Below are 72089 nucleotides of genomic sequence, written 5' to 3'. Positions count from 1 at the left end.
GACTCTGATGGATCTGCTTTTGTCACATTGAATTTTATTAGATTTACTCTAGGCATTATTTGTCCTTTGCATTTGTGCTTGGGGATATATCTTGTTTGTTAATGGACATACATGTCTAAACGTCCAGTAAATAATGTTTAGAGTTTCTGTTTTGGTTTGCACATTTCACCTAACAAATCATATAAACCTTAAAGGACCACTATAGGCACCCAGACCACTTCCGCTCAATGAAGTGGTCTGGGTGCCAGGTCCCTATAGGTTTAACCCTGCCTGCTGTAAACATAGCAGTTTCAGAGAAAATACATATGGGTTAATCCAGCCTCTAGTGGCTGTCTCGTTGACAGCCGCTAGAGGCGCTTCCGCGCTTCTCACTGTGATTTTCATTGAGAATGCTTTCCTATGGACTGGCTGACTGCGCGCACGGCTCTTGCCGCGCATGCGCATTCAACCAATGATGACCGAAGGAGGAGGAGAGTCCCCAGTGCTGAGGGAGCCCGGCGCTGGAAAAAGGTGAGTGTTTAACCCCCTTCAGCTCGGCGGGAGGGGGGCCATGAGGGTGGGGGCACCCTCAGGGCACTATAGTGCCAGGAAAACAAGTTTGTTTTCCTGGCACTATATTGTTCCTTTAAAAGAACAGTATAGTCACCTAAACAACTTTACCTTAATGAAGCAGTTTTTGTGTGTAGAGCATGCCCCTGCAGCCTCACTGCTCAATCTTCTGCCATTTAGGAGTTGAATCACTTTGTTTCAGTATATGCAGCACTTGTCACACCTCCCCTGGCTCTGATTGACACAGCCTGAAAAAAAAAAACTGGTTTCATTTTCAATCAGATGTAATTTACCTTAAACACTTGTATCTCTTTCTCTGTAAATTGAACTTTAATCACATACAGGAGGCTCTTGCAGGGTCTAGCAAGCTATTAACATGGCAGGGGATAAGAAAATCTAAATTAAACAGAACTTCCAATAAAGGAAGGATAAACTGTAGATCATTCTTTACAGGAAGTGTTTAGGGAGGCCCTGCAAGTCACATGCAGGGAGGTGTGACTAGGGTTCATAAACAAAGTGATTGAATTTCTAAATGGCAGAGAATTGAGCAGTGAGACTGCAGGGGCATGGTCTATACACCAAAAATGCTTTATTAAGCTAAAGTTGTTTTGGTGACTATAGTGTCCCTTTAATCCCCCACACCACGACTCCCACCTGTGTCCAATATGATACTGTTACATCCTGTACTGGGGAAATAGATCGGTTGGAATATTTTACAAAGAAGTATCCACACAATATTAAACATTACCACACACAAAAATATATAAAAATATTTTCCAAATAAATGGGATGGTTTCTCTACGGATCTACCCTTAGTCCTATATACCATGTAGATCAAAGACCAAAGAAAATGGAGATGCAGCCAATCCCCCAAAAATACAAAACACATGATGCAGCACAGTAGACAACTACTTCGTATGAGAGGTTTAATGTTGCATTCAAAAATGATAAATGAATGAGAACATTGTATAAAATGAACTCAGCAAACTTATGTTTTATTTCTTGGCTATTTTATGGCTACAAAATAATGGAAATGGGCTGGCTACTCCCCTCAATCTCGTGCTCCATTCTCAGCCTTCCAAATCATACTTTATGAAATAAAGTAGTGGTCCAGGCACTCAAGTTAATAGCAAAACAGCAGCATTATTGGAGCAATCTTGACACAGACCCAGTCGGGTCGAAACGCTGCTGTGTATTTGCTTCAATAAAGCTGCTGTTTTGCGATCAACTTGAGTGCTTGGACCACTACTTTATTTCATACACTTGTTGTGAGGTCTGGCCTTCCCTCGGGTCCGATGCACCCTGGTAGCCTGGTGAGTGCGGTCTCATTCAGTTCACTTCCAAACGTATTGACCCTTACTTGCTCTTGTATTCTGTCCTTCTGCATTCCTGACTTTTGTGGCCTAAAATGTTCAAATACTTTCTCAGTTCTCCTCAATTGCTGGTTTAGTGAATAAACCCCACATTGACAAAATAATTTGGAAATCAAAATACTCAGCATGTTTCTGTAAAATTAGAAATTATAATTGAAAAGGAAAGTTTTCTATCCTTAGTCTGGAATGTAAACTTAGACCACAATGTCAACGGTTTGGGTTTAGTCTGCCAATGAAAGAGAACCATCACACACTCTGGTCTAAGAATATCTGCAGATCGGTTTTCACTCAAGAGCAAGCTACTGCAGGGTTAGTAAAGGCCAGGATGCTGCTTCATATTAAATTGTAACTTTCTATTCTCTCACTTGACTAGGTCTGCCCTGGTCTCTGGCCAAATTCTTCTCAAATGAAACACATATCCACTCACAGCACCAGATTGAATAGTGTAAAAAGGTGGACTGCTTGTATATCTAGCACACAGTGATTTACAGATATGATTCCCATAATAGAAAGTGAGCTCATCCTCTACTAATTCATTGGGGAGAGAGTAATGTAAGTGATATGATGATTACATCATTCTGCTGGCTTCATTGTTGTCACTGCAGCTGACAGCAGAAAAAGCTTTTGTGTCAGATTACTGACAGCTTTATGGAAAACCATTTAAATACGCATGCATGTGTTTTCTGTTTCACTATATGTAAGTTCAATATCCATATTAAAATATCAGCTGTTCTAGTTTATCTTAAGGGATGCTTTGCCAAATGAATATTTTATTACAATTAAAATGTTACAACATATTATAAGAAATAAACAAGTAACACCATTCAAGGGTGTTGTCAGAAGAAATGACACAGAAAAAGGAACATTTGCTCGAGAAAAATCTGTGTCCGAAAAACAGGGCACAAGATAATGTAGACTATTATGGTTTCCATCTAGGCAAGCAATGTTCTGGAACCCTTCCAACTGCAAGACCTGCTATGCGCTGATAGGAAACATTTAAAGGACCACTATAGTGTCTATATAATCCTTAGGTCCCCCTCACCCTCAGGCCCCTGGTCCCGCTGGGACTTACCTTTCCCACTTACCTTTATCCGGCGACAGGCTCCCTCGGCGGTGGTGAACTCTCCTCCCCCTCCGACATCAGCTCCCAATTGGAGCCGAATGTGCGGCCAGAGCCGTGCGTGCATTAAAACGCCCATAGGAAAGTATTTCCTATGGGTGTTGTTTTTTCGCATTGAGCATCAGGGACGCACCTCTAGCGGCTGTCAGGAAGACAGCCACTAGAGGCTGGATTAACCCTGCGATGTAAACATAGCAGTTTCTATGAAACATAGCAGTTTCTCACAAGTTCTATGAAACTGCTATGTTTACAGCTACAGGGTTAAAACCTGGGGGACCTGGCGCCCAGACCACTTCATTGAGCTGAAGTGGTCTGGGTGACTATAGTGGTCCTTTAACATGGACGACAGGTTTGAGGAAGCTAGAAAGTAGTCCTGTCAAGGTGTCCACATTTTAAGAAATGTGTGCATAGTCATATTACATTACAAATAAGCATTTCCAATGGTAAAATAAGGGAAATTTCGGCATCCAAAGTGAGAAAGAAGAGAAGGGAGAAGAAGACTTATCTTTGTGTTTTTAGCTTTATATAGTCATGTGGCAGAAAAAAAATAAAGAAATCATGAGCTTATTGGGACACATAATTAGTATTAGCTATGTAACCTGGTTTAATGCACGGGTAAGGTCTCAAACTTTTGCTGTAAGACTGTTTGATCTATCTTCCGTATAAGGTGTGTTGTATATTATTTTATTAAAGATATCAGTAGAAGTGAAATATTTAAGTCATTATAATGGAACCAGCTTCTGCTTTGGAAACCGGATTCTAGGCCTTAAATAGCTTCATGTAGCTTCAGGCCTACAGGTTGCTGCCCCCACTTGTTAACCTGCATATCACTGGTGTCAGGATCTCGGTTCCCCTAATAGTAAACAAATAACAAGAAACTTGCGTTACAGAAAAAGTGGCCACAATGAGAAATTAACTTGTCACATTGTAACACACTATAAAAAAAATCAAGCAACATTTGTCCACTGAGAAAGTGCTACTAATGACCCTGATGTCGGTTTATTCATAGTCAAATAAAGATACATTAGACAGGGACTTTGCTTACTGTGATACTTCTAATAGAGGTTCACATTATCCCACATATAACTTTAGGATCAAAGTTGTAAAGGAAAACCTTGCCCTATACTTATGGCATATATGTTCCTGTCCAACATCCTTAGTGCTACTCCTTTTCTGAGACCATACTGAATGAGATACCGTAATTTATTCTTGGAAACAAAATTCAAGATGACATTCAAACACCTGCTCTGAGTACTATTTTCACAATACAGCCTATTCAATCTCCACTGCCCTCAATGATTATATTCTTAAGTGAACTCATCGAGTATCAGAGTGTTAATGCCATAGCATGTGCTGAAGCTAAGTGACTACTGATAAGATGAGGATGGAATCAGATGCATAATGGTAGCCTCAATAAATGACACAGATTTTCAGTGTCTGGCATCATTTCAGCAGGAAAATAAATGTAAATAGCTGAAGACATTGTAGAAACTGCAAATTGTGGCAGGGGGTAAAAAATGGAATAAAACATGGTGTGGAAAGAGCTAACCCTTCCCAAATGTTCTTATATAGTTATTCAATAAAGTGAGAATTCAAAATGAATGTCAAATTTCAGGTCAAAACATCCAAACTGGCAACATTGTCAAAGTAAGCTATGTTTGCGTTCGGCCACTTTGGCCTTAAATTTGAAGTTCACTTTGGATTCTGACTTTAGTGAATAGCCCCGATAGTCTTCTATTGACTGCTCCAAGATTGGACAGATTTGTACAGATTATGTTGAAGTGGAATTGTCTGTGGGATTTGGTGGAAATTGAAAGGTGCAGTAGCCAGAGATTTATAGCAACATAACACCTACAATTAGGTGCACCGGTTATGGTGCTTAGAAAGCCCCTTTAAAAATGTATTTATTTTTCCCGCATATACTGCAAGCAAAACTCTCTTCTTACCTTAATTAGGGCAGACAGCTGTCATCTAAAGCATTTAGTCATTAATATTGATTTTGGCTCATTTCTCAGGTTATGTAGAAACTGTTCCAATATACATGACTTCCTTTCACCGTTCAATAATTGAATCTCAAAAATATTACAGAAAGGACTTTCATTTAAATGTGCCTCTAAAGAGTTATTTTCCATAATATTGGAGATATTGCATAGAAAGAAATCACTGTTTTTCTTTTTGGAGAAAATAAATAATTCAAATGACATAGGAATAGTATAATTGCGCTTAACTGTAATGTAAATGTTATTTCTGAACCCATCTTACAATTAACAGCAGAATATGAAAAAATGGAAATTGAATACAAACAGAAAAGTATTGATCTGTTCTGTAATGTTGTATATGAATGAATAATATGTCACTTTATATGGTATAAAATTAAATTTGTACAATGTGTCTGCCATGCTAATAGCAAATGTACATACTCTATGTTATACTGAACTCAAAGCTGACATTTTACAGGTAAAGATGACAGGTATGGTGTCCATAGGTAGCATGCCATTTAGTAATAAGGCAACATATCACAAGTCCTAACAAGCATCCCCACATCTTACGAATTGGGCAATGCTGCTACCTAATCTGTATGCGGGGCAGAGGTTCTTAACTCCCTACATTGAGTCCCTTATGCTATTATCAGTGGATCCATTTTGGTTGACACCTCATATTCATCTGACCCAAGGCAACCACCCCGCTTGCAGTAAATAGTTTCCATTCACAGTGCATTGGAAGCCACCATAAACAGTGGGAATGATTTAATTAGTGTTCTAACTTATTTTATTATGTTTCCAAGAGACTTGTGTCTATCAAGTTCAGCCTTCCTCACATATGTTTTTGCTTTTAATCCAAAAGAAGGCAAAAATCCCAGTCTGAAGCGCTTCCAATTTTGCAACAAACTAGGAAAGAATTCCTTCTTGATCCCAAAATAGCAGTCAGATTTCTCCTTGGGTCAAGTAGATATTACATCACTAATTAGAAATGATATCCCTGTGGGGGGGCGGGGCCTGACTGTCATGGAGGGTAGACATGCCTTGCTAGAGCACCTCGTTAATCCTGGCTATTAAGGCATTTACTGACCACAAACAGCTCCAAAATAAGACAACAAAGAGATTTACTGACCCTCAGTCCTCACGGGAAACCGGTGAAGCGGCCCATGAGCGGACAACAGAAAGACAGTCAAGCCCGTGAGAGCATGCGGCCTAGCACACGCCGGGCGGGAGAGGCGGCCGATCTCCCAGCCTGGAGATGCCTGGTACCCGTCTGCTGCAAGCGGGCACCCCGCAACCCCCCCCCCTTGGACCAGCGGGGGTGATCCCGGTCCACCTATGGGGAACCTCCCTGGCGTGGCGGCAACAACTGGGAAGTTAGCCGGAGAACCGGGAGGCCCACCTAAAATGGCGGAGACCACGCAGACCTCAAACAGCCATGAGGTGAAACACGACTACGTGTCCAACCTGGACCGAATATTCAGTAACTTCTGGCTACAACTCGAGCAAAAACTGCTACAGAGTGCCCCAACACTCGTAGACAGCCACTCACCTCGACAGCTGCCACCCGATCCACAGCACCAGCTTGCAGCCCCTGCGGGGAACAGAGCCGTGAAATGGCGGCGGAGGAACAAGCACCTCTCACCCCCACACATGGCGGCAAAGCGGAGGAAACCACTGCAACCAAACACGGCACACAGACGGCTCCAAGCACGCAAGCGATGGGAGGCAAAGCACAGCGTGAAAAAAAACATCTCACCAACTCATCCCAGCTTCCCTGGGCGACGTTCTGGAGGAAGGCGAGTCAATGCTCATAAGCCGCTCTCTGGGATGGTACACTCCTGGCAACCACAGCCACAAGCACGAAGAACACCCAGAGGCAGTGGACGGATTAAGGGACTCAGCTACTTGTCTAACGGCGGGAGGCAGAAGCATGCAGGCATCCGTGGCAGGCGACGACCTCACACACTGAAAAGAGGACTCAAGTTCCCTACTGATAGCAGCCTGCCAATAACGGGCATCGGCTAAGCAGACCTAGGCACAGGTCCATCCATGGCAAAGTCTATCTTAGCTGTGAAAGGCAAGAATTATAATCGCTCACTCCTACTCCTACTTTGTACGAACTAAGGTGGTAGCCATCTTCTGGACATCACTTAATTATTCTTAGCAGCCCACATTATTTTTATAATTTTGGTTTCCACCCATTTAATTGCTGTAATTGTTTATCCTAGGGCTTAGCTTGCATGTCTTTCCATATTAACTAAAGTACATAACCATCTAACATCATGTCAAGTATGCCTCTTATGTCAAAGCCATGATCAGTGCGCTCAATCTAATATTGCTCTCCAAAACTGCGATGCCATGCTCTAACAGATCACTAAGTGCGATGTTAGGTAGTCTGTTACCTTATGACAACTGTTTAACATACAACTGTATATGATATATGCCTGCTGTGGCAATGTAACCAGATTGGATCTTGCAGGCCCCTTCCTCGGGTGGAACACCACTGAGGTCATACTAGCCTCTCTTACTGGCACCCTCCCCATTGCTGTAGAGCTATCCTGGCGGTGATAGTCGAGATAGTGCAACCATTAATTAATACTCTGCTAGCCTCCCGAGCGCTTACACCGACCATAGCGCCCAGCGGCTCCCATGCCAGGGAATTACCTACTGTTTAGCCTGTTACCTTATTTTGAAGTATTATATTTGTATACACCAGTGTCAATCCAAACAAGATGTTTCACACAATCTAACTGTTCTCTTGTTAAGTGACATTACATGTCTCAGCCTGTTTCTTGTTTTTAAAAAAAAAAATTGTGCAGTACTATCATATGCCTCAAAAGTCTTACGCTTCTTGAAATGCCTGTGTTTATTGTCGTGGCATAGCAAGCCTGTCCGTTAAACTTTTGCACAATAAAAATAAAGAATTGAAAAAAAAAAAGAAATGATATCCCTGTATGTTAGGTTTTTTCAAGCACTTATCCAGTTGCAGTTTAAACATCTGTAATGACTCTGACAAAACCACCTCTTCAGGCAGAGAATTCCATATCCTTATTGCTCTTACGGTAAAAAAACTTTTCTACCTTTTTCCAACCTAAATGTGTGACCTCGTGTCCTATGTATAGCCCTGTTTATGAATAGATTTCCAGATAATGGTTTGCACTGGCCCCAAATATATTTGTATAATGTTATCATATCCCCTCTGAGGCACCGTTTTTCCAAACTAAAGAGATTTAAATTTTTTTACCTTTCTTCATAACTAAAATGCTCCATTCCTTTTATCAATTTTGTAGCTTGTCTCTGCACTTTTTCTAGTGCCATGATATCCTTCTTTAGAACAGGTGCCCAGATTGCACAGCATATTCAAGGTGTGGTTGTACCAGCGATTTATAAAGAGGCAAAATTATATTTTTCATCCCGAGAATTTATGCCCCTATTTATACATGACAAAACCTTACTGGCCTTAGCAACTGCAGATTAATATTGCCTATTGCTTCCTAATTTGTTGTCTATAACAATTCCCAAATGCTTTTCGTGTGTGGTTATCCCTAATTCACTACCATTTAGGGTGTAAGTTGCTTGTGCATTCTTGACCCCAAAGTGCATAACTTTGCATTTCTCTACATTAAATTTAATCTGCCATTTTAGTGCCCAGTGCCCTAATCTATCCAAATCCCTCTGCAGCAAAGCAATATTCTGCTCACATTTTATTACTTTACAAAGTTTTGTGTCATCTGCAAACACTGAAACATGGCTTTCAATGCCTATTTCAAGATCATTTATAAATATGTTAAATAGAAGTGGTCCCAAAACAGAACCCTGAGGGACACCACTTACCACTTTTGTCAAGCCTAAATTTTTTTTACCATTAATGACAACTCGTGTACTCTATCCTTAAGCCAATATTCTACCCAAGAACAAGAATATTCATCTAGACCAATTTCTTTTAGTTTGAAGACTAACCTATTGTGAGGAACCGTATCAAATGCCATGGCAAAATCCAAGTAGATCACATCCACTGCAACACCCTGATCTATACGTGTACTTACTTCTTCGTAGAATGCAATTAGGTTAGTTTGACATGACCTATGTTTCATAAAACCATGCTGATTATTGCTAATAACAAAGTTCTTCACAATGAATTCCTGAATACTATCCCTTAATAGCCCTTTAAATATTTTCCCAGTGACAGAAGTTAAGCTCACAGATCTATAATTTCCAGGCAAGGATTTTGAACCCTTTTTAAATATAGGAACGACATCTGCCTCCACCCTTTTTGAACCCTTTTAAAATATAGGAACACCTGAAAAAAAAGAATCTTGAAAAATTAAATACCATCTAATGTCCAACCAGCAGTTACTAAAAAAAAAAAAAAAAAAAAAAAAAAAGCATTGAGTCCAAGAGTTTGTTCATTGTTTATCACACTCAGTGTTCTAATTATACAAAAAAAAATATGTGTATGGAATCATATATTATTATTCACAGTTACATTGGGGTTTATTGAGTATACAATTTGTGCAGTATAATGAACATACCTCATTATTTGTATTATTAACATGGACCTGTTATCTACAAATGTGTAAATAAAGTGTCCCACTTAAGGTAGTTATAAAATGCAATCTCTACCTTGTCATAGCAAAACTCAATAAAACTATATACCTTAGATGATATATGTATCTAGGATTGGGACCTAGATCTTTTCCAAACTAGAAAGAGTGGGCACAAGAGGAGTGCACACATTTACTCTAACCACCATACTTGTAGCTAATATCTCAATAACAATTTGGTAGAAATTGGCCATAAACTCTTAGATCAAATAAATAAAATTGTGGCTATACATTTTGCTAGCAATTACAAAACTAGTGGAAGTGAAAATGGTTTACAAATGTGATGTTTGGTCTTGGTTTAGTAAAGAAACCAAGCTACCAAGTTCATACCGTCTGTGAGGAAGATGAAGCTTGGGGGTCATTGGACCTTTCAACAAGACAATGATCATATGCATACTTCAAATTCCACCAAGGCTTGGTTGCAGAACAAGTCCTGAAAGATTCTACAGTGGCCATCACAGTCTCCTGCCTTGTACCCCATAGAAAATATCTGGTGAGATTTGAAGAAGGCTGTTGCAGCACGCAAACCCAAGAATATTACTGAACTGGAGACCTTTGCTTATGAGCAATGGGCCATGATTCTTCAGGAATGCTGCTAGAAGCTGGTGTCTGGCTAAGCATATTGTTTGCAGTAGGTCATAACAGCAAAAAGATGTTGTAGTAAAGATGTTTGTCATGAAGGGGTTGAATAATTTTGAGACTGGAGAAGTCATTAGAAGTTGCATTCTCAGTTGAATTTGGGGAAACCACTCTAAACATCCGTTTTGTTGAGCTATTTTGATTGCTTTTATTTGATTTGTTCATTGCAAACAGCTGAAAGTCTGTAAATTGGGACAATAAACCTGATTCTCAATGCGGTTGAATAATTTTGATTACAACTGTAGTAATTGAGTAGGCATACATCATTTATTCTTCAACAAAAGTGTTGATCACACCAGAATTAATGCAAACATCTTTATATCAGGAATGACTGTATCTATCCATTTGTCGGAAAGGTTTGCTGATAATAATTAGGTAAACTTACTGTAAATCACATTCATATGAAGCTATTGCTCATAGTCAACAAATGATTTCACTATGACCTCACCTGAAACTAAATCAGGGTGATCATGTGATCTACTATTTATCATATGAATGACAAACGAAGATCGTTAAAACATATGGTTATATGAATAAAATATAGAAACCCCTAAATATAGGACTATTTGTCATAATATACATATGTTACGCACACCAGTTTTTGTGTTATAAGAACATTGAGTTTTAAGTATGTGCAAATAGTACATTTTCAAGGAATTTTTCTGGTTATAGGTGAAATAAATTAGGAAAAATACTGTGGTTTAGTATTAACTAATGTGAAGCTGACGAAATGTATGCTTTGAATGTTAGTGCTAAAAAATAACTATTTTTTGAGCTGACTAAGAACTCTCAATTGAAATGTGTCATATTATGGAGGCATTCTTCCCACAGGGGATTAATAAGAATTTGCTGACTTTGATGGTGTAGTGGTATGCTTCCAGAGATGGGCTGGAAGATCAATACGCATACAACATATTCAAACCATATTTTTTTCCATATCTTGTTTTCATAATCTACCCTCTCACAATTTTTAAATACATTTGGCTATCCATTTCTCCACTACTTACTCTTCTGAACTTTTTCCTATCATCTCAAGCTTACCTGTCAAATTAAGGACTGCTTGTATTTTCCCTACGCTTGGCAGGGCATGACAGGGGTACAGGAGTCCCCTGGTACCATCCCACAATAAATTGTAAATCCATTCTCTTACCTTCCGGTCTTCTGAACATAGCTAAAATGGAACTTCGCATTTAATTTGAGCAATATCAGTTTTGTCTTTATTTAGGGATTAATTGGTGACTCTACAGGGATCGTTTTAATACATATAGATTGCATCCATCTTGGGTTTTTATTAAGAGTTTCTTACAATGTTAGTTTATTCACTAACTCCAGATTTGCACAAATTAAATCCAAATGGCAGAATTCAGGAAAAAATTGATTGTGATCATAGCCTTTTTAGAGCATTGTTCCAGATCAGATATTTGTATCTAATTTTTACCATTCCAATTCATTCAGTAAAAATTTAGTTTAGTGAATGTCCCTGTGTGGTTTCTGTAGCCATTGCTAATATTGTGAGTGTGTTGTTCTATAACAAAATAGAAAGGTTGAGATGTGCCTACACTGATATAAATTGAGGTATACCGTATTGTTGTTTGGTAATTGTTTGACCCTTGTGTTCCTAGATTAATTTACTAATGAAGATCCTGGTGCTATTGATCCACGGTATATATCCCAGGTATATCCAAGGTATATTCGAAAAAAAAGGCACTTTAGGTCACTGAGTTGTAGGTCAGAGGTTGTACACAAATCATTGCAAACAAAACATACACAATAAGAAATAGGCTTGCAATCTTTAAATGAATTCTATAGTCACCCAGATCACTTAACCTCAAAGAATAAGTCTGGGTGAAGTAGTCCATTTAATTTTAACCCTGCAATGTAAAATATTGCCCATTTTGTTTACATTGCAGGATTAAATACACCTCTAGTGACTGTATTCCTGAGAGCCACTAGAGGCGCTTCCTCCACCAGACTGTGAAACTTGATCTGGGAGTCAAATGAAAAGCAATAGATTGAAGAAGATTATCGATGATGTCCGATTGGATTCGGGCATCACAGAAAGAGGAGAAGGAGATTGCATGGGAGGACTCCCAGTTCTGGAAAGGAGGTGAGTAATAATTTTTTAACCTTAATTTTTTAAATCCAAATGGTGTGGACAGGTGGAAACCTATAATCCCAAAATAATGCTTATATTCAGGACTCTAGGTTCCCTTTAATGCAAACATATTCAAAGAATATATTTTAGCTATGGAAACCTTTTTACATAACTGCATAAAGACATATGCTATTTACTAAATTGAGAATTTAAAGTGAATTTCAAATTTAAGGTCAGAGCAGCCAAACAGAGAATTTTTCCAGTTCAGCTATTTTGATCTTAGAGGGACACTATAGTCACCAGATCAACTACAGCTTAATGTAGTTGTTCTGGTGAGTATAATAGCTCCCTTCAGGCATTTTCATGTAAAAACTTTTGTTTACATTGTCCCAACGGGCAATGTAAACAAAAGTTTTTACATGAAAATGCCTGAAGGTTCTGACTCAGTTTGCAAAGGATTTTGGGGGGGATCTGCTTGGCATGGAATTGGTGGTCAAGGCGGAGTAACTTACGGGCCTGCACAACGACCAGGCAGACTGGAGTTCACGCTATCTCTCCGATTGGAGATTGAACGTCTAGGTGTTCTCAACTGTATCATCTCTTTGGGGACCTTTTGCTATCCACCTATTTGCATCACGACTCAACACCCAGCTGCCACGCTTCTTCAGCTGGCATCCGGACTTCTTCAGCTGGCTGCGGGGCTGTGTATGCTTTCCTAGAGGACTAGCCAGGGGGGCTCCTTTCCTCAGTTCTCCATGCTCCATGGACTACCCTTCAGATCTGCCACCATCAGGCTGAACTGGTACTTCTGGCTCCGTTTTGGGGAACTCTTGATTCCTGCAACTTCTGGAGATGGCGGTGGATTATCCCAGGCTGATGCCGTCTTACCCAGGTCTCCTTCGCGACCTGTCCAGTTGTTGTCACCCTCTCTTCGTGGACAGATCTGATGGCGTGGTTGATTTCAGGGGACCCTGGGAGGTCCAGAGAGTTACGGATGCTACTCGATGTCTTGGTGGACACATGGGCTCCTGGCACCTGACGGCCATGTGGGTCAGCTTGGCGAGCTTGGGCTAGCTGGTGCCTGGCTAGGGATGTAGAATCCATTTCGGCCCCTGTGACCATGATTCTGCAGTTCCTCAGATCCCTTTTTGAGGCTGGTCAGGTGTATCAAATGATCAACCTGTACAGGTCTGCCATATCTTCGGCCCTTTCGATGGTTGTCCGGCGAGCCAACACCCCTTGGTGTGTCGCCTTCTATGTGGCTCCCTTCTCTCTCGTCCACCCAGGCCTTGTTACTCCTATACTTGGGATGTCTCTTGTTTTGTCTCTTTTCAGTTTCTGGCTTCCTAATTCAAGTCTCTTGTTGCGTCAGTTGTTGGCTAAATTAGTTAGTTTCTTTTGCCTCATCTCTTGCAAGAGGGTGTCGGATGTGCATGCCTTGGATATCGACTCTCGGACCTACACTGCAGGCCTACACGGAGACCTGCTTACGCAAGTATGTGGATCATACCAGAACCCAGAACCAGAACGTTCCTTGTCTACCTCTCAGCTTTTTCTCTCCATTCGTCCTCCTTTTTCCCTGGTGGCAAGCACTATGTTGTCTCATCGGTTGAAATGGGTGTTAGGACAGGCAGATGTGGATACCCAATTGGAGGCTTTGATGAGGATGCCCAACTGCTTGTGGGAGTCTACTTTTCCCAACTTTTATTTTCGGTCAGTTGCACATGTGTTTTCTGCGGTGGCCAGTCAGCTTTGAACTTGCATGAGCCTCCTATGAGCCTCCGTGTCTAGCTATACAATTACATGATTTTGCTATTACATGATAAAAAGTCATGATTTTATTAAAGACATAGAGGCGAGTATTGTCCCACCCGGTAAGTATTTTATTTTCATCTTGTGTTCTTATGTGTGTTTGCCCCCCCTGTTGTTCTTTTGTCTCTGATTGGGGAATGATGGTACATTAAGTGGGGTATTATACCTACATGATTTGGACTATTAACTGTATAGGCTCTGTTGGGTGTACAGAGCTTTATAGGCTCTGTTGGAGGTTTTGGGTTAATTGTGGTGTTCATGGTTATCTGGCTTTGATGTTGGTTTACATTACTGATTTAACCTTAGGGCTCCTGTTCCTTTATGTTTCCACAGCCTGATCTGGACCTGTTCAATGTCTCTTCGTATTGTCATTGGAAGGTGTCTTCTTGGTCTGAGCTGTTCCGTTGCTGTTCCGGATTTGTTTCCTGTTTGCTCCATTTCCTGAATTGACCCTATGGACTTGGGTGTTTGCTTTTTCTCTGTTGGATATACTTCTGATGATTCCTGTTCTACGGACTCTTATGATGGTGTGTCGCACCATTAAGAAAGAGAAAAGGGAGGTGCTTGCTATTATAGTGGGACTTGGACTGGGAGGTGCCTATGCCACTGTATATACATTATTTTTTCTTTCTGTTTGTATTCTTTGGTGCTATGGGTGGACTGTAAAGAAAGGGATATGCAATACTTGCCTCCGTGTCTTTAATAAAATCATGACTTTTCATCTTTCACTTTTTATTCTCACTTTAGTGAATAACTCTGAAAATGCATGCATTCACCTTTGTTTTGTAGTTGCCTTAGGGCATATTCACTAAACAGTGATATGACACCCAACATTTTTTCATGATTTGTCTATTTTGTGCAAAGCAGTATAAAAAGTTTTCACATAATCAGGCTCAAGTAGCGGAACATCCATTGATTGGAAAATACATTTCAGATTTGTCTGGCCCCATGCAACTACACATAGGATAAATTGTTTCCTGCAGTGGCAATGCCTTCCCAGTACAATGGAGACCCATTTGACACTTGGAAGAGTCCAATGAAGGTGTTTTCCAGAGCTTGCTTTAATAATTATTATTAATTACAATTGAAGAATAGGTCACTGAGCTAATTTTACAATAGAAGAATAGGTCATTAACCTAATGCCCTGAACATAGTTTGGGTGCCTGCCAAAACAAAGGTTGAGAACCGGTATTTTTTGTATTTAAAAATCTGTATCATAGCACTTGACTAGTTCACTGAACAGCTATGCCACCTAGTGGCTTCTGCAAAGCAATACATCCGTTCATCTCTTAACGGAATGGATGCTCAGTGCATAAAAACAGGCTCATCAGATTTTTTTATTGAAAAATACTACTATTTTAAAAAATAAAATGCACTGTGCATGTTTTAAACATTTAGTATTGCTGTATTTCAGAGGGTATAGACAAAAACACAGCTAAGTTTTATTATATTATTGATATTCAACAACTTCATATCAGGATCCCTATTGTTCTGTCCCACACCCCACTAATGTGATATATCGTTGAGATCATTTCCAGCATTAAACACTGTCCAAAACAAATTATTTAGAGGCATACCCCTTAAACCATCTCAAATGAATGACATATCATTTTTATTAAACCTCAGATTGACACCGTAGGGATGCTCTGACGATAACCCCTAAGCCCAGAAGACAAATGTGTGGCCAAAGAGCCAAAAAATATTTTCTGTAAAAGAAAAATTACATTGACAAAGATAACTATAACATGTTAACACAAGACTCCCACCTGCTTATCCTCGTAATCACTGTGAGATCCAAAAATAACTGGTGTTAGAAGAAAACTTACCATCTCCCATGCCTAGCTTTGCTAAGAACTGCTGAAATAACAATGTTAACAAATGCTTTGATTTAACAATTTCTCCTGGCAGAAGTCTGGACTCCATCTTAATTGTGTCTATTTCAAGACCTCAAAATTGTAAACAATTTTAAGGATACCTAATTTTATCATGCGCCATAGAAATACCAAAGGAATCAACAAAAGATAATAGAACACCTAGCGATGGGGTGCAATCCGGATGGATGGGAAGTAGATGTAATACTGCGTGAATAACAGCTAGCTAGCTGCCCTATTGCATTGTCTGCATGTAGAGGTATTGGAGAACTGTGGGATGATCGGGTTGCATTAGCACTCTTGATATTGCCATTTCTGTAACTAACGAGGCTCCAGACATGGATAGATTGACTGCTCAGTGTCAGGATTAACTGTGACCCAGCACACAGAACTTAAGTAAAATATGTGAAGAGTCAATAGACATAGGAAAATATAGCGTATTACCAGGGAATAAAAAGTACAAGACAAGGTCAGGGAGACAGAATGTAACAAATATAAAATAAGCCAAAGTTCAGGGACAATGGAATGGAGAATAGTCAAAAACCAAGCCAAGGTCAGAAAAGCCAAAGAATATAACAAGAAAAATGTGCTCTCAGTTAACTACTAAATAGAAACCATGACAGGGAAAGTAGACCAGCTAAAATGGGTTTAAATAGCTCTAGGAGGGCAATAAATGGCTGGTTCTCCTCATGTGATGCCAAAACGTGCATGCCCATCATTAATGCAATGACGCAGTACTTTTGGCCGGAAGAGACTGATTGATAAAAGGGCTCTGACATGCAGCAGTCAGTATCGGAAAGGACCCCAGAAGGAGGTGTGACTGCATAGGAGGTGGTTGCAGGCGACACCTGCGGTCAGGTAAGAGACTGCATGTTGACACACCTCAATTAAACGTGCCAGCTGGGCCGGTCAGGCACAGTGACACTCAGTTACATGAAACACAAATATTTTTCAAAAAATTAATTTATAGAACATCTGCATATAACTAATTCTCCTACCCTAGCTTTTGAGCATTTGGACAATCGTTCCCCTCTTTCTCCTTCCCTATTTCTTCAAACCCTTTCTTCACATTGACTTGGATACACCTTTTTTTCCTTTCCATTTGTTCATTTCCTTTCTTTCTTTCTACTCTCCTTCCCCTCCTTCTCTGCTCCCACTCAGCTTCTTTCTTTCGTTTCTCATTTCCTTCTGTCAAGTTTGCATATAGTCCTTCCACAAAGTGAGGGCAGTCAGGGCTGGAAGGTCTACCTAATGGGTTAACCGGCTCTGTATTCACACTCATTATGCAGGGTCAATGCTATCATTAGGAGAATTAGGCATTATACCTTTGATGATGCTGGCTTATATTTGGTGCCCCAGAACTACATGGGCTGGTAGAGAAATAAAAAAAATCTCCTTTACTGGCCTTGCACCACCTACTGAATGCTACATGGTGATTCCTCACTTTGTTTTAAATTGTTTTGTTTTTTTCTTCTTAGAGGTTTTCATGATTGACAGAACATATTACAGGGTGAAGGTACAGTAAACATAGCAAGGAAAGGTCACACTGTAAGTATATACAGTCATGGGAATAAGAAAATACACCCTCTTTATATTCTATGGTTTTGCATTTCAGGATAAAATAACAATCTTCAGTTCCTTAGTAGGTCTTAAAATTAGGTGAATACAACCTCAGATGAATTTTAACACATTACATATTACACTGTGTCATGAATATTTTATCAAATATTAAGCCAAAATTGAGAAGCCATATGTGAAAAACTAAGTACACCCTTACTGATCCCATAGGAATTAAGAGGCTAAGTGGTAGTAGTTATCAAATGCCTGTGATTAATTGAGCATCAGTAAGTGTGACCACCTCTGTAAAATCCAAAGTTTTAGCAGTTTGCGTATCTGGAGCATTCAGGTGTGTTAACACAATGCCAAGGAGTAAAGACATAAGCAGTGATGTTAGAGAAGCAATTGTTGCTGCCCATCAAACTGTGAAGCGTTATAAGGTCATTTCTGAACAATTTAAAGTCCATAATTCTACAGTGAGAAAGATTATTCAAAAGTGGAAAATATTCAAGACCGTTGCCAATCTTCCCAGGAGTGGACGTTCCAGCAAATTCACCCTAAGGTCAGACCATGCAATGCTCAGAAAAATTGCAAAAAAAACAATAGTTACACCTCAGACTCTACAGACCTCAGTTAGCATGTTGAATGTTAAGGTTTATAACAGTACAATTAGAATACAATACAGAACAAGTATGGTTTGTTTGGGAGGGTTGCCAGGAGAAACCATTTTCTCTCTAAAAAAAAATATGTCAGCATGGTTTCGGTTTGCAAAGTTGCATCCGATCAAACCAGACAGACAAGACCATAGTGGACATGTTTGGTCATAATGCACAGCGCCACGTTTCTTGAAAACTAAACACAGCATATCATCTCAATCACCTCATACCAACTGTCAAGTTCAGTGGTGTAGGGGTGATGATTTGGACTAGTTTTGCTGATACAGGACCTGGGAACCTTGCAGTCGTTGAGTTGACAATTAACTCTTCCATATATCAAAGTATTTTAGAGTCTGTCCAACAGCTAAAGCTTGGTTGAAATTGGGTCATTAAACAGGACAATGATTCCAAGCACACCAGCAAGCTACAACAGAATGGCTGAAAAAGAAAAGAATCAGAGTGTTACAATGGTTCAATAAAAGTCCACACCTCAACCCGATTGAAATGCTGTGGCGGGACCTTAAGAGAGCTATGCATAAATGCCAGCAAACCTCAATGAACTAAAGCAACGTTGTAAAGAAGAGTGAACCAAAATGTCTCCAAGATGTTGTTAGATACTGATAAAATCACACAGAAAGCAATTACTTCAATTATTGTTATTGCTGCTAAAGTTGGTTGAACACCACCTATTGAATCATAAGGTGTACTTCGTTTTTCACACATGGCTTCCATTTTTACTTTATTTTTGTTAAATAAATTATGACACAGTGTAATATGTCATGTCTTGTTGTTCATCTGAGGTTGTATTTACCTAATTTTAAGACCTGCTAAGGAACAGATGATTGTTATTATGTCCTGATGTGTAAAACTATAGAATTCAAAGAAACTGTACTTTCTTTTTCACATGACTGTATGTTAGTCACCGTCTTTTTTTAAGGTCAGCAGCTATACACTGTTATATTGAAGCTTCTCCTTTTATTATATATATTATTATTTTATTATTTATAAAGCGCCATCAGATTCTGTAGCGCTGTATTCTTTTTAGTTTGGTTTATAACCCACTATAATGTTCTGGTTCGTGGTCACCACTAACAATATGGTGTTTATTCAACAGCATTTGATGCAAGTACTAATTTGTGTGTGTGTTGGAATTCTAAAAAATCATTCTATTTTGTGAGGTGATCGTCCAGATATGAAAGAAGTCTTTGGTTAATCAATGTTTATGAATACATCCTTTCAACCAATCCTTTGAAAACTATGGTATAATTCTGAACTAAATTAATGGAGGGTTGGATCAGTTTCAGTTTTTGCAATATGGATTTTCTGGCAACCATAGCTAAGGCAAGAATCTGTTTAGAATGTTGAGGTGAACGGGGTTTGATCCACCCAGACCAGGTGGACTTTATAAGGGAAAGGCAGCTCTTTGAGAACAGCAGAAGGGCAGCAGATCTGCTATGGTGTGCTGCAGGTTTGGGGACGTCTTCTCTGCTCCTTTTCCTGGACGCGGAGAAGGCGTCCAACCGCGTTTTATGGCCTTATCTCTTTGGCCTAATTGATAAATGAGGGTTCTCTAAATGGTTTCCTATGCACTGCCCCAGGGGAGCAGATCCTGGTGCCCGAAGCTGTTCCAGCCCCATTCATCCTATCAAATGGGACCAGGCAGGGCTGCCCACTCCCCTCCTTATAGTTTTTACTGTCCCTAGAGCCACTCCTCCACTTCATCAGAGAACACCCTGACATCACAGGTATTCCCATAGCAAAAACTCCCTACACAGTTTTCGCCGACACGGACGACGTCCTACTTACACTGACGAATCCCCAGAGTTCGCTCCCCGACTAATGAATCTCCTAGATCAATGCCCTTTCAGGTTACAGTGTGAAGTCTGGAGAAGTCATGCGGCATGCTGTTCCACATGGGGGCTCATGATGTGGTGCTGTTACAAACCCAGTATGAACTGCGGGTACACTCTTTCAGATACTTTGGCATCCAATTCATCTCTGATCCAGCTAGGTTAGGTCACATGAACTATGATTCCATTATATGCATTCTTAAACCTGATTTGGAGTGTTGGACCTTTTAGACCCATCTCTTGGATAGGCAGGATATGTGATGTATGGGCGGTTGGGCTGTGTATGAGTGTGTGAGTGTGTGAGTGTATGAGTGTATGTATTGTGATGTATAGGCATTGGGCAGTTGGGCTGTTGTTGGCTGTGAATGATGCACTTCCTTTCTTTTGGTTCTTTACTTCCTGTTCCTGTTGGCAGTTGGTGGAATGTTCGAGGGATTTGAAATGGCGGCTGCAGAAACCCTGTGTAACAAGGCTGCAATATGAAGATCCTGTTATATATGTATTAATAAAGTGAGTACTTCGTTATACAGGAATTATTGACTGATTTGTACAAAACATCACAGGATAGATACCGTTAAAATAAATATCTTGCCCCATATCATTTTCTACTTTCAAACTCTCTCTCCAAGAGAGACCTAGCAGGTCTACAGTCAGCAATAAACGATTTTGTGTGGGGAGGGAGGAGACATCGCATTTATCGGCATGTACTCTATCACCCCTGGGCATTGGGGGGCCTGGGCCTACCCAACCTATACATGTACTATGTAGCAGCACAGCTAGCCCTGATCGTCCTCTGGCCCTCACCCCTTGATGAGTGACGATGGGTTGACTTAGAGCTGGGCCTGATGGGCTCAGACCTCCCACAGTTTTACATATGGGTGGACAAGCAGCACAGGGCACTCCCTAGAACAGATTGCCAAGCCATTCTATCCTCCATCGCCCTATGGGACAGAGTCAAAAAGAAACTTGCGTTAGTCTCTGACCCATCCACCATGATCCCTTTCCTCAGAAATAAGGCACCTGGCATGCACACTAAAGATGTCACAGGACTAGATAGGGCGGGCCTACAGAGATTTAAACATTTATACATACAACTCTTTTGTCTCCTTTGACGAACTCTCGCAGAACTACCCCCTGACTCCACGGGACTTCTTCTGATATATTCAGGTAAGGGACAACGCAATGTGGAATAAGGTCCAACAGGCAACTGAGCTGACCATGACCTTTTTAGAAGACCTTTGCAACAGTGAGGCTTCCTAGCAGTAATGGAGGTGCCGCTCAGCGTTCCTGCGCCAGTATGCCTGACTTCTGCAGCATGTCGGTGGACGCCAGCCGCTGGGATCCATGCCATATTGTAACCCCACATCCGTCCACGGTAAAGACGACGTCGATGTGCGGGTGACGTCACGCAAAAGACGCACACGCACGTTTTGGGGTCAAGGGCTAGGTACATCCAATCGGATCTGCAAGTGGCTTATTTAAACTCACTTATTCCTTAGCTCATTGCCCTGTCGCGGTTTCCCTTAGATGGTTATCCGAGAGTGTGTTCCTGATTGTGTTATTCTGTTTTTTTACTTTGGTTTCGTTTTGACTTCCCTGATTTCTGGTACCCTTGACTTTTGGCTTTTCCTTATCGCTGTGTCTCGTTCTGTGTCCCTGACATCAGCTAGTTTTCTGACTATTCTCGGGTACGTTAAGCCCGTCCATTCTAAGGTCCGGCTAAACGTTATCCTTAGTCCTTTTTGTGATATTATTCTGCGTGCTGGATCAACAAGTAATCCTGACAGGCTGGTGGAAGGGGTATGATCACCACCCTGTACAACTTGATCAGTATGGAGTCTACTGGCTGGGGCGATCTGGTCTATACAAACCTATGGGAGGCGAAGCTGGGAGAGGTACAGGAAAGTGGGGTATGGCAGGACATATAGAAAGCTGCCAACAAAGTTTTGATCATCGTATAACTCCAAGAACAATCGGTCAAGACGATGATGAGCTGGTATACTACACCAGTCAAGCTGTACCAAATGGGAAAGAGGGCGACTGACCTGTGCTGGTGGGTTTGCAGGGAGAAGGGTACCTACATATAGATGTGGTGGGGCTGCGCAAAACCGCAACCACTGTGGTGGGAGGTGAGGGACCTAATAGCAAGACTGGAGAGACCCATAGACCTTAACCCTTGGGCTTTCCTTCTTGCCAGACCGGTAGACCACATGCTGACCAAACACCAGGGACTAATATCCTAATGACTTCCTGTCCTAATGTGTTTTGTACCCCACCTCCTATAGACTGTAAGCTCCTCTTCAATCTATCGTTCCTGTAAGTTTTCTTGTAATTGTCCTATTTATAGTTAAATCCCATCTCTTATAATATTGTAAAACGCTGTGGAATCTGTTGGCGCAATATAAATGGCAATAATAATAATAATAACTAATTAGTAAAATCACCTTAGCTGCCAGATGGTCCATAGCAGCAAAGTGGCTGAGCTCTGCCATACCTGGTATGACTGAAGTGACATAACAGATAAAAGACAATTATTTAATGGATAAAATCACAGCAATAATTCACAATACCACCAAATCCTTTGAGAAGGTGTGGGTACCCAGGGAGGATATGGGAGAATAGAAAGTCACGGGGGGACAGGATAGATGGCGGTCTCACTCCAGGTCACGGGCACTGAGGGAAAGGACCCGCGAGGGGCCGACGGGCCCTTACTTAACCCACAAACCTAAATGCTAAAACTTAATCTACAGCTGAGGTTTTTATATTTTTATTAAAAAAAATATTTTTGTTATTTCTATACGGTTAAAAAAAATGAACCACACTGTTCAATATTTCTCTCCCTGTATAGGTAGACTGCCGGGCTAAGTCACTCACCACTTCAAGACACTTTGTCCACAACAGGTATTGTTGAGAATCACACAGGTTATGCAGCGGGGTGATTTGACTGATAATATAAACCTACCCGTGTCCATACAAACACTGTTTGCAGCTTGCTGGCTCTGCTGTATTCTAGTGTCGCCCTCTTGACTACCCAAACATGAAGCATATTAAAGAAACATTTCCTGTCAGAGAGGAGAGACATTGGTAGGAAGACGGTCTCGGCACATGGTGGGACGGGCTTCTAAGCTCTAACTGACGGCCCACCGCCCGGGTCCTCTATGGCAGACCCCAGCCGAAATCACGGCTCCAAGCCCACAAAAGAGCCTTGGCTGACAGTCTCACATGGGGAGGGGGGGATGACCGACACACTCGGATGGATTTGAGTGGTTATCCTTGTTATCTGCACCACCTCAAAGTCCCTGTCAAAGGTTTGACAAGTCCTATGATCCAGCTCAGGACACACTTGACTTGCCTTGTACACTATCTAGCCCCGACTTTATGTTTATTTACAATCAGGGAATACCCCTAGCAGTGACAGAGAGACCCGTGCACAGTACGATCGAATAGAGTACTTGCAAATGGCAAATGCTGAATGTTGATTTTATCTCATTGTATTATTCTCTTATTTATTGTTCTATTATTTATTATGTAACATATACAAAAACTGTTGACAGTATTTTTTGTCTTTTGGTGTTGGTGCACAGCACTGGGCCCAGCACCGCACGCCCTATTAAACATCACACAAATGTAAAATAGAATTTTTGTGCAGTGTAAGCATAAATGTGAAACAGGAGCTATGGGCCATTAGTAAACCTCAACTCAAGTGATATGTTCTGTAACACCTGTCAATGTAAAATAAAGAATAAAAAAAAAAAGAATGCTGAGGTGGCGGGGTAGGCCACTAACTCAGGAGATATAGGAAGAGAGCTGTGCAAAGACTGAGTGCCATTCATTTTAGGAGCATTCCGGATACCTTGAATGTATTCACAAGACATGTAAAAGTGGTGCTAGTCCACCTCCTCCCATCCATATTTAAACCAGGTGGGTAAGGATATAATTTTCAAATTATGTAGTTGGTCCAGTGTCAGACAGGCATGGTGGTAAGGCGATGGGGGCACAAGGGGGAGCTTTCTAGGGACTAGGCAACAATGGCTGCCCAGTCACTAGTTTTATAGCTACAATAATTTATGAATGTGCACCATGTTGGATGCATTTAGTTCCACATTTTTTTAAATCGGTGCTTTATATATTTTATGAATCCTATACTTTTATAGGGTATGGGATGCAAAAAGCATTCCGACCAGAATTAGCGCTAGTAAATATGCAAATTGCCATGCCATTAAAGCTGATTAAATCTGGTGTTTCTGGAATTATGGCTGTGCTCAATGTGTGTAGTATACAGTCAGTAAGACTGTGAGTATTAAATCCACAGTATTACATGTCTAGGATTAGTGTATGTTATATACAGCCAGTGTGACTAGAAGCTGTGGGAGCAGGCTAGGAGCAGTGAGTGTGTTACATAGTTGGGAGTATGTGTTATATACAGTCAGTATTACTGGACTCAGTGTATATTACTAGGAGCAGTATAGATCACATGGCTGGAATAAGTGTATTACATTGCTAGGAGAAGTATATATTATAGGAGAAGTATATATATATATATATAACCATAAAAAGGAGAAAAGAAAGGGAACTAATAGTGAAGTACGTAAACATTCTGTGAGGTGAAGGTAAATAAAAATGTATAAACATTTTTTAGAAGCTTTAGTACAGCTCCAAATTGCACCCTTGGGCGGAATGATCCCCGCCTAAGGATCTGGTGAAGTACAAGCTCTGCAGGAAATTATTGCAGTAAAATCTTCTCTTGTGGATATGTGAGAAATCAGAGGTATTTAGTGCGGTATGCCAGACTCAATTATAGAAATAAATAACCATAAAAGATATGCAAATCAACAAATTAGAATGGCGCAAAGTATTTACAAAAACAACTGTCACCACCAGAGGCAAAATAAGAACAATAATATATAGATGCAGCAGCCTACAAATACCTCTGATAAATCCCCCAAGCAATAAAATAGAGTAAAAGATATAGGTGCACAAATAAACCTTTTGAACCTGTAAAAAAAGTGTAATTGCAGAAAAAGTGACAACATATCCAGAATTCCTAAGGATATACACTTAAATTATATCAGTGAGAATTTTGTTTTGCAATGTCACACTGTGTAAGGATGCAGAGTCTTATTTAACAAAACAAAATTGTATATTTGCGCTCTCCTTCTGAAGCAGGTCTCAAAATCTATAATACATAAACGTGCTCAAAGGACATACACTCACAATTGTGGAGTGGTTGTAGTACCACTCCAGACTATCAGGCCCAGGGAGGATCAGACCCTAGAGATCGTTGGATCCTAACACGGGTTGCAATATGGGCTCACCGCCAGCTTCAAGTTAAAGGGATACTCCAGGCACCCAGATCACTTCTGCCCATTGGAGTGGTGTGGGTGCCAACTCCCACTACCCTTAACCCTGCAACTGTAAATATTGCAGTTTTTTATAAACTGCAATATTTACCTTGCAGGGTTAACTCCTCCTCTAGCCACTAAAGGGCACTTACGGGTTTCTAGCACAGATTTTCTGTCCTATAGTGTCGCTGGACTCCTCACGCTATGTGAGGACCTCCAGCGTCACTAAAATCCCCATAGGGAAGCATTGAAAGCATTTTTCAATGCTTTCCTATGGGGAGGTCTAATGCGCGTGCGCGGAATTGCTGCGTATGCGCATTAGGTCTCACCCCGCCGGCAGCCGTGCATGCGCAATCGGTCACCCCTGCCGGATGACGTCGGCGGGGGAGGAGCGTGGGCGGACCCTGGACCAGCGCTGGACTCCGGTAAGTCACTGAAGGGGTTTAAACCCCTTCAGCAACCTGAGATGGGGGGTGGGACGGAGAGGGGACCTGCAGTGCCAGGAAAATAACGTTTTCATGGCACTCGAGTGTCACTTTAAGGACTTTATTATTCACAAATTTAGTAGTATTAAAAACAGAATCTCACTTTACTCGGAGCACTTAGAGCAAACCAACGCCCTGGTTACAATACAAGATCCTCTCTGTATCGTTAGGTTGGTCTTCATCTCTCCACATGTACAGGGACTTCCGGGTTAGGTGATACGGTCACAGTGTAAGCAGTGTTTAGGTGATACTGTCACAGTGTAAGCAGTGTTTCGGTGATACGGTCACAGTATAAGCAGTGTTTAGGAGATACGGTCACAGTATAAGCAGTGTTTAGGAGATACGGTCACAGTATAAGCAGTGTTTAGGAGATACGGTCACAGTATAAGCAGTGTTTAGGAGATACGTCACAGTATAAGCAGTGTTTAGGAGATACGGTCACAGTATAAGCAGTGTTTAGGAGATACAGTCACAGTATAAGCAGTGTTTCGGTGATACGGTCACAGTATAAGCAGTGTTTAGGAGATACGGTCACAGTATAAGCAGTGTTTAGGAGATACAGTCACAGTATAAGCAGTGTTTAGGAGATACGGTCACAGTATAAGCAGTGTTTAGGAGATACGGTCACAGTGTAAGCAGTGTTTAGGAGATACGGTCACAGTATAAGCAGTGTTTAGGAGGTACAGTCACAGTATAAGCAGTGTTTAGGAGATACAGTCACAGTATAAGCAGTGTTTCGGTGATACGGTCACAGTATAAGCAGTGTTTAGGAGATACGGTCACAGTATAAGCAGTGTTTAGGAGATACAGTCACAGTATAAGCAGTGTTTAGGAGATACGGTCACAGTATAAGCAGTGTTTAGGAGATACGGTCACAGTGTAAGCAGTGTTTAGGAGATACGGTCACAGTATAAGCAGTGTTTAGGAGATACAGTCACAGTATAAGCAGTGTTTCGGTGATACGGTCACAGTATAAGCAGTGTTTAGGAGATACGGTCACAGTATAAGCAGTGTTTAGGAGATACGGTCACAGTATAAGCAGTGTTTAGGAGATACAGTCACAGTATAAGCAGTGTTTAGGTGATACGGTCACAGTGTAAGCAGTGTTTAGGAGGTACAGTCACAGTATAAGCAGTGTTTAGGAGATACGGTCACAGTATAAGCAGTGTTTAGGTGATACGGTCACAGTATAAGCAGTGTTTAGGAGATACGGTCACAGTATAAGCAGTGTTTAGGAGATACAGTCACAGTATAAGCAGTGTTTAGGTGATACGGTCACAGTGTAAGCAGTGTTTAGGAGGTACAGTCACAGTATAAGCAGTGTTTAGGAGATACGGTCACAGTATAAGCAGTGTTTAGGTGATACGGTCACAGTGTAAGCAGTGTTTAGGAGGTACAGTCACAGTATAAGCAGTGTTTAGGAGATACAGTCACAGTATAAGCAGTGTTTAGGAGATACGGTCACAGTATAAGCAGTGTTTAGGAGATACAGTCACAGTATAAGCAGTGTTTAGGTGATACGGTCACAGTGTAAGCAGTGTTTAGGAGGTACAGTCACAGTATAAGCAGTGTTTAGGTGATACGGTCACAGTATAAGCAGTGTTTAGGAGATACGGTCACAGTGTAAGCAGTGTTTAGGAGATACGGTCACAGTATAAGCAGTGTTTAGGAGATACGGTCACAGTATAAGCAGTGTTTAGGAGATACAGTCACAGTATAAGCAGTGTTTAGGAGATACGGTCACAGTATAAGCAGTGTTTAGGAGATACGGTCACAGTGTAAGCAGTGTTTAGGAGATACGGTCACAGTGTGAGCAGTGTTTAGGTGATACGGTCACAGTATAAGCAGTGTTTAGGAGATACAGTCACAGTATAAGCAGTGTTTAGGTGATACGGTCACAGTATAAGCAGTGTTTAGGTGATACGGTCACAGTGTAAGCAGTGTTAAGGAGATACGGTCACAGTATAAGCAGTGTTTAGGAGATACAGTCACAGTATAAGCAGTGTTTAGGAGATACGGTCACAGTATAAGCAGTGTTTAGGAGATACGGTCACAGTGTGAGCAGTGTTTAGGAGATACGGTCACAGTGTAAGTAGTGTTTAGGAGATACAGTCACAGTATAAGCAGTGTTTAGGTGATACGGTCACAGTATAAGCAGTGTTTAGGAGATACGGTCACAGTGTGAGCAGTGTTTAGGAGATACGGTCACAGTGTAAGTAGTGTTTAGGAGATACAGTCACAGTATAAGCAGTGTTTAGGTGATACGGTCACAGTATAAGCAGTGTTTAGGAGATACGGTCACAGTGTGAGCAGTGTTTAGGAGATACGGTCACAGTATAAGCAGTGTTTAGGTGATACGGTCACAGTGTGAGCAGTGTTTAGGAGATACGGTCACAGTGTAAGTAGTGTTTAGGAGATACAGTCACAGTATAAGCAGTGTTTAGGTGATACGGTCACAGTATAAGCAGTGTTTAGGAGATACAGTCACAGTATAAGCAGTGTTTAGGTGATACGGTCACAGTGTAAGCAGTGTTAAGGAGATACGGTCACAGTGTAAGCAGTGTTGCAGTGTTTAGGTGATACAGTCACAGTGTAAGCAGTGTTAAGGCCCTGGGGAGATAGCGCAGCTAAGCGGACAAGGGCACATGTAGGAGTGTGGGGATAGATGCATGGGATTGGTTGGGAAGAGTCTGTGGGTGTGATTATGTTCTGTGTAAGACAGTGTGGGGGAGGTCTTACCTCAGTGCCACTTGGGATTCGGGCCAGCAAACAGCTTCCTGTCCTCCTGCTCCTGTTTGCCTGGGCCTGCAGGTTTACACAGCTTGATGGTTGAGGCTTTATGGCTTCCCTCAGGGCTGCTGCAGCGTGGATGGTGGCCGGCGACTCCATGATTCAGGTGATATCCTCCCCCCAGCTAAGGCTGCCGGCGTGGGTCCCCTCCCCCGCGGCCTTTCTCTCTCTGGGGCCTTCCCTGTGTCCCCTGCTCCGGGGGGCCGGCATTAAGGGGGCACAGGATCATTTGGGGGTACCCTGCCACCCCAAGGGGGTACCCTGCCACCCCAGGGGGGTACCCTGTCCCTTTAAGGGGGTACCCTGCCACCCCAGGGGGGTACCCTGTCTCTTTAAGGGGGTACCCTGCCACCCCAGGGGGGTACCCTGTCCCTTTAAGTGGGTACCCTGCCACTCCTCCCCAGGCCCGGTTGTGGTGGGAGCCTGGGCCAGGGGCATCACCAGGCCCACGTGTCTGGGGGCTCCAGACACGTGGCCTGCAACTTTTCCGTGGCTCTGTGGCCTTCATGTGCCGCGTGGGAGGCGCGGCCTACCCGGCCTGCATCCGCGCCCGGGGTCCAGTGGAAGGCGGGCTGCACGTTCCTGGCGGCCGTTTCTAATCCCCCTGCGGCTGGTAGGACGGCGGGGCTGTGTGAAGGGCCCCCAACGGTAAGGTGGCCCGGCGTTCGTGGCCAAGGGGGGCCCTCTAGTGGTCCGGGAGCCTCCTCTGCCGGTGAGGTAGGCTCCCTTGCATATCTCTCCCCTGCTCCCCCTCCCTCTGTCGCTTAAACTTCCCTTGTCAGTTGGGGGGTGCCGGCTTGCTCGGGGAGCCCCCCCACCTCTTCCTGCTGGGTCCTTCTCCCCCCACCCCCCACCCCCTCAGTTTCGTTTTCCTCCTTGGTGGGCTCCTTGTTTCTTGAGGGTTCCCCTCTGCCCTCCTCTTCTTCCCCTGCTCTCTCTGGGTGGATCTCGTTCCCCTCCCCCTTGTGTGTCCCTGTTCTATGTGCCCTTCCTCTCTGTGTGTGGTGTTCCTACTCTGGCTGTGTTGTCCATATTTTTGTGTGTGTCCCTGTTCTAGGTGTGTGTGTCCCTATTCTATGTGTGTGTGTGTCCCTGTTCTAGGTGTGTGTGTCCCTATTCTATGTGTCTGTGTCCCTCCTGCTGGTCACTTACCTCGGCTGCCTCCTGGTGTGGAGCGTGGGCTCACCTCTGCTCTTCTCACAGATCCTGGCTGCTGTTACTGGGCCTGCCCAGCAGGTGGCGCCTCTAACGCGTGGGATGAATACAGTGAACACTGGTTTTCGCGGTTGGAGCGGTTTTCGCGGTGCCGCGGTTGGAGCGCCAGGCTTTTCACGGGTAAGTGTTTTTTTTTTCCCTGTTAATTTCATAATTCCTTAAATACACGAGCACACAAAAAATACAAAAATACAAAGCAAATAAAATAAATGACACAAAAAAAAAAAATGAATTAAAAAAAGGAAGAAAATAAACAAATAAATGGAAAATACAAATTGTCAACAACAAAAAAAATAAAAAATAGAGGAAGATGAATAACATGAACTAAATAAATAAAATGGAAATTGCTAACAAAAAAAAAAAAAATACGTGGACACCGCTTACCAGGTGGTCCACCATGATTATTTCCCCCCTCCATTCTCAATATTTATTGCGTGCGTTAGTACAGTTTCCTGCAGTGTCCCGTGCAGCTAGTAGCGCTGGCGAAGCCTCCTAGGAGGCGGGCACTTCATGTGGCTCAGGCGCTGTCTGCTGTGCGCTAGTATAGCCCGCTGGGCTGGCGCTTGTCGCGATATACTAGGGAGCAGATTGGGGACGGTTAATTGGAGAGGGGTTCCCCATGTCGCTGGGGGTCCCTTGATTGAGGGGCATGAAGACAAAAGAAACTAAAACTACAGTACTCAGATACGCCCCACGATGCGCAGGAATTGTGTCCGGGCGTTGAAGGGTATGGATAGCATGGTCTCGCGCTGTTCTGATGTCATGACGCTCTCTGGGACGCGTGTCGTCCCTTGGGGGTACTGGGTTTGGTGGAGGAACATTTCGTCACGTTTGGCGTGCGACCCTTCTTGGACTGAGACCGGATGGACTTGGGCCTCTGGTTTCCCTTTATGTCTCGCACGGCGCCTCAACACGGCGCGTTTTTCATCATTTTGGGGGGGGAGGCGGTGGGGGTACGCCCTCCTCCTCCCTGGCCACCCGGCCGGAGGCTAGACGGTGGTGGTAAATTCGCGGACGGTCGCGGTAAGTGGGGTCCTCATGCCATTCCAGCACGAGGGCTCAGGTTGCAGGAGGGCCCCTCACGTCTCCCATGGTTTCATGCGGGCACTCTGTCAGGATAGGGGACATAGGTGCTCTCCGTGCAGGATTTTCGATCCATGTGAGTATTCCATCGGGGGGTTCAAGAGCAACTTACCGCATAACTTGATATGCTTACCTCCCGACCGTTTTTAGTGTGTCTCCGAAGTCTGATCCCCACCCCCTCCCACCCCCTTGGGAAATGGGGCCAAGGGAGGGGTGGGGGCGAGTTCACCTGCTTCCTTGTTTCCTTATTTGTCGTTCCATACGAGCGGTTAGGTGTGTGGTGGTGTGGCATGACGCAGCGGTCCGAGTGGTTAGGGCTGCGGGGCCCTGTGGCCTCGCTGATGGCGGCTGCTGTGGATTCGGCTGCCGGTGCACCCGTTGTTTTTTTTGTTTTTTTCCAGTTTGTATCTCTGTCAGCCGGGTTAAATGGCTATATGCCCCCACAAGGGTTGCTCCCACTTTCGCTCCTGTGTGGGGCGGTCGGTGTCGCACATCCGCGCTCTGCTGCTGTGGGCCCCTGACTGGTAGCTTGTGCTGACGGGCCCGTGGGCCCCTTCCACTGACTTCCGCCTGTTTACCGCTGCGGAAAGTCTTGGGGCCATTTTGGGCTCTCCATGGTGGGCTGTCTTTTGCCAATTAAGCTGGCAAGCATCGGGGCTCTTGCAGCCTCTGGCTGGCTTGGAGCTCTTCCCCTTTCTGGGGGCATGGTTGGTGTGGGATTCCCTACTCATGAACAGGTGGGTAGTTCCTCCGTTGCGACGATCTTGGGGTGGTGAAGGCTGTCTATCATGTGACGGTGTCCTCCACCCCGGTGGTACTCTGGTTGCGGTGCCTGGCTCGGCGCTGTTTGAGTTTGGGAAGTAACAGGTTGGGCGGTGTTATTCCGGGGGTTTCACGATGTACTGGCCGATGCTCTATATTGGTCGCTGTGGGACATACTTCGGGTGGGGGCCTATTTATAGGGCAGTGGAGATGTGGTCGCTTGGTCTAGCGGACTGATGACGCTGGTCCGTGGGTCAGTCTCTGAGGCGGCGTGGGGCCCGCTGCGGTAAGATGTGAGTGCTCGGGCCGGATGGGAGCATTTTTCTTGGGGCTCCAGGATTGGACTGCTCGTCTACCTGTTTTGTTCCGTCCCATCAGGGCGTTGGGGGCTGGGGTGTGTTCTTCGTGAATTCTTCGATTTGCAGGGCTCGGCTGCCCGTCATGTTCGGTCGTCTGCAGGTGGAAGGGTGTATGGACTTCCTTTGGTTTTCGCCGCTCGACGGCTGTTGACTCCGGGAAGGGTCATTTGGTAGCGTTTGGCTAATTCCTCAATGGAATCTGTTCATTTATTGGATGTTGCGGGGTTGACATAACCTTGCCCTTCCGCATTCTTCTGGGGTAGATGGTCTGCACAAGGTAATAATTGGGCTCCTGGCATGATGTACTAGGTTCCCGGGCTAGTTTAGATTATTCCGATCAGGGGTAGTGCTGGGTTCCGTCATTTGTCCTGTTTCCTTGGGTGAGTGGTCTGCATCCACTGGATTATTCGGCCTCTTCACCCCTTGGTGTTCTCGAAGACGTGTTTTCGCCCCCGCGTCCATTTAGTTGGGGTATTCCGCTTGGGGGCTCGAATTCCTGGATAATGGTGGTGGGGAATTCAAGGAGCGTTTATTCTGGTTGGTAGCGGCTATGGATGGCGCGGACTTGGCGTGCCTGCGCCACTGGTTCAGAAGGCTCGATTGGTGGGAGTCAGGGTGGTGGGTTCTTTGGGTTCGCCGTGCTGGTCTCTGACTGGGCTTATCTCCACGGTACGGTCCCCCCCCCGGACTGGGGAGGGTAGGATTTTCGTATGTAATTTGGGCCAGGAGGCAGGGGCGCGTGGTTGGATCTTACACCTTCGGGAGCGGAGGTTCGGTGGTCTGGCACCAGATACATGAAAGGGGTGTGGCTCCTCCTCCTACGGGGTCGGCAGTCTCGCCTCATGGGGGGTACCAGGGTTTTTTTGTTATCCCTGGGTGGAATGTCATGGGTCGGTGACGGTTTAGGACTTGGGTGTTCTTCGATCTGGACATGTTATGCATTATGTTTCTTACCCGAGGTTCTCAGGGGCTAGGCTGCGCCTATCGCCCTCTCCTGTTGGCAGTGCGCTCCGCAATGTGAGTGCCCTGGTGCGCTGCCGTCGGTCATCGGACTAGATGGGTTTCTAGGTTTGTCATGGCCATAACTAAATGACTAAACACATAATTGACAAAATGAATAAATAAAACGTTAACACTTTGTAACGAGTATATACCCCTACACGCAGGATCCAGCCCTAACAGATGACAGTACAGAGGAGAGATACGTCTACCGGACCTTAGAGTGGCCGGACTCGACGTAATAGGATAAGACAGAGTCAGGAACGATCCGAGGTCAAGGGCACAAAGAGACAGCGTAAACGAAAACTAGCCGGGGACTGGTACACAGGAATCAGCAAGCCGGCAAACAGTACAGAATAGGATAAAGCGAAAACGAAGTCAGAATACAAAGCCAAGGTCAAATACGGAGAAACACAACTGAACACAACAAGCACTAAAGGGAACTGTAGCAGAAACCACGATAGGGCAAGGAACTAAGGGAAAAGGGTAAGTATAAGTAGCCTTCAAACTAATGTGATTGGCTCCTGTCACTTCCACTCCCCCAACAGGTAAGTGTATGGGGTGATTGGCATGACAGGAGCCAATGGGAGCCTTTTTGCAATTTAGGCTCCCACTGTCTCTTTAAGAGCGCGCCCGAGATTCGCGGCGCGCTCTTAGCTGCAGGCGGGACACGTGACCGCTTCTCGCGGTCACTGCCCGCCTTCCTGTCAGAACAGTCGGACGAGCCGCGCGCGGCTCGTGCAGCCGCAGGACCGCGCGCGGCTTGAAGAGAGGACCGCGTCCGGCCCCCGGATAAGGTAAGTACCGCTACAGTACCCCCCCCTGAGGACACGCCCTCCGGGCGGGCAGGACCAGGCCTGGCAGGAAAACGCGAATGGAAAGAACGTACAAGGCGGGGAGCATGAACAGCATCCGCAGAAATCCAACTGCGCTCCTCAGGCCCATAACCCTTCCAATGTACCAAGTACTGAAGCCGACCCCTAAGAAAACGAGAGTCAATAACAGCAGATACTTCGAACTCCTCATGACCCTCCACAGAGACAGGAGGGGGAGGGGGAGTATGCCGGGTATAGCGGTTGTGTACGTAAGGCTTCAACAAAGAGGTGTGAAATACATTGGGTATACGCAGATTCTTAGGCAGACCCAAGGCATAAGAAACGGGATTAACCTTATGTATAATGCGATAAGGACCAATGAAGCGGGGAGCCAATTTCATAGAAGGCACCCGGAGGCGAATATTCCGTGTGGAAAGCAAAACCCTGTCCCCCACAACATAGGAAGGAGCCGCTCTGCGATGCTTGTCAGCCTGAGCCTTCTGGCGGGCAGCAGAGTCCACCAAAGAACGCTGAACCTGCTCCCAAGTATTACGCAAACCAGCCAAATGCTCATCCAGAACTGGCATGCCCTGAGAGGAGAATGCAGCCGGAAGAACAACGGGATGCTGGCCATAGACAACGTAAAAAGGGCTTTTGCCGGAAGAATCATGAGTGGCATTATTCCGAGCAAATTCAGCCCAAGGAAGCAGGTCAGACCAATTGTCCTGATGGTGAGACACAAAACAACGGAGGTACTGCTCTAGAGACTGGTTGGCACGTTCAGCAGCTCCATTAGACTGGGGATGGTAAGCGGAAGAAAATGAGAGGGAAATACCCATCTCCGAACAAAAGGCTTTCCAGAACCTGGAAATAAATTGGCTACCCCTATCGGATACAATAGATAAGGGAATACCATGTAATCGAAACACTTCTCTAGCGAAGATAAGAGCCAATTCCTTGGAAGTGGGCAACTTGCGAAGAGACACAAAGTGAGCCATTTTGGAAAACCGATCTACTATCATTAGGATGACTGTGTTACCATTCGAAGGGGGTAATTCAACAATAAAATCCATTGATAGATTAGACCAAGGTCTCTCGGGAACGGGCAACGGATGCAACAGCCCACAAGGAACTCTACGAGAGGTTTTCATACATGCACAAGTAGTACAAGCACTTATATAGTCAGTAACATCCTTACGTAAGGTATCCCACCAGAAATACCGAGAAACGGCTGACACTGTTTTGGAAATACCAGGATGTCCAGCAGTCTTAGTATCGTGATAAAGTGACAGAATATCCCGTCTCTCGGGAATGTCAACGAACAATTTATCATTAGGCCTCTCGCTGGGTGCCATGCCTTGTTTCGCTTGTATGGCCTGCAAGAGGGACGAGGAAATAGACAATATAGTAGTTGCTATTATCCTGTCTGGGGGAATGACAGGAGTGACATCAATCTCCTGTTTGTCAATAGTCTCGAATTGTCTGGACAGAGCGTCCGCTTTAGTGTTCCAGTCACCTGGCCTATAGGTGATTATATAATTAAAATGAGACAAGAACAGTGACCACCTAGCCTGCCTTGAAGACAATCTTTTAGCTTCGCTAAGGTAGGATAGGTTCTTATGATCTGTAAATATGAGAATAGGATCCTTAGTTCCTTCTAGCAAATGTCTCCATTCTTTGAGTGCTAAAATGATAGCAAGGAGTTCGCGATTACCCACATCATAATTCCTCTCTGCCTTGGACATTTGTTTAGAAAAGAAGCCACAAGGATGCAATGGCTTGTCAGGAGACTCTCTTTGGGATAAGACAGCACCTACCCCTATATCGGAAGCATCAACCTCAAGTATATATGGCAATGAGGGGACAGGATGCTGTAAAATAGGGGCAGAGGCGAACGTAGTCTTAAGAAAGTCAAAAGCCTGAAGTGCCTCAGTAGACCAGACACGTGTATTGCCATCCTTTTTAGTCATACGAGTTATAGGCGCTACTATAGACGAAAAACCTTTGATAAAACGTCTATAATAATTAGAGAACCCCAGAAAACGCTGGATGGCTTTCAGACCTTGCGGCAGAGGCCATTCTATGACTGCAGCGAGCTTCTGGGGATCCATCCGAAAACCCTCGGCGGAAATCAAATACCCTAAAAACTGGACCTCGGACTGGTCGAATAGACATTTTTCTAATTTGCAATAAAGACCATTAGCAAGAAGGGTCTTCAGAACTGTTGTAACATGTCTGTGATGAGCGTGAATGTCTGTAGAATATATTAAAATGTCATCCAAGTACACAATAACAAATGAGTGAATAAAATCCCTTAAGACATCATTAATAAATTCTTGGAACACTGCTGGGGCATTGCAAAGCCCAAATGGCATGACGGTATACTCATAATGACCTGACCGAGTGTTAAAGGCTGTCTTCCATTCGTGGTCCTTTTTAATACGTATCAAATTGTATGCTCCTCTAAGATCTAATTTGGTGAATACCGTAGCATGTTTGAGCCTGTCAAACAATTCTGTTATTAGAGGTATAGGGTAAGCATTTTTGATGGTGATCTTGTTAAGACCTCTATAATCAATGCAAGGTCTTAAATCACCTTCTTTCTTTGATACAAAGAAGAACCCCGCTCCAGCTGGAGAAGAGGATCTTCTAATAAATCCCTTGTCTAATGACTCTTTAATGTACTCCTCCATGACACGGTTTTCTTGAACCGATAGGGGGTACACCCTGCCCTTAGGAGGTATAGTACCAGGCAACAAATCAATAGCACAATCGTAGGGTCTGTGAGGCGGTAATTTGTCAGCCTCTCTTTTATCAAAGACAGTCTTTAAAGTTAAATACTGAGAGGGTATAGTCGTAGATAAAGGAGGAACAGTAGGAACGTTAATAGAATTCACAGGCGTGACTTCAATAGTACATGACTCATGGCAGGCTTCACTCCATGATTTTATCTGCCCTGTCTCCCAGTCAAAAATGGGATTGTGGGCACGTAACCATGGATACCCTAACACCAACTGTGAAGAGGGAGAGGTGATGACCTGGAACCGAATGGTTTCATAGTGTAGAACCCCTGTGTACATGTGTAGCGGTGCAGTCTCGTGAGTAACAACAGGAGATATCAATGGTCTACCATCTATGGCCTCAACGGCCAAGGGTATCTCCTTCTCTCTGATGGGAATATTGTTTCTCTTTACAAAACCAGAGTCTATAAAGTTCTCGGCTGCCCCAGAATCAACCAGGGCGTCTATGTTTTCAACTATACAACTCTCTCCCATATGTAAAGAAACAGGGAGAAGCAGTCGGTTAGGAGGCAAAGTAGGAGACTTAGAAATCACACCCAAGGCCAGTCCCCTATAAGGTCTTAGGTGCGAGAGTTTTCCGGGAGCAGAGGACACTCCTTTACCATATGGTCTCTCTTGCCACAATATAGGCAGAGTCCCTCCCTTCTCCTATGTAATTTCTCAGTATCTGAGAGTTTGGCAACCCCTAATTGCATAGGTTCCTCTTCAGGTACTTTAACACTCTCCGGTATATTAACTCTGGGTTGAATAGGTGTAACAAAACGTCTATTCCTGTTCTTAGTATAGAGCCTGTCACGAATCCTATTATCTATATCGATGAGGTAGTCAATAAGGTCCTCTAAGGCAATAGGAAGCTCCTTAGCTGCTACCTCATCCAATATAGAGTCTGATAAACCTTCCATGAAGGCCGTAGTTAACCCATTATTGGTCCAATCGACCTGTGAGGCAAGGGTACGAAACTGTATAGCGTAATCAGCCACAGACCTAGAACCCTGTTTAACCCTCATTAATGCTCTAGCGGCATTCTTAGACCTTTTCATAGTATCAAAAGTTCTGCGAAAAGCTGTTAGGAAACTGTGAAAGTTATGCACCATAGGTCCATTAGCCTCCCAAATAGGGTTTGCCCATTCAAGTGCTTTGTCGGTAAGTTGGTGCATAAAGAACCCAACTTTAGACCTCTCTGTGGGAAATGAACGTGGATACATTTCAAAATGAAACTCTATTTGGTTAATGAACCCTCTGCATGTCTTAGAATCCCCTCCATACCTAGGAGGAGGCGTTAAATGTGCTGTAGCGTTAGGCATAGTCGATACTTCAGGAAGCAGGGGTGCAGGAGGGTTAGGTGCGGTTGCTGGAATGGTTCTAGCTAAGAGCGTCTGGAGAGCCTGAGCTATTTGATCCATACGGTGATCCTGCTCTACAAATCTAGCCTCATGGGTCGCCATCTGTTGAGCTAAATCTGCGGGGTCCATGGCCCTATCGTAATGTAACGAGTATATACCCCTACACGCAGGATCCAGCCCTAACAGATGACAGTACAGAGGAGAGATACGTCTACCGGACCTTAGAGTGGCCGGACTCGACGTAATAGGATAAGACAGAGTCAGGAACGATCCGAGGTCAAGGGCACAAAGAGACAGCGTAAACGAAAACTAGCCGGGGACTGGTACACAGGAATCAGCAAGCCGGCAAACAGTACAGAATAGGATAAAGCGAAAACGAAGTCAGAATACAAAGCCAAGGTCAAATACGGAGAAACACAACTGAACACAACAAGCACTAAAGGGAACTGTAGCAGAAACCACGATAGGGCAAGGAACTAAGGGAAAAGGGTAAGTATAAGTAGCCTTCAAACTAATGTGATTGGCTCCTGTCACTTCCACTCCCCCAACAGGTAAGTGTATGGGGTGATTGGCATGACAGGAGCCAATGGGAGCCTTTTTGCAATTTAGGCTCCCACTGTCTCTTTAAGAGCGCGCCCGAGATTCGCGGCGCGCTCTTAGCTGCAGGCGGGACACGTGACCGCTTCTCGCGGTCACTGCCCGCCTTCCTGTCAGAACAGTCGGACGAGCCGCGCGCGGCTCGTGCAGCCGCAGGACCGCGCGCGGCTTGAAGAGAGGACCGCGTCCGGCCCCCGGATAAGGTAAGTACCGCTACACACTTCCAATTCGCCTTTTGGGTTTGGCTAAATGTTATCTCGAGGGAAGGGTGCGCTTGCTGGAGGTCGGACTTGACCTCTGTTACTCTAGCGCTGCGAGAAGTGGTGGAACAGGCCATGGCTGGTTGTGGTGGGGTCCCCCGCTGATTTTAGGCGTAAAACAGCGGGGTTGTGGCGGGGGTATGTCCTTGCCAATTGAGTTTGAGGTTACGTTTAAGTATATGGAATGAGATGAACAAGTTTTTAAGGTCTCAAACCTCCCCTGCTCCAAAGGTTAAACTTTAGGTTGCCTGAGGTCTCGTGCCCATCGAGCGTGGATAAGGTCGGCTGATGGCAGGCATTGGAAGGATTTTTTATGACGAGGGGGGAGGTGAGATGGAGTGGTGATTAGGAACCACTCCATGGTTTTTATTGGCAAGGACGGTTGGGTCACTGTATAACACTATGGGTGGAGTTATATATGTATATATGTTAATTTATGCTTATTTATGTCTAATGTTTTGGTTACAGAAAAGAAGAGATTTAAGAAATAAAGTTATGGATGTGTTATGCAGTAATTTAGTTGTGATAATAAATGCTGTGGCCTGTTTCATCCATACTAAGTGGTCTGTCGTTACTGGGGGGTTTAATGGGGTTAGATTTTGTTCTAGGCTGCATCGCGATTCCCCACTACGTACATACAAGGAGATACGGTCACAGTGTAAGCAGTGTTGCAGTGTTTAGGTGATACGGTCACAGTGTAAGCAGTGTTTAGGTGATACAGTCACAGTATAAGCAGTGTTTAGGTGATACAGTCACAGTATAAGCAGTGTTAAGGAGATACGGTCACAGTGTAAGAAGTGTTGCAGTGTTTAGGTGATACGGTCACAGTGTAAGCAGTGTTTAGGAGATACGGTCACAGTGTAAGCAGTGTTTAGGAGATACGGTCACAGTATAGGCAGTGTTTAGGATATACAGTCACAGTATAAGCAGTGTTTAGGAGATACGGTCACAGTGTAAGCAGTGTTTAGGAGATACGGTCACAGTATAAGCAGTGTTTAGGAGATACGTCACAGTATAAGCAGTGTTAACCCTTTAAGGACCGCTGACGGTTCAGGACCGTCAGCGGTAAAACGTGCGTTTGGACCGCTGACGGTCCTGAACCGTCATAACGGTCTGGGGCTACTTACCTGATCGCCGTCGGTCCCACGGCGGCGATCAGTGCTCCACCCGGTCCAGGGGGGTTGCCTGTCTGCCCGGGCAGTCCCCCCTCGGCAGATCAGGACCCCACGGCCATGTGATCACTCGATCACATGACCGCAATAGGGGTCTGTGTATCTGCCTGCAGGGGGACTGTCTGTGCTGACAGGCAGTCTCCCTGCAAGTGAAAAATCAAAAAAATAAAGTTAAAAAAAAACAGTGTAAAATCAGTGTAAAAAAAAAAATAATAATATGTGTATATATATATATGATATATATACATGTATTATATCTATATATAATATATGTATATGTATCATATATATAATGTCATAAGTGTATTTTTATATTTATATATACGTATATTAATATAAAAATACACTTATATTTAAATTACACACGAATATATACAATATATATAATTGCTATATATATATGGTATATATATATTATTATAAAATACAAATAATATGTTAATAAAAATAAATAACAAAAAAAAATAATAATTTTTAATAATTATAAAAAAATATTTATATATGCAATTTTATTCTAACAGTATTTTGATATATATATATATATATATATATATATATATATTATATCAAAATATACTTAGAATGTAATGATATATATCTATGTATAAATAAATAAATAAAAACAATACGAAATATACATATGCCCATATACATAATTACATAAATAATTTCATAAATATACACGTAGACGTCAAATATATAAATATGTATATATATTAAAATTCTACATGTGTATTTATGTAATATTTTTACCTAATTAAGTAATTTTAATGATTGCAATTTGAGGGACCTGCCTGCCATCCCAGGCCGAAAGTCCAGATAATTTAATTTGCTAGCACTGTGTTTAACCCTGTAACTTTCTATGACACCCTAAAACCTGTACATGGGGGTACTGTTTTTCTCGGGAGACTTCGCTGAACACAAATATTAGTGTTTCAAAACAGTAAAACATATCACAGCGATGATATTGTCAGTGAAAGTGAATTTTTTTGCATTTTTCACACACAAACAGCACTTTCACTGAGGATATTATTGCTGTGATACATTTTACTGTTCTGATACACTAATATTTGTGTTCAGCGAAGTCTCCTGAGTATAACAGTACCCCACATGTAGAGGTTTTATAGTGTTTGTGAAAGTTACAGGGTCAAATATAAGGCTTGATTTTACTTTTTTTTTTAATTGAAATTTGTCGGATTGGTTAGGTTGCCTTTGAGAGCGTATGGTAGCCAAGGAATGAGAATTAGCCCCATGATGGCATACCATTTGCAAAAGAAGACAACCCAAGGTATTGCAAATGGGGTATGTTCAGCCTTTTTTAGTAGCCACTTAGTCACAAACACCGGCCAAAGTTAGCGTTTCTTGCATTTTTAACACACAAACAAATATAAATGCTAACTTTGGCCAGTGTTTGTGACTAAGTGGCTACTAAAAAAAACTGGACATACCCAATTTTGAATACCCTGGGTTGTTTACTTTAAAAAAATATGTACATGTTAGGTGTGTTTCGGGGATTTATGACAGATAACGGTGTTACAAGGTCACTATTGATACATTTAAAATATATATATATATTGAAACAGCAATTTCCTACTTGTATTTATAGGCCTATAACTTGCAAAAAAAAGCAATAAAGCATGTAAACACTGGGTGTTTTTAAACTCGGGACAAAATTTTGAATCTATTTAGCAGTTTTTTTCATTAGCTTTTGTAGATAAGTAAAAGATTTTTCAAGTAAAAGTCCAAAAACATGTTTTTTTTTTTAATTTTTCACCATATTTTATTATTTTTTTTAAATACAATATTGGACATAATACAAATAATGGTATGTAAAGAAAGCCCCTTTTGTCCTGAAAAAAACAATATATAACTTGTATGGGAACCGTAAATGAGAGAGCGGAAAATTACAGCTAAACACAAACACCACAAAAGTGTTAAAACTGCTCTGGTCCTTAACGTACAAACATCGCAAAAACAGGCCGGTCCTGAAGGGGTTAAGGAGATACGGTCACAGTGTAAGCAGTGTTGCAGTGTTTAGGTGATACGGTCACAGTGTAAGCAGTGTTTAGGCGTTACTGTCACAGTGTAAGCAGTGTTTAGGTGATACGGTCACAGTGTAAGCAGTGTTTAGGAGATACGGTCACAGTGTAAGCAGTGTTTAGGTGATACGGTCACAGTGTAAGTAGTGTTAAGGAGATACGGTCACAGTATAAGCAGTGTTAAGGAGATACGGTCACAGTGTAAGCAGTGTTTAGGTGATACGGTCACAGTGTAAGAAGTGTTGCAGTGTTTAGGAGATACAGTCACAGTATAAGCAGTGTTTAGGAGATACGGTCACAGTATAAGCAGTTTTTATGATACAGTCACAGTATAAGCAGTGTTTAGGAGATACGGTCACAGTGTGAGCAGTGTTTAGGAGATACAGTCACAGTATAAGCAGTGTTTAGGAGATACGGTCACAGTATAAGCAGTGTTTAGGAGATACGGTCACAGTGTAAGCAGTGTTGCAGTGTTTAGGTGATACGGTCACAGTGTAAGCAGTGTTAAGGAGATACGGTCGCAGTGTAAGCAGTGTTGCAGTGTTTAGGTGATACAGTCACAGTATAAGCAGTGTTAAGGAGATACAGGCGTTTAATTCTCCACAGTCACAGTATTTATGGTTACCTCCCATAGTCACTCCCACTGGTTGAATTGACACATGGATACACATGTGATCAATAACGTCACGTCAAGGCTTGTCAGAGTTCTGACACACTGGCATAACAGACACAGTGCATGCAGACTTGCGTGCCACATATATACAGCAGACAGACACAAAGATTGTGGGAGACACACTGTATTACATTTGGGAGTACTCTACATACACAATGCAGAGATTTTAGAATTCAGTGAGAGATGGATTTGATTGCAGGTGTGGGGCAGTCCCTCTGGCTGGGGTGCAGTTTCTCAGCCATGGCATACGAGGTCTTGGAAATAAATATTTTGTTGTGAAACTAGGGTTGAACACATCTAACACAAAGGCCACACATACTGCACAGCTCTCCATGTAATGCACAGCCCCCAAATCTAATACACTGCCCCCCACATGTAATGCACAGCCCCTCCATCTAATACACTGCCTCCCCCACATGTAACGCACAGCCCCATTTAATACACTGCCCCCCCACATGTAATGCACAGCCCCTCCATCTAATACACTGCCCCCCCACATGTAACGCACAGCCCCCATTTAATACACTGCCCCTCCATCTAATACACTGCCCCCCACATGTATCGCACAGCCCCATTTAATACACTGCCCCCCCCCCCCACATCTAATGCACAGCCCCCATCTAATACACTGGCCCAACCCAGTACTGGGGGTAGTGGGTGAAGTTTTAAACCCCACTGATCCCTCCCCAGCTGAAGAGCTGGCAACTGGGCAGAGCGCCTCTGGCCTTCCTTTACCCCTTGTACAGAGCCTGACTTTCTGCAGGCTACCCCAGCAGAGGAGTGGGCAACCGGGCAGAGCGCCGCTGGCACTGCTGATTGTGTTTTGTGGGTGTGTTGCTGGACTAACATGGGCACTAACCGAAAGAAGGTCAGATACCCTGTTAGTCTGTTTGGAAAAGGGGAGAAATGTAGCAAACTCACCCCTTTAACAGAGTTTGCTATGAGCTTTTGGAGGGGGCTGCTTGCCCGCCTCCTGCCCTGTGATTATGGTCCATGGGAGATTTGGCCCTTCAAGTGCAACATTTGGGCATACTGTATTTTATTATACTGCCACTGGCCCTTTAAGCAGCATATGGAATTCTATTGGACTGTGTATGTCCCTTTCAGACTATGGCCCTCTCATCAGCCCATGCTAAACTTAAACTCCATGGTGATTTGACTGTGTTTGTGGCATCTGAGCGCTGTTCGGATATATTGAGCGCTCAGATCCAAGATCCAAGATCCAAGAATGTGAGGGTTCTGTTCAGTATGATAGGAGTTATGTATTTTTGTGTCTTTTTGTGTCTTTTGCAAACATGTGCTCAATGGAGTCTGCCTTTATCCCTGGATATAATTGGATTACCTCTCCATTGTCTCCAGGATAGAGGACTCTTGTGAAACTGGTTTGGGCCGGAAAGCCACGCTGGCAGTGGGTTTTATTAATACTTTTGCTAACTTTTGAACCCCTGGTCTGATTCATGCCATTTTTTAATATGTTGTTCCCCTGAGTGGATTGATTGTGAATATGTTTTCATGTGAATGTGATGTATAGTTTTAAAGTTATACTATATTTGTAAACACTGTATTTCTCTGCCTGTGATAATTAGATTTCCCATTGTGTAAGATAATTGTATCACAGGCAGAGGGAAGGACTTTACTGTGGGTTGTAACTGTTATTTTATTGGTTATTTTATACCTCCCTGTGGGCGGTCCTGTATGTGCAAGACCGTAATAAAAACCAGGCTGGGTGTGCCAGCACAGTCAGTTCTTCTTCACCCTCAATTTGAAGTGTTGTCTCTTATTGGGGGAATCAGCTACAAGGGATTGCTATGCTCGGCATATTCCCTTGCTGTAATCACTACTAAGCTCTTGTAAGAGCTTGTTCCTGCTTCACTATCTTGGAGGAGAGGTTTACCCCCTGGAGCCTTGTCGTAGGTCCAGGGTGGGCAGGAGACAGCGAGACCCCAACCAAGCTGCGGCGGTTCGTGGGGTCTGCGGTGCTCATGGTGTCTGGTGGAGTGATTGTAGCCCTCGGGAAGCACCAGGAGCATCCATCAACGGAGGTACTCAGTCGGGGTGCCCGTCGATCCGTTACACACAGCCCCCCATCTAATACACTGCCCCCCTACATCTAATGCACAGCCCCCCATTTAATACACTGCCCCCCCACATCTAACGCACAGCCCCCATCTAATACACTGCCCCCACACATTTAATGCACAGACCCCCATCTAAAGCACAGCCCCCCTCTAATACACTGCCCTCCACATCTAAGACACAGCCCCACAATCTAATGCACAGCCCCCTATATAATACACTGCCCCCCACATCTAACGCACAGCCCCCAATGTACTGCAGAGACCCCCCCAATATACTGCACAGCCCCCCTCAAGTGCTGCACAGTCCCTACCAATATACAGCTCAGTACATGTCTGGGAACAGTATACCTGTATATATTATTACATAGCTGTGTTCAGCATATATATATTGTTACTAGTCTCCGGTACAGGAAACTTAACTCAAAATATGAGTATCTATCTTGATAAAGTAATGAGTCCCTTTGTTTTAGCACTTCCTTCGTACGTAAGGGACACCAAACAGATGCTTCAAACTGTGGAGAGTCTCGTAGTACCCAAAGATGCAGTACTATGCAGTCTGGACGTGGAGGCTCTCTACAGCTCCATCCCACATAACTTGGGTATTAAGAACTTAAGACTTATTTTACAACAACAGTCCAAATTTGCTCAAGAATATATCGATTTTGTATGTGCTATTTTGAATTTTGTACTTACCAAAAACATATTTTTGTTTAATGGGACCATCTACCACCAAATCGTTGGCACAGCAATGGGCACATCTTGTGCTCCATCTTATGCCAATTTATACCTGGGCACTTGGGAGCATAGTCTGTCAATAGATGTTCGTCTGACCCAATATATGACTCTGGTATATTGTTGGAAACGCTACATTGACGACGTGCTGGTAGTGTGGCTGGGGTCTACAGAAGACTTTAACAAGTTCGTACAACTGCTTAACGATAATGACCTAAATCTACATTTTACTAGTGAAATTGGGGGTAAACATTTAAATTTTTTGGACATTACACTGTCCCTGCAGGATGAATACATATCCACTACCCTGTTCCGTAAAAAGACTGCCACAAACAGTTTTTTGAACTGGCAGAGTCATCATCCCTACCCTTCAAAAGCTGGCATACCGACTGGACAGTACCTGCGTTTACGCAGGAACTGTTCTACGGTGGATGATTTTAAAATCAAAGCAGCCAACTTAAGAAAATCATTCAAAGATAAAGGGTACCCCAACAGGGTATTAAAAAGGGCTTACTCAAGGGCCTTAAAGTCCGAAAGAAGTGACCTTCTTAAAGATAATAATCCCATTATTAGTCATCAAATCCGTTGCATCGGAACCTTTGATGCAGGTTGGCATACCATGCTGTCGATCCTTGGCAGATATTGGCCAATCCTGACGGCAGACGAACAATTAAAATCAGTGATCTCCCCCTTTCCGTCAGTTACAGCTCGGAGGGGGAAAAACCTTAGGGATTTATTGGTACCTAGCCATTTTGGACCAATTGGCAATTTAGCCAAACCATATCTTCCTAAAGGCACGTATGGTTGCGGACACTGTAGTGCCTGCCAATTTATACCCAAAGACACTAAAATGTTTTCAGATAGTTCCAATCACGATGTCCATCATGTACAATCTTTCTTCAACTGTCGTACGGAGGGGGTCATCTACCTTCTGACGTGTTCATGTGGAATTAAGTATGTGGGGAAGACCTTCCGCCCCTTTAAATTCCGCATCAGGGAACATGTGAACTCTGTCAGAAGGAGACTGGAAACCCCTATCTCCAGACATTTGAAGATACATCATGCTAATTCATCTAGCAGATTACGTTTTATGGGCATAGAACTTATACCCCAGCCCCAACGAAAAGGTGACTGGGACCGCAAATTGAGACAAAGGGAGTCCTATTGGATTTACAAATTAAAAACACTCTCCCCTAAAGGACTCAATGAGGGGTTCTCATTTACTCCATTTTTATAGTTTAAAGGGTACTATAACATCCACGGTTAATAGGCTAGTCACCCTCTTAGAACTATTTTTTAAATCCTTAAATTGCTGACTGCGCTATGGCGTATATATGTAAATAATAAAGTTTTTTTGTTTTTTGTCATCTGTTCTTTGGAACAACACTGCGTGTAATCACTAGCTCTTTATCTGACTTAATAGTACTATCCCTTTAATTGAGGGACTGTCATTTAACGCAGTTTAACTAATGGCCCCTCTCTCTGTCTTTCTTTGTAGCTCTTTGCAGCATGTGGGTTTGATGTATTAACCCACATTATGCATTAGCATAACCTTCTAAGATAGTGGAGCTATTAAGTTGGTCTTGCAGCATTCATTTTACCTTTAAGCTTGGGTTAGAGGTCGTAATCTGATCTTCCATTGTGGGCACTCATAAGTGGTTTGTTTATTTATCTATTAGCCCTCGTTAAGCACCATAATCGGTGTATGTGCGATGTGCTAGTTTAGTGAATAATCCTCTTTTACCTGATTTGAGTGATTGACGTGAAGCTCCGCCTCTTTGACGGAGCTTCACACTCCCACCTAGCTGGACAGCCCAGCATTGAAGGATTCATGGCGATTGGATTGCTAGCTACTGCACCCCCTCCCCCTTGTCCGCCCACACTTGACGGACATGCTGTTGAACCTATGACCGCTGCCGAGTGTGTGCAGTAATGAGGATAGGTGGATCTGTTGTGGGATCACCTTATGATTGACCCACATCTCCACCAATGCATAGGCACTACTCGGCTATGATGCGGTATAGGAGGTGGGACAGAATGACACCTTCAATTTGCCTCGATCAGCTGCAAGCCATCTGGTCATGATATGTCGGATACTTAAGAAGCCTGGGAGCACACAGTGTTTGACTAGCTCCTGACGACGGCGTGCATACACGCTGAAACGCGCGTCGAGCGTTTCCTTTACTTTATTTTTCTTATGTTTGTCTCACACTTTTAGGTAGCACTTTATAGTTTTTTTAGGTGACTTTTTGGTCTGCCTATGGTAGCAGGCATTTAGTGTGTTTGCCTTAGTTAAGGTGGTTGTATCCACATATTATACTAGGCAGCTATTGGAGAGATATTTTTGGGGGTTCTCTTGTTTGTTACTCCTCTATAGTCCTCGTATGGGGCTATTCATCTATTTTTACTATTATTTTGTACTAGTATGATATATCAAGCAAGTTGGGGGTACAGGTTATGATTCGTTATCTCTCACCTGTTCACTCTCCTATTACTCTCTCTCTCTTTCCTGTTACCGGGCATTCAAGTGCCTTTTCCGTGTCCAAAGTTGCTTCTCAGGATCCCCTTGTTTCAAGGGTCTCCTTTTCTGTGTATTTTCTCTGGGTTACCCCCTACTTTGCAGCTTTGAGGTAGGCAATGCATGGGGTCCTTTTCAATGGTTTGCATATAGTTATGTGAATTATTGGATCCACCCTATTCATTATTCGCTTCTTCGTATATATTGTTACTAGTGTTGTCGCGAACCCGAAATTTTCGGTTCGCGAACGGCGAACGCGAACTTCCGCAAATGTTCGCGAACCGCCATTGACTTCAATGGGCAGGCGAATTTTAAAACCAACAGGGACTCTTTCTGGCCACAAAAGTGATGGAAAAGTTGTTTCAAGGGGACTAACACCTGGACTGTGGCATGCCGGAGGGGGATCCATGGCAAAACTCCCATGGAAAATTACACAGTTGATGCAGAGTCTGCTTTTAATCCATAAAGGGCAGAAATCACCTAACATTGACACCTGTCCTCAAAGCCCCTGATACACACTGACACAGAGCAGAATAGAGACTGTTCCCCGTCCTCAGAGACCATGATACACACTGACACAGAGCAGAATAGAGACTGTTACCCCTACATAGGGTCACTTGGCAGATATGGCGGGGTCGTGGGAGGGGGAGGATGACTTTCACCTCTTCCCCTGTTAGATTCCCGTTGTGCTGTGACATCACCCTTATACGCGGTGTAAAGCATACTTTTTAATTTGATCAGCATGGCCACTTGAGTTTTTGTGGTTTTCACGCTGCTTGTAGTTTATATATGGTTCACAAAAATCAAACAAACGATAAAGTAAACATGTAAGGATTCAGAATATTCTTTCAAACCCTTACACATTGTGTGTACGTATTTTTTGTCTTAAGTTTGTGGCTTTAAAGAGGTTCACGTTGTTTCTATGATGTGCATAACATGTTCTTGTAAATGTTTGTTACATTTTTCCTGGAATTGTAATTTTTGAATCTGAATAAAGATAGTCAAATCCCTGATACACACTGACACAGAGCAGAATATGGACTGTTCCCCCTACATAGGGTCACTTGGCAGATATGGATTGACACCTGTCCTCAAAACCCCTGATACACACTGACACAGAGCAGAATAGAGACCGGGGGTCTAGTAGCGTGGACACCCAGCACAGGTTGTTCTCCTTCAGCCTTTTTATACGAGGGTCCCTCAACAGGCACGACAGCATGAAAGACCCCATTTGCACAAGGTTGGAACGCCGAGCTACTCATTTCCCGTTCCTCCTCACACAGAGCAGAATAGGGACTGTTCCCCCTACATAGGGTCACTTGGCAGATATGGATTGACACCTGTCCTCAAAACCCCTGATACACACTGACACAGAGCAGAATAGGGACTGTTCCCCCTACATAGGGTCACTTGGCAGATATGGATTGACACCTGTCCTCAAAACCCCTGATACACACTGACACAGAGCAGAATAGGGACTGTTCCTCCTACATAGGGTCACTTGGCAGATATGGATTGACACCTGTCCTCAAAACCCCTGATACACACTGACACAGAGCAGAATAGGGACTGTTCCTCCTACATAGGGTCACTTGGCAGATATGGATTGACACCTATCCTAATGATCCCTGATACACACTGACACAGAGCAGAATAGAGACTGTTCCCCCTACATAGGGTCACTTGGCAGATATGGATTGACACCTGTCCTCAAAACCCCTGATACACACTGACAAAGAGCAGAATAGGGACTGTTCCTCCTACATAGGGTCACTTGGCAGATATGGATTGACACCTGTCCTCAAAACCCCTGATACACACTGACACAGAGCAGAATAGAGACCGGGGGTCTAGTAGCGTGGACACCCAGCACAGGTTGTTCTCCTTCAGCCTTTTTATACGAGGGTCCCTCAACAGGCACGACAGCATGAAAGACCCCATTTGCACAAGGTTGGAACGCCGAGCTACTCATTTCCCGTTCCTCCTCACACAGAGCAGAATAGGGACTGTTCCCCATACATAGGGTCACTTGGCAGATATGGATTGACACCTGTCCTCAAAACCCCTGATACACACTGACACAGAGCAGAATAGGGACTGTTCCCCCTACATAGGGTCACTTGGCAGATATGGATTGACACCTGTCCTCAAAACCCCTGATACACACTGACACAGAGCAGAATAGGGACTGTTCCTCCTACATAGGGTCACTTGGCAGATATGGATTGACACCTGTCCTCAAAACCCCTGATACACACTGACACAGAGCAGAATAGAGACTGTTCCCCCTACATAGGGTCACTTGGCAGATATGGATTGACACCTGTCCTCAAAACCCCTGATACACACTGACAAAGAGCAGAATAGGGACTGTTCCTCCTACATAGGGTCACTTGGCAGATATGGATTGACACCTGTCCTCAAAACCCCTGATACACACTGACACAGAGCAGAATAGAGACCGGGGGTCTAGTAGCGTGGACACCCAGCACAGGTTGTTCTCCTTCAGCCTTTTTATACGAGGGTCCCTCAACAGGCACGACAGCATGAAAGACCCCATTTGCACAAGGTTGGAACGCCGAGCTACTCATTTCCCGTTCCTCCTCACACAGAGCAGAATAGGGACTGTTCCCCATACATAGGGTCACTTGGCAGATATGGATTGACACCTGTCCTCAAAACCCCTGATACACACTGACACAGAGCAGAATAGGGACTGTTCCCCCTACATAGGGTCACTTGGCAGATATGGATTGACACCTGTCCTCAAAACCCCTGATACACACTGACACAGAGCAGAATAGGGACTGTTCCTCCTACATAGGGTCACTTGGCAGATATGGATTGACACCTGTCCTCAAAACCCCTGATACACACTGACACAGAGCAGAATAGGGACTGTTCCCCCTACATAGGGTCACTTGGCAGATATGGATTGACACCTGTCCTCAAAGCCCCTGATACACACTGACACAGAGCAGAATAGAGACTGTTCCCCGTCCACAGAGACCATGATACACACTGACACAGAGCAGAATAGAGACTGTTCCCCGTCCACAGAGACCATGATACACACTGACACAGAGCAGAATAGGGACTGTTCCTCCTACATAGGGTCACTTGGCAGATATGGATTGACACCTGTCCTCAAAGCCCCTGATACACACTGACACAGAGCAGAATAGAGACTGTTCCCTGTCCACAGAGACCATGATACACACTGACACAGAGCAGAATTGAGACTGTTCCCCGTCCACAGAGACCATGATACACACTGACACAGAGCAGAATAGAGACTGTTCCCCCTACATAGGGTCACTTGGCAGATATGGATTGACACCTGTCCTCAAAACCCCTGATACACACTGACACAGAGCAGAATAGGGACTGTTCCTCCTACATAGGGTCACTTGGCAGATATGGATTGACACCTGTCATCAAAACCCCTGATACACACTGACACAGAGCAGAATAGGGACTGTTCCTCCTACATAGGGTCACTTGGCAGATATGGATTGACACCTGTCCTCAAAACCCCTGATACACACTGACACAGAGCAGAATAGGGACTGTTCCCCCTACATAGGGTCACTTGGCAGATATGGATTGACACCTGTCCTCAAAGCCCCTGATACACACTGACACAGAGCAGAATAGAGACTGTTCCCCGTCCACAGAGACCATGATACACACTGACACAGAGCAGAATAGAGACTGTTCCCCGTCCACAGAGACCATGATACACACTGACACAGAGCAGAATAGAGACTGTTCCCTGTCCACAGAGACCATGATACACACTGACACAGAGCAGAATAGAGACTGTTCCCCTTCCACAGAGACCATGATACACACTGACACAGAGCAGAATAGAGACTGTTCCCCCTACATAGGGTCACTTGGCAGGTATGGATTGACACCTGTTCTCAAAGCCCATGATACACACTGGGGGGAGCTACTGTCCTCCCCAACCCCTGCGCGGTGGGTGGGGGCCATAAATCACAATGGGGGGGCCTACTTTCCTCCCCCCCCCCGGCCCCCATCCCTGCGCGGTGGGTGGGGGGCATAAATCACAATGGGACGGACCTACTGATAGGAGTGGAGTATTGTTCATATCAGTTTAATACCTTCCGCGTCTCCTATAAGTGGACGTGTATATGGCAGCCATTTTAGGAACCGCACACCTGGGACCCGAGCAAGGTCACCTCGTTCAAGCTGCTCTGGTTCCTTGATAAGCCAGCTGCCCGTGAGTTAACATGTCCCGTGGAGAAGCACTCTGTCCTGTAAAGCCTCACCACAAAAAAATTAAATAAATAACAGCACTCGGAGTGGTGAGTTTAGTAAATGTTCATATCAGTTTAATACCTTCCGCGTCTACTATCAGTGGACATGTATATGGCAGCCATTTTAGGAACCGCACACCTGGGACCCGAGCAAGGTCACCTCTTTCAACAGGCGACATGATTTGGCCCTGTAAAACTATCCTGGATATTCTCTACAATTTCTATGGATATGGCATTGATTTATGTAACAGGGAGATGGAAGAAGATGCTTGGTCGGTCCTCTTACTTTAAATTTGGGGCACTGCGCGGGCAAGCTAATGTGCCACCAGATAGGAGTGGTGAGTTTAGTATTGTTCATATCAGTTTAATACCTTCCGCGTCTCCTATCAGTGGACGTGTAAATGGCAGCGATTTTTAATTGTGGAATCACCTCCCCTTTTTAGGCCAAGGTGGGAAGATGCTTAGACCACTGGTATATTGGTGCCATCTTGGAGGATTTTTTTTTGGTTTGGTTTTTGAAGCCACAGTGCTGCACCAGTGGGCCTAAAAATTAGGCATGTAAAATTAGACATGCCTGAAAAATTTGGTATTGTTGCAGCCGCTGCTGTAGCAGCGGCCAGAAAAATTGATGTTTGTTTCACAGGCAGAAAGTGCCCTAAAACATGGCGGCTTGAACCCTAGTTGGTGGCGGATAAGTCACGCAAGTCAAACGTCATTCAGAGCTATATTAGGAAAAGGAAGATGGCTATAGAGCTAGAAAGGTCCAGCTCTGGAGCCAAGGCAAGGACTAAATGGGCAACAACTAAAGGGCTTACCCCAACGCAATAAGTATTAGAAAATAGAATAAATCCCAAGAATTGAGGTGTTCGGAGAGGAAAGCAAAATCCATCTACCAGAACACACTCGACTGAGGATGTGCCCACAATAGGGTATTCACTCCCTTGGTGTGCAGAGTAATAGATGTACAGAGTAAGGAAAATAATAAATCTTTAATAGAAAAACGTACAGAGACTTAAAAAAAAATCATGGGGTATAGGAGTGGGGGTTGGTCCATATGGCTGTACTGACGATGGGGGGGTACTGGACAGATCACTGTAGAGAGTACTGTACCACAACCCCTAGAGGCTATTTGCTCATACTAGCATACGGTAAAAGAGTATCTACCTAAATGTATAAAGCACCAGAACACAGATCAACCCTATAGTGTCAGAGTGTCTGCATAAAATGTAGCCCAACTGTATATTCTGGGGGGGATACCCCAGACCCCAGGGTGTCCTTCCCTGGAGTATATGGTAAACCGTGGGGATGCTGACTGCACTGGTGAGATAAATCGGGATCAAAGGCATACAGTGTGGGGGAAAAACAATGAAGTCATAATAGAATTGGAAAACTTCCCCCTGTATGTAAAGATACCCAAGTAGGTCGATTTAACTGAGTAGTAGTCAGCCCCAAATTACAAAGGTAGTGGATTGCTTATACAAAAATAATGTAGACAAAGTAGCTGGGAGGATCTGTTAGTGCTTATTGATAGAACGCTAAGGTCCCAGAGTAGTGCTATTAGGAAAAGATACAAACTTACGATAGTATGAAGTTGCTAGTTTGTGAGCTTTCCCCAGAGACACAGGAGCTGCCCCTGTCTCTCAGATGCAGGGAATGTCTCCCATCCAGCCAGGACTCAGATGCCCACTTATTCCCAACCCCTTGTATTGTAAAAACAAAACAAAATACGAGCTCAGCCTAAGTCTAGGTATTGGTAGAAAAGTGGATGCCTAACTAGGCTGGAAAACTTCGCGAAATAAAAGTGGAAATCAAAAGTTCTATCCCAGCCTAAGTCTAGCTTCTAAGTAACAAAGTAGCAACCTGACTAAGCTAAGCGTCTTCTCATTCAGAGCTAAAATACAGCAGCGTGTGGACCATTTTTAGCCCAAGGCAGCTCATCTCATCAGGCCTTTTTTAATCGAATGTATCGCCCAGTGTCAGTCCCTTCGGAATCCATCCCTCATTCATCTTAATAAAGGTGAGGTAATCTAGACTTTTTTGACCTAGGCGACTTCTCTTCTCAGTGACAATACCTCCTGCTGCACTGAAGGTCCTTTCTGACAGGACACTTGAAGCGGGGCAGGCCAGAAGTTCTATCGCAAATTGGGATAGCTCAGGCCACAGGTCAGTCCTGCACACCCAGTAGTCAAGGGGTTCATCGCTCCTCAGAGTGTCGATATCTGCAGTTAAGGCGAGGTAGTCTGCTACCTGTCGGTCGAGTCGCTCTCTGAGGGTGGATCCCGAAGGGCTGTGGCGATGCGTAGGACTTAAAAAGCTCTGCATGTCCTCCATCAACAACACGTCTTTAAAGCGTCCTGTCCTTGCCGTCGTGGTCGTGGGAGGAGGAGGATGACTTCCACCTCTCCCCCTGTTAGATTCCCGTTGTGCTGTGACATCACCCTTATACGCTGTGTAAAGCATACTTTTTAATTTATTTTGCAAATGCTGCATCCTTTCCGACTTGTTGTAATTCGGTAACATTTCCGCCACTTTCTGCTTATACCGGGGGTCTAGTAGCGTGGACACCCAGTACAGGTCGTTCTCCTTCAGCCTTTTTATACGAGGGTCCCTCAACAGGCAGGACAGCATGAAAGACCCCATTTGCACAAGGTTGGATGCCGAGCTACTCATTTCCCGTTCCTCCTCCTCACTGATGTCATTGAAGGTATGTTCTTCCCCCCAGCCACGTACAACACCACGGGTACCAAATAGGTGACAACGAGCACCCTGGGATGCCTGTTGTGTTTGGTCTTGCTCCTCCTCCTCCTCCTCAAAGCTACATTCCTCCTCTGACTCCTCTTCCTCACAATCCTCTTCCAGCGTTGCCGCAGGTCCAGCAAGCGATGCTGATAAGGCTGTTTCTGGTGGTGATGGTGACCACAACTCTTCTTCTTCCTCTTCACGCTCATCTACAGCCTGATCCAGCACTCTTCGCAGGGCACGCTCCAGGAAGAAAACAAATGGTATGATGTCGCTGATGGTGCCTTCGTTGCGACTGACTAGGTTTGTCACCTCCTCAAAAGGACGCATGAGCCTACAGGCATTGCGCATGAGCGTCCAGTAACGAGTAAAAATTCCCAGCTCCCCAGAGGCTGTCCTAGAACCCCGGTCATACAAATATTCATTAACAGCTTTTTCTTGTTGGAGCAGGCGGTCGAACATTAGGAGTGTTGAATTCCAACGTGTAGGGCTGTCGCAAATCAAGCGCCTCACTGGCATGTTGTTTCGCCGCTGGATATTGGCAAAGTGAGCCATGGCCGTGTAGGAACGCCTGAAATGGCCACACACCTTCCTGGCCTGCTTCAGGACGTCCTGTAAGCCTGTGTACTTATGCACAAAGCGTTGTACGAGCAGATTACACACATGTGCCATGCACGGCACATGTGTCAACTTGCCCAACTTCAATGCCGCTATCAAATTTTTTCCGTTGTCACACACCACTTTGCCGATATCCAGTTGCTGCGGAGTCAGCCACTTTTCCACCTGTGCGTTCAGGGCAGACAGGAGTGCTTGTCCGGTGTGACTCTCTGCTTTCAAGCAAGTCAAACCCAAGACGGCGTGACACTGCCGTATCCGGGATGTGGAATAGTACCTGGGGAGCTGGGGGGGTGCCGTTGATGTGGAGCAAGACGCAGCAGCACAAGAGGACTCAGCCGAGGAGGTTATGGAAGAGGATGGAGTAGGAGGATTAGAGGAGGTGGCAGCAGGACTGCCTGCAATTCGTGGCGGTGTCACCAACTCCTCTGCAATGCCACGCATTCCTTGCTTGTCAGCCGTCAGCAGGTTTACCCAATGCGCAGTGTAGGTGATATACCTGACCTGACCATGCTTTGCAGACCAGGTATCAGTGGTTAGATGGACCCTTGCCCCAACACTGTGTGCCAGACATGCCATGACTTCCTTTTGCACAATCGAGTACAGGTTGGGGATTGCCTTTTGTGAAAAGAAATTCCGTCCGGGTACCTTCCACTGCGGTGTCCCAATAGCTACAATTTTTTTGAACGCCTCAGACTCAACCAGATTGTATGGTAAAAGTTGGCGGGCTAATAGTTCGGACAAGCCAGCTGTCAGACGCTGGGCAAGGGGGTGACTTGGTGACATTGGCTTCTTACGCTCAAACATGTCCTTGACAGACACATGACTGTGGGCAGATGAGCGGGAACTGCTCAAGGCGGGAGACGGAGTGGCGGATGGTTGAGAGGGGGCAAGGAGGACAGCAGTGGTTGATCCCATAGGCGTTTGTGATGTGAGATCATGTGCCTACGCAAAGCAGTTGTACCTAGGTGGGTGTTGGACCTCCCACGACTCAGTTTCCTTTGGCACAGGTTGCAAATGGCATCGCTGTTGTCAGAGGCAGACACACACAAAAAATGCCACACTGCTGAGCTCTGCAATGACGGCATTCTGGTGGTGGACACAGCATGCGTTGATTGGCGTGCTGTCGGGCTGACCCCGGGTGCCGATGCATGCTGTCTGACTGTGCCACTAGCTCCTTGCGACGACCCCCCCCGCTTCCAACTCGTCTCCTCCTCCTCCTCTCTGTCTCCCCATCTGAACTTTCGCCCTGTTCTTCTTCTTGCCGAGCGGGCACCCACGTGACATCCATGGACGCATCGTCATCATTAACCGCTTCGCTTGTATCTGACAACTCAGAAAAGGAAGCAGCAGCGGGTACAACATCATCATCATCACACCGTATCTCCATGTGTTTAATGCTGCCTGCCTGAGACATATCCCTGTTATCTACATCCTCAAGCAATAATGGTTGCGCATCACTCATTTCTTCAAACGGGTGTGTGAATAACTCCTCTGACATACCAAGTAAAGCGGCTGTGGTGCTAGTTTTGGTGGTGGCGGCAGGCGGGTGAGTGGTATCTTGAGAGGTGCCTGAAGCTAAGCTGGAGGAGGATGGTGCGTCAAGGTTCCGAGCGGAGGCTGTACAAGATTGGGTGTCCTGTGTTAGCCAGTCAACTATGTCCTCAGAACTTTTCAAGTTCAGGGTACGTGGCTTCTGAAAACTGGGCATTATTCTAGGGCAAAAGGAAATCGCAGCACCACGACCACGACGGCCCCTGCGGGGTGGCCTGCTTCTGCCTGTCATTTTTTGGGGGATTAGTGGTACTATGCGTGCAAGCTACTGTGAGACCAGATATGATTGGCAATGTGAACTGTAACAGTTCTGCAGAGCACACACTGTAGGCCTGACACACCCGCTTGAAGACAAGTAACTGCTATTCAATCTATAACAGTGATAAACAAAATTTTGGTTTTAAAAGCACGCTATAGAGACACCAGATATGATTGGCAACTGTCAAAGCACGCTGGCACAGGTCTGCAGAGCACACGCTGAAGGAGGCCTGACACCCAGACACTTGCAGACAACTAACTGCTCTTCTATTACAGTGAAAAAAAATTATTTATTTTAAATCTAAAGCTTAAGCTATTGTAAAAACAGATATGAGTGGTGGCACTGGGCAAGAGGGCACAGTATCCACTGTGAACCTCACACAGAAGCTGGCAGGCAGGCAACTGCTCTTCTATTACAGTGAAAAAAATTATTTATTTTAAATCTAAAGCTTAAGCTATTGTAAAAACAGATACGAGTGGTGGCACTGGGCAAGAGGGCACAGTATCCACTGTGAACCTCACACAGGAGCTGGCAGGCAGGCAACTGCTCTTCTATTACAGTGGAAAAAAAATTTTGGTTTTAAAAACCCGCTATAGAGACACCAGATATGATTGGCAATGTGCACTTGAACAGTTCTGGAGAGCACACACTGTAGGCCTGACAGAGCCGCTTGAAGGACACTGACTGGCTGCTATTAGCTTACACTGGAAACCTTTTTTCTTTGTAAAAGCACGCTAAAGAGACACCAGATATGATTGGCAACTGTCAAAGCACGCTGGCACAGGTCTGCAGAGCACACGCTGAAGGAGGCCTGACACCCAGACGCTTGCAGACAACTAACTGCTCTTCTATTACAGTGAAATTTTTTTATTTATTTTAAATCTAAAGCTTAAGCTATTGTAAAAACAGATATGAGTGGTGGCACTGGGCAAGAGGGCACAGTATCCACTGTGAACCTCACACAGAAGCTGGCAGGCAGGCAACTGCTCTTCTATTACAGTGAAAAAAAATTATTTATTTTAAATCTAAAGCTTAAGCTATTGTAAAAACAGATATGAGTGGTGGCACTGGGCAAGAGGGCACAGTATCCACTGTGAACCTCACACAGAAGCTGGCAGGCAGGCAACTGCTCTTCTATTACAGTGGAAACAAAATTTTGGTTTTAAAAGCACACTATAGAGACACCAGATATGATTGGCCATGTGCACTTGAACAGTTCTGGAAAGCACACACTGTAGGCCTGACAGAGCCACTTGAAGGACACTGACTGGCTGCTATTAGCTTACACTAGAAACCTTTTTTCTTTGTAAAAGCACGCTAAAGAGACACCAGATATGATTGGCAACTGTCAAAGCACGCTGGCACAGGTCTGCAGAGCACACGCTGAAGGAGGACACCCAGACGCTTGCAGACAACTAACTGCTCTTCTATTACAGTGAAAAAAAATTATTTCTTTTAAATCTAAAGCTTAACCTTTTGTAAAAACAGATATGAGTGGTGGCACTGGGCAAGTGGGCACAGTATCCAATGTGAACCTCACACAGAAGCTGGCAGGCAGGCAACTGCTCTTCTATTACAGTGAAAAAAAATTATTTCTTTTAAATCTAAAGCTTAACCTATTGTAAAAACAGGTATGAGTGGTGGCACTGACTGTGCAAATGGGCAAGGCATCCAGCCTGATACAGAAGCTGGCAAGCAGGCAACTGCTCTTCTATTACAGTGAAAAAAAATTATTTCTTTTAAATCTAAAGCTTAAGCTATTGTAAAAACAGATGAGTGGTGGCACTGGGCAAGTGGGCACAGTATCCAATGTGAACCTCACACAGAAGCTGGCAGGCAGGCACCTGCAATTACATTACACAGGAAAAAAAAAAAAGCAGCCTGATGTTCTAGCCCTAAAAAGGGCTTTTTGGGGTGCTGTCCTTACAGCAGAGATCAGATGAGTCCTTCAGGATTGTAGTGGACACTGAATACCCTAGCCTAGCTATCAATTTCCCTATCTAATCAGCAGCAGCTAAACTTTCCCTCCTCTCACTAAGCATTCAGCTTCAGAATGAATCGAAAATGGATGCTGGGAGGGAGGTTGGAGGGTGTGGAAGGGAGGGAGTGCTGCTGATTGGCTGGAATGTGTCTGCTGACCGAGAGGCACAGGGTCAAAGTTTGCCCAATGATGACGAATAGGGGGCGGATCGAACTGCGCATGTGTCCGCCCGCCGTCGCGAACGCGAACACGCTAAGTTCGCCGGGAACTGTTCGCCGGCGGACAGTTCGGTACATCACTAATTGTTACATATTTGGGCTGAGTGCTCAGTACATGTCTGGGAGCAGTATATATATTATTACATAGCTGTGCTCAGTATGTTTGAAGGCCATTTGGCCTGAATTTGTGGGAGGAGTTATGACCTTATTTAAACCCCTTCCTCCCTACTTACCTTTGTTGTGCAAGCCGTTTGTCTCCATAGTTACCTGCACTTCCGGTTCGTTGTTCCCGCCAAGTCCTGTCTCGAGCAAACAGTCCGTCACCAGCAGCTCCTGCCACTGACCTCCGGGCCCGTCCACCGGCTTCTAGCTGACTTTGCTACCCATTACCCGGCTATCTAGCTTCCGGTCACGAAACCGGCATGTACACGTAAGCATAAACGTGGGAAATAGCATTCGGCTATTTCCCACGTTCAGGCCTAAAAACGCGGGTATAGGCTCCCTTCATTACTTACCCGTTCGTGCAATTACGCTGTTCGTGTACTTCTGCGTTCGTGCGGCTAACAGCCGACCGCAGAGTACACACACTTTAGTTTCGCTTTCGTTCAAATTAATTACCGACCGCACATACTTACCTACATTTGCCTGTTCTTTCCTAAGTTCGTACAGCCGAACACATACAAACGGCTTTTTCGTGCAGTCTTTCGGACTGTCAAGGAGTTCTCACTACATTACGCTAAAATTGATGATGCCATGCAAGTCATCACATTAGCAGGTAGTAAGGCTTGGTTGAGCAAAACAGATATATCTAATGCCTTTAAACTACTACCTATTCACCCTTCAATATGGCACTTCTACCAGGCTCGTTTTCTAGGGCTTAGAATTGGACACCACTACCTTCATAGCCAGTCTACCACCAAACAAACTGTCCCACATTAGGAACGAGATTGTCCTGTTCCTGCAGAGTGTTACGTGCACTAGAGAATATAAAATATGGCGTATACTGCGCCCAAGGGTAATACGTACATGCACCTCTGAGAGGGAGAGTTGGTAAATACCTCGGAGTAATGAAACAGAGAAAAAAATAATAATAGTGCAATACAGTATATTACAGTGCAAATATTTGTGCTGGATAACTATAGGAAAATCACTCACATAGGTTAGAGCTATATAAGAGCTATATAAGAGCTCTACTTTGTTCAGCGTGGACGGTATAATCCCCGTCTAAGAATACAGGATGGTAAAGATGGTATTGGTCCTCCAGATGCAAATGTAAATAAAAGAGAGAAGCACTCTGATAGTGTAGTAAGTACTGTAAACCAGGGTAATAGAATAAAATATTGTACTTACAATTTGTAGAGCAAGACCTGCTCTAGTAATCACAGCATGGGTGGTACTATCCCCACCTAAGGATATGATGGCACCAGGTAGTCAACAGGACATCAAATGCAGATAAAATAATAAAGGATAAATGTCTAAATGTAATAAAATAGACTATTTATTTTAAAATTATAACATATAAGAGTATAAGTACAAATGTCCAAAAAAAGGGTGGCCCACTTGACGCGTTTCGCCTCTCCAGAGGCTTTATCAAAAGTGTGGGATGGTTCCTCAATGTCCTGTATAAATATGTGAAAGTTGATTGTAGAACGCTACCTGGTGGATGTTTCTTCCGGTTCCGTAATGCATACCGGAAGTGATGTGGCAAAAAAGGAGACGGTCGGCAAGTTCCGGCCGTGATGTGCGTACCACCGTGGACCGCACGAGTCATAACCGGAAGTGACGCGGCGTGGCCTGAGACTCGGCGGTCACGTGCCTTCTGCTTGGAACGCACGCATCATCGAAAATGGCGTGCATTGCGTTCCAAGCATAGATAACCTATATCCCCCATAAATGGGGATGAAAGGAGTAGCAGAAGAGGGAGAAAGCACAGTATAAATAAACTAAACTATGCATATATAAAAAATATGGATCATATGAACATAGCCAACCTCCTTATTCGCTTTTTTATATTTTATATATTTTTTATATATATATATATTTATGGTCAAGCCATTTAGGATTGTGTATATCCTAATATCTTCATATTACTCTAACTACTTTGATATCTATTGCCTATCAAATTATATGATTTTTATATACAAATTGTTATTTTAGATATGCCTCTATGGCAATTGTATTTACACTTTGAAGTTTTCGATCATGCCTTTTTTATTATGTTCATATGATCCAAATTTTTTATATATGCATAGTTTAGTTTATTTATACTGTGCTTTCTCCCTCTTCTGCTACTCCTTTCATCCCCATTTATGGGGGATATAGGCTATCTATGCTTGGAACGCAACGCACGCCATTTTCGATGATGCGTGCGTTCCAAGCAGAAGACACGTGACCGCCGAGTCTCAGGCTACGCCGCGTCACTTCCGGTTATGACGCGTGCGGTCCACGGTGGTACGCACATCACGGCCGGAACTTGCCGACCGTCTCCTTTTTTGCCACATCACTTCCGGTATGCATTACGGAACCGGAAGAAAGATCCACCAGGTAGCGTTCTACAATCAACTTTCACATATTTATACAGGACATTGAGGAACCATCCCACACTTTTGATAAAGCCTCTGGAGAGGCGAAACGCGTCAAGTGGGCCACCCTTTTTTTGGACATTTGTACTTATACTCTTATATGTTATAATTTTTAAAATAAATAGTCTATTTTATTACATTTAGACATTTATCCTTTATTATTTTATCTGCATTTGACGTCCTGATCTATCACGTTATAGCGAGCGCCTATATACCCTGTTTTTTCCTGTTACGTGCACTAGAAGGGGTCTCCAGTCCTTATTGGGGTCCCTCAACTTTGCAACTTGTATCATTCTGCAGGGTAGGTCTTTTGTCACCAGGCTTCTCAACTTGCTCCACGGTGTGCCCGACTCCTGCCCAATCATTTTGGACGATCCAGCTAGAGCAGATTTACACATGTGGAGTAGATTTTTGGCTGACTGGAATGGGATCTCTTTGTTCATTCCCCCACTTTCAGAGCACTCACCTTCAATTCACACAGAAGCAGTGGCACAGAGGGTTCGCAGCCATCTTCGGCAACCACTGGTTTAGGGACGACTGGCCCACTGAGACGGATGCCTTGCCGGCCTTTAGAGAAACTTCTACTTTATTTGAGATCTACCCCATCGTAGTGGCCACCCACACACGGGGTCATCTTTGGACCGGCAAGGCAGTTAGATGCTTCTCCAACAACTCTGCAGCCTGCAACATCATTAACAAAGGTTGGTCCTCCTCACTAACAATTATGAGGCTGAATCGCAGGTTGACGTGGCTGGCAGCTACCTCTCAGTTCTTTTTAGTCTGCATCCACATTCCTGGTGTCCACAACACAGCAGCTGACGCTCTTTCACGCTCCCAAAAAGTCTTATTTCAGGCACTCCCCACGGCCCACCACCTACCATCCAGTATACCACCATTCCATGAGCTAATCTGGGACTAAGCACACAATTACACCACGCACAGGTACGCACGCTTCACGCAGTTTCACGACTATTCTATCACTTACGTCAGGGCTTTGTATATTGTACCATGTCACAAGCAGATGTTTGCTTGAATTCAAGACTTTCGCAGTTAAATTATGGTAAATTTTGCCTCTTGCACTAAACCTACAAACCAAGCATCGTACTTAAACCTCCTATGCTGTCACTCAGCATCTTACTTAAACCTCCTATGCTGTCACTCAGCTGTTACGTCTCCAGGGTCAACCACTCACTATCAGTAGTGATGTCGCAAACATAACATTTTCGGTTTGCGAACGGTGAACGCGAACTTCCGCAAATGATCGCGAACCGGCGAACGGGCGAACCGCCATAGACTTCAATGGGCAGGCAATTTTTAAAACCCACAGGGGCTCTTTCTGGCCACAATAGTGATGGAAAAGTTGTTTCAAGGGGACTAACACCTGGACTGTGGCATGCCAGAGGGGGATCCATGGCAAAACTCCCATGGAAAATTACACAGTTGATGCAGAGTGTCAGGGTATTTATATCGGCAGACATTTTGTGCTATGATAGAAATACAAAGTGTATGTTCTGAAGTCACAATGGACAGACCAGACTCCATTTAGTTATTTTCAAGTTAACAAAAGACACAAAATTTCTATCCTTTCTCTAAAACTGAGCTAGGGCTAAGAATGTCTTGTATATACAAACCAAAGAGATAAGACATGAGAACGGGGGATGGACAGACGGTCTAAAATGCTAATGGAATAGAATAAATTCTAAACCCAGACATAGGTGACAGAGAAGATTCAATAATTAATTTTACTTTCTATATGTACAAAGTCCCATTGTAAGTTTTGAGTTCAATTTTAGTTCACAAACTGTCATATTAGGAATTACTACAGAAAATGGAGACACATAGTCTGAACAAAACCTCTTGATCTGACAGGATAAAATAAAATATAGTAACCATAAAGATAACGAAAATGACGTCAAAATAGCCACCAGGAAAAGTTAACTCTTTCCTGGATAGGTATGTTTAGTGGGACAAGAGCCCAAATACTAAAATGGTTACCTAGAAAGGAACCACCCCCACAGTGCTCTCATTGGGTTATTAGCCAGTGACGAACAGAAAATCTGTACCTTTAAAAGTTAAGAGAAAGGGGAGATTGGGGATTCAGGTATTCAAGATTCAAGCATTCAGAGATCCAGGCATTAAGAGATCGATCAAGGCAGAGCCAGGAGGGGTAATGCAGAGAAAGAGACCCATGACAAACAAGTTCCTGAAGCTACCTGAGCATATCTGATGAGAAAATATCTACTTAACTGGTAAATATACTGGCTTCCATTAATTAATTTAAATTAATTAATATTTTCTAGTAGCATGATATATGACTGGATAAATCACGTTCAGATTTCCATATTTAGAAATCTTAGTAATAAGAAATACATTATTAAACTTTTTACTCTGCAGGTAAAAACGATGATTTTGTATTTATGTGACATATCACAAGTTAGCATATCGTGATATTTATCCAGCTGTATTGATTTGCTCTAAAATAAGATAAAATATCTGTTGGACAAATTAATTAAAATATCAGCTTATAGAACATATAGATTTCTTCTCATTGGATGAATTCAAGGAAATGACTAATGACTGATGACTGGTTAAATGTTATTTTATTTAAAATTACATAGGAATAGATCTTAAATCCCTAGAAGAGGCCTATCCAGCATTGAAAGGGTTATTTCTAACTGCCAGCTGAAAGTTTTTATGGCTTTACGCTGCAGCTCTGTCTCTCTGTGAAACTTTCACATTCTTTCTCTGTGAAGCCCATCGTAAATCAGTCTTGACAGCTATGTTGTAGATTCTAAACTACGTTAACCAATGGAAATATAAATTGCCACTTTGTATTGCATATTGTTTTATACTGAATATTCATTCATTATTGTTACGCATGTTACTCATTATTATTATTTAAATTGTTAAGAAATAAACTATCTATTTTTATAACAATTGTGATTTTATTATATGATATACATTTCACTTATAACGATAAACGTTCTTTGGGATCTGAGAATTAAAAATAGTGGGTAATTCTCATCTGTTTAATATTATTATCCCATAAATATTCCCACAAATTGGAGGCACGCTGCTGAGATCGTTTAAGTTGAAATTATATTCCATATACAAACAATAATATTTGTAATTCATGCAATATTAATCTTGATATAGAAAAGAGTTTTGTATTGAGATTAAATCATTGTATAAAAATGGACAGCGATAAATCTGTTACAGATAATACTGAAATAATTGAAGACCTAAGAAAAAATGCTCTAATCCATATTCATAAACATATGAAAAATGATTTAAGCTATGATGTTTGGTTGAAAAGCATAGAATGGGATGCTAAACACACGATTATAACTGTGACAATGAAAATTATTTTAAATTAAGAGTGAAAAATTCCCACTCACACTTTGGAGAGCTAATAGTGTATAGCTCAATTTAGTAGCCCATGGGGTCCGTGAAGGCGACCCTATCCCTTATTTTTACTGGATATTCTTTCCTTTGAATTCTGAAATGTTGAAAAGCATATAAGGTGCAGTACCGTATGGTTCCAATAAAGTATAAAAAAGAACAGGTTGGTACTTACAAACACAGAGCCATCCACATCGGCTCTGATCAAGGGTATATGTGGTTAAGGACCACACACCTTCTTTAAAAGAGCAGGAACGATGCCAGCAGTGTTATAAAAATATATAAATGTACTTTATTTACATAAAACTATATATAACAATATAAAAACACTGAATAGGCATATAAAAAGTCCAAATCAATAAAGACCGATCTTCTCCAAGCTCCTGGACGCGTTTCGCTGTAGCAGCTTCTTCAACTGGATATATAAAAAGTCGGAAAAGTCTCTAGAGACTCATAGAGACTTTTCCGACTTTTTATATATCCAGTTGAAGAAGCTGCTAAAATAGCCCCAGCAACCACTAGTTTCCAGGATCCAGCCCTGAAAGGGTTAACTGATGAGATGCCGACCACTAGTTCCCGCTTGACAGTTCAAGATATTCCTACAAAGGATGGGCCTGTGGGTAAGACTGAGCATTCCTCAGTACAGGTAGAAACTACTGCTGTGACCGGTAATGTATGGAAAACAAGTAATATGTTGACACATTCTAAATTCTTATGTGAATTAGAAGAACATGAAGGAAGGTACTACATGTCTGTAGAAATACAGGATTCGCTACCCCAGCCTTTCAAAGGGTTAATAGATACTGGTTCACAAGCCACGATCTTATCCAATACCTACTTCCAGCAGGTAATGGACTTAGCAACGGATAAGCCGAAGCTAAGAGATTTCCCCAATGCTCTGTTGAGTGTTGGAGGAAATGCACTTCATGTTATTGGAAATACCTGGTTAAAGTTTAAAATAGGTAACAAAACCCTTAGACACCCGGTCATAGTGGTAGATCTCCCCTATAACCGACTGATTCTGGGTATAGACATACTCAGAAGACTTAACACAATTATTGACTGTGTGAATGGAATTGTATGGTTCCTATAACCTATGAGAAATCACATGTACAATCTGATCGTAACTGCCATGTGATAGAAGAAAGACCTGACTCGATAGAGGTACATTTTAGGAATAGTCAGTCACCTGACGTGACTATCCTGCAGGTGAATGACGCAATCGCACCTGTAGATGAGCATTCCGTAAGAATTGCTCCAGAGAGGATCCAGAATGTCTCTCTGGAAGGTGATGTTTTAACCATTTCTCTCCACAGGGACTATGTTGAATCTGTCGATCTGGCAGGTCATGCTCAATTCCTTGCCAGAATTGAAAGGGTTAATAACAACTTATTCTTTCCTATTCAGATAAATGACTTAGGATGAAGTAGGAATGCAAAGCTGGACTTAAAGAGTGAGAACAGCTATATTAGCAGAAGTCTGTTAAAGCAGATCGCTAATCCTAAAATGATCAGGTACGCTTCCCCACATGACAGGTGGATCCAGAACCTGGATGGCGAATCAGAGAGTCACAATGTGATAGCAAAATGTTTACTATCTATTTCCATCGGCAATAAGACAGTTAAACATTTATTCCTAGTGATAGACGAACCTCGCTATCAGGTTTACATTGGCAATGATGTCTGTAGCGGAGAGCTGATATCCCACAGCTATTCTCCACTAAAGATCCCAGGGAGGCTCAGGAACAAGGCAATAGTAAATCCACAGGCAGAGTTTCCAGCAGGCAAAATAACACAGCAGTATCCCCACAGCAATCCCAATAACTGGACGACACACAGTTTCAGGAGCAGAACTGACAATCTTTATTCCAGGGTTCCTTATAAAGCATGCTCCCATGCAAGGGAGGGGTTTACATCAATTAGGACAGTAACCAATACTGTAAATGTTACCTCCCACACATCTCCTCCCCTCTGGGTGACTCATAATCCCCTTAACTTACACAGTGTTTTACCCCAAACATGGATGTACCCCTAAACCAACACATAACATTAATATTATGGTACCGCTAGGTAGCCCTGATCTGGGTGAACAATATATCCAAAATTCACCCAGATCGGACCAGGGGTTCGGTAGTTAGGTGGAGGGTGAAGTTTGACCGACCGCACACGAGGTGGTAGCCGAAAAGGGTTCCATACGTTTGGGCCCTGCGGTCGGTCTCCGTTCGGCAGATGAAATACACAATATTCTTAGCCATCCAGACCTAAATTCCCCTGCATTACATTTCCCTCGTTCGGTACTTGGTTTCTACCGAATGGGGTGGTGTTAGGTCCCTCCGTTCGGTAGTTACGGAGCTCTGGAGGTCTCAGCGGTGTTCGGTTGTTTGAGTGTCCGATTTTAGTTCAGACACTCGACGACCAAACACCGCTGAGATTTTGATGTGTAAGATGGCCGCCGCACGTGGTTCGTATACCGAACAGAGGCCACCCAGGCATCAGCAATAAAGACCTAAGTTGCGGTTTCTGTGAGAAGTGTGAATGCTTAACGAGGTGCACACTTCTCACTGGGGTGGTCTAATGGTTCGGTAGTTTCATTCTCATGGAACTACCGAACCCACATACGAAATTATACATAAAGACAGGAATATACAGCACGAATATAGTTACACAGGTAAATTACAGGACAGGCTTACTGCATTCCGCTACAATGTCATACATCGCTTTGCCATACACCTTGACCTGATTAATTCCAACTTGTGGACAAGGTTAAAAGGTAATCCTTGTGGATACCTACACGAGGAAAACGCCCTGAAATCAGGACAAATACTCCCATATGCGGTAAGTATCCAAGTGCCTGATGACATAGCCATTCCACAAGGGACAAGTAACTTTCTTTTACCCCTACAGGTCAAGGAAGGTCAGAGATTAGAAAACTCTGATGCCCTAATCTGTTTATCCAACAGGATCCAACAATTAGGGATGGTGGTCACGCATGTACCAATGGTAAGTATTGGTAATAATCCCACCTATATAATGGTCAACAATGTTACACCCAATAGTGGTACTTTACCAAAAGGAACATTATTAGGTCTAGCATTTCATGCTGAGTACTATACTTTTGGTTTCCAAAACCAAATTGTAGGCTTCATCCCTGAAGAATACTTAACTGAGGACGAAATTGTCGACCAAATATTCAATTCCTCCCCAGAAGGATTATTCACTATGCTATCTGTGTATCCTTTCAACGTCGAAGAAGGCTTGAGTAAAATTGAAGAAGCATCAATCACCTTCGATCATCCGCTCAATGAGCAGGAATCACAATAGTATCACGACCAAAGAGAAAAGGTAAGTCAACACCGAACTGACCTAACTTCTAGGTTTGAAGAAGCTTATGAGATAGGCCAGCCTGAAATCTTTCCAGGATTTCAGGAAAGGCTAGAAGAACAAATATCTTTAGCTGACGGTTGCTCCAACGATGCTGAGCGACAACAGCTAAAGGAAATCATTTTGGAATTCCAAGATATTTTTGCCAAAGATTCCTACGACTGTGGGTTAACTAACCTCCACGTAGCCAGAATACAAACTGATCCAAATCTACCACCTGTATTTATCAAACAATATAGACTCCCATTAGCATGATATGATGGTCTACAAGACATCATTCAGAATTTAAAGGAAAGGGGCATTATACGTCCAGTGCACAGTTCGTATAATAATCCGATCTTGGGGATTCTGAAACCTAATGGACAATGGCGTTTATGCGCTGACTTACGACAGCTAAATAAACGCGTCTATATGTCTGGTTGGCCAGTGCCATACATAGACCAATGTTTGGTACAAATGCAGGGATCCAAAATATTCACTGCCATTGACTGTGCGCAGGGATATTGGACTGTACTGGTCCATAATGAAGACCAATACAAATTGGCCTTCACATTCGGAAAGCAGCAGTATACCTGGACCCGTATGCCTTTCAGTTACATAAACTCTGGTCATGAATTTGCTGTGTTCATGCATAAAGCTATGCCTGACGCACTCGAGAGAGGAACTTTATCATATGTCGACGATGTCTTGCTGATAAGCATATCATAGAGATTAGACATGTTCTCACTCAGTTAAGAGAGGCAGGGATTAAACTGTATTTACAAAAGGCACAATGGTGTCGCACCCATGTCAATTTCCTCGGACATGAGGTAACCTCTGAAGGATTAAATCCCCAGAGGAAGAAGGTTGAAGCCGTACTGAAGGCTAAAACACCTTCAAATATCAGGGAATTAAGATCGTTCCTTGGTATGACTAATTACTCCCGTAAGTTTATAGATAACTATGCAGAAATAACAAAACCACTCTTACACCTGCTTAAAAAAGAAAAAACTACCTGGAACTGGGGGGAGCCTCAGGACCTAGCGGTATGTGAACTGAGGAGGAAGCTCACTCAGGCACCCTGTTTAGCATACCTAGAGGGGGGTAAACCCTTCTATCTGGAGACAGGTTATACCGATTTAAGCATCAGTGCTGTTCTGTATCAGAAGCAGGACAGTTTAAACAAAGTTATTGCATATGCTAGCAAGACTTTGTCACCTGTTGAAGTTAAATTCAACACATGTGAGAAGGCGTTATTGTCGACTGTCTGGGCATTACAAACTTTTCGTAGCTATATCCAAGGTGAGAAGATAATTGTAGAAACAGCTCACCAACCTCTACAGTATCTGCAGAGTGAAAGAATTAGAGACGGTAATCTCTCTAACAGTCGGATTACTGCATGGACTCTATCCTTACAGAGATGGCCGTTAGAAGTCCGTTATAAACATAATAAGAGATGCCAAGTTGCCCAAGGTTTAGCAGAATTACATGACTGTACTGCTCCATCTCTGGATGATAATAACACCGAAGATGACTTCCTAGAAGAGCAACTGCTATCCCCGTATAAAGTTTATGACGAGGAATACTGTCGACCACTACCGTGGGTATACATTGATGGTTGTTCATATCACCACGTCGCTGGTGCTGAACGGAAGTTAGTTGCAGGTATCGGAATCGCCTGGATAGGTGATTATCCCAATGTATCTATAGGATACAGTATTGGTCCCAAAAGCAGTCAGATAGCCAAACTCTGTGCAGTATATAAGACCATTCAAATGGCAATAGAATATAGTATCACATAATTTGTTATCATAACTGATTCCAACTATGTTCGCAACAGTTTCGTCAAATATCTGCCTAGCTGGAAACGTAACCAAATGCTGAAAAGGAATAACAAACCTGTTAAACATGGGAAATTGTTTTGTAAAATCGATGAGTTGGTTAAGGAACATGGTTTAACCATATATTGGAAGAAAACCAAAGGCCATTCTAAGATAGAAGGTATTGACAAGGATGGTAATGACTTAGCCGATTCACTGGCAAAACAAGCAGCCATCAATGGTGAAACCCTAAACATTGATGATATTATGGGTTCAATTCATGTTGAAGCCATAACTAGACGACAGGCTAGAGATACTGCTGACTTAAATGTCGTGCAATGGAGTCAAGAAGTTCCTAGTGAGGACCTGATTACCAGTCAGAAGAATGATCCCGTCATAGGTATATTCTATAAATATATAGAAGACCCTACTGCCAATCCCATTACAGATGAGGATTGTAAAGATAATGAAGATTTACGAATCTTGATGAGATATAAAGTCCAATTTAGTATCATGGATGGGTTGCTGGTCAGAACTTCTAAACATGGTATTCAACAATGGGTAGTCCCAACTGTATACCGAGGGTTAATGCTCCAACACGCACATGATGCACCTACATCTGGGCATCGTGGGGATAAGATCACATATGAGATATTGCGTGATTATGCATATTGGCCACACATGTTAAGAGATGTTAAGACATACTGTCAGGGATGCTTGATTTGTCCGCAATATCAACCCCATGGTCCAACCCATCGTGCACCACTTCAGAAGAGGGGGTGTCATTACCCTGGTCTGATATTCAAATTGACTTTATAGGTCCTGTAACAAGATCTTCAAGAGGTAACAAATACATGTTAACCGTTACATGTATGTACACAAAGTGGATAGAATGTTTGCCTTGTAAAGAGAACACGAGTACCGTGTGCGCCACTTTGTTGATTAACCATGTCTTTTCCAGGTTCGGTCTGCCTCAAAGAATTGAGTCAGACAGAGGTAGTCACTTTACCAGCGAAGTAATGGCTAAGATGTGGAATATTCTAGGTGTTAAACGAAAGCTACATATTGCGTACCGCGCTGCGTCTAGCGGGGAGGTAGAGCGATAT

The sequence above is a fragment of the Pelobates fuscus genome, chromosome 6 (genome assembly GCF_036172605.1).
Source record: "Pelobates fuscus isolate aPelFus1 chromosome 6, aPelFus1.pri, whole genome shotgun sequence".
NCBI classification, from domain to species: Eukaryota; Metazoa; Chordata; class Amphibia; order Anura; family Pelobatidae; genus Pelobates; species Pelobates fuscus.
Note: the sequence above shows the minus strand (reverse complement) of the source record.